The sequence below is a fragment of the Gracilinanus agilis genome, chromosome 1, assembly GCF_016433145.1.
Source record: "Gracilinanus agilis isolate LMUSP501 chromosome 1, AgileGrace, whole genome shotgun sequence".
Classification (NCBI taxonomy): Eukaryota; Metazoa; Chordata; class Mammalia; order Didelphimorphia; family Didelphidae; genus Gracilinanus; species Gracilinanus agilis.
In genome coordinates this window covers 178,115,122-178,187,210 of record NC_058130.1, presented here as the reverse complement: position 1 = coordinate 178,187,210, position 72,089 = coordinate 178,115,122, and the positions used below count along the sequence as shown (strand labels likewise).

Sequence of the window (72,089 nt, the reverse complement as noted above, 5' to 3'; positions counted from 1 at the left end):
CAGCCAGAGTCTCAGGGCTCTGTGTGGGTGTATAGCATGCACCTCTGTGTGGAGGTCTGAGAGGAAAACACTGAGCCCCTCTCCTTAATTAAAATGTGTTTTTTTTTTCTAACTATTTAATAGTTCTATATTTTTTTCTAGTTTAACAGTTCCAGGGTAGAAGGGAAGTAAGGGTAGGCAATGGGGGTTAAGTGACTTGCCCAGGGTCACACAGCTGGGAAGTATCTGAAGCCAGATTTGAACCTAGGAACTCCCATCTCTAGGCCTGACTCTCAATCCATTGAGCTACACAGCTGCCTCCATGCTTCTCCCTTTTATATTGAGTTCACAGCCAGAGGACAGCTAGGAAAGAGGCAAGGCCTCACAGTCAATTCAGTCATTACCTGTCTTTGGAGTTCTTTAACACTCTGGAAAAGTGTCCATCAGAAGATTCTCTGCAAATCAGATTCAGAAGACAGGCCCCGGTCCTCAGCGAGCAGTACAAGTTATATTTGGGACAGTTCCAGAATCCTGTATGAGAGACCTGAGCAGACTGGGTGCTCTGCAGTTTAGAGAATATATGTGAACAGCATCAGAATGCAGTAGAGAGCCGGATTTGGGGGAGGATAAACAATGTTGAACTTGGTTTCAGGGAATATACAAGTTTGCCTCCTTAAAGGAAGTCCCAGACTGATTTTGTCTTAGATTGAACAATGGACCACCAAGCATCCATTAAGTATCCTGAACAGGAGGGATAGAAATACTCACATCTCAAGCACCCTTTTTGTCTTAGAAGTTTCTCCTTTGTATCTTAGGCTACTACCCCAGCCTCTGGCTACAGCCTCTTTCCCAGGCTCCTTCATTCCCCAGAAGGTAGATAGGACCCCAAGTTCTTCAGCTCATTGGAAAAATCTCCTTTCAAGGTGCTTTCTCCCAGAGGCATAGTTTTCAGAGTCCCAGAGCCTGGTCTCTGTGTAGTATCTAGTACTTGACTCTGTGTAGTGGCCAATTGGAGCATTGTCTTCCTTGTCCTGATTAAAGACTTGTTCTTTCTAATTACTTTAGTGGTTCTGTGTTTTTTGGTTCTTGTTTGTTTTTTTTAACCCATATCTTCTGTCTTAGAATCAATACTGTGTATTAGTTCCAAGGCAAACACTAAGGGCTAGGCCCAGGGTCACACAGCTGGGAAGTGGCTGAGGCCGGGTTTGAACCTAGGACCTCCTGTCTCTAGGCCTGGCTCTCACTCCACTGAGCTACCCAGCTGCCCCCTCTGTGTGCATTTATTAAGGGCTTCCTCTGTGCTACGCACGGGAAATAAAAAGAAAAGCAAAGAAGTAGACCCTTGCCTGCGGGAGCATGTTTCACCGGGGACAACATGTAAAGAATGAGGTATGTGCAGGATACACACAGACAAGATGGAATGCAGTGTGGAAGAGGAAGGCAGAGCAGAAAAGGCCTCCTCCAGAAGGTGGGATCTGGGCGGAGTGTCCAGGAAAGCTGCAGAAACTAAGAGGCAGAGGGTGGCGGTGGCGGGGGTGTGTGTGAGTGGAACATAAATTGTGCTCCCTTCCCCACACGCGGTCTGGAAGAGCTGTGCCTAAGTGATGGGTCTGGAAGTCCGGACTTGGGACCCAGAGGGAAGTTAAGGTTGGCCAATCAGAGCCGCACAGAGAGTGATGTCATTGGCCTTAAAGAAGCGGGAGGGAGCTCGCTGATAGACACGTGACTCACTGTCTCCTCTGGCCTGGGAGCTGTAGCTGTGGAAGCCTGGAAGGGGCTTTTTTAGTTAGGGTGGTCTGATGATCTATTTCTCTCTAATTTTTATTAATAAAGAATTCTAAATTAACATACAGTCTCCAAGGAATTTTTTAAACATGACTAGGAAAAGAACATCGCAGGTGTGGGGGCAGCAGGTAAAAGATGAAGGGTTGCAAGATGGCGGAGCTGGACAGTAGAATTTAGTTGTGGAGGAGGGGCGGAGGGTGAGGTCCAAGAAGGCTGGAAATGTAGGAAGGGCCGGGCGACTGAGAATTCTAAGTGCTCGCGATCTGGTCTGAGGGGCCATAGAGGTGATTATAGTCTGAGCTATAGCACTGGTCTAGATACTGAAGGAGAGGGAGTCAAATAATATTTTGGAAGGGGGGGTGGGCAACAGCCAGGTTACATGTGAATAGGAATTGGTGCAGCCCTATGGGTACACTGGTTTTGTCCTCTCTCATGGGGTTCCCTGGCCATGAGTTCCTTTACACATTAACCGTTCTCACCAGCAATATTTCCACACCAGACAACAAAGAGTGTTCAAGTTTCAAGCCCATTTTAACTACTCCATACAATCTTACCACCCCCAAGATGGCAGAAACAATGGAGGATGAGGAGTCTGAAGGTGAAGGGTATCAAGATACCGTCAAGCATTCAGACTCGGGAACTGAGGGCAGCAGGGGTTGGAGTGGATGGGCGCTGACCCTTCTGGGTTTTGCTGAGGTTGAAGTTAGTCCTCTCCAGGAAACTGAAGTATGATTCAATTTGGTTGTAAGCAATTAGCAATGTGGGCTTTCCTGCTACTATTTCATTTGGGCTCATCTAGATCTTCACTATAGTACCAGGCTAGACTTTCACATCAGGAGGATGGACTGCTTTTAAGGTGAATTCAATCAGCAAACTCAACTGATGTTATCAGGGGCCAACTTTGCTTGTGTCATTATTGGTATATTTTTGAGTATTAAGGATTTAGTCATTCATAATAAATAGAAGCATGCTGGCCAATTCAAATAGCATTTGATCAAGATAATAAACATTTACATAGTCTTTTACTTTTTTTTTTTTTTACACATCCTTAGGTGCAGAGTACACACTATAAGTTCATGACAGAGTGACCTATAACAAGAGCATTCATGGAACAAAGGAAGAGTGGTACTATTGTTCATGTAATAACCCTGGACGACTATACCTAGGAACAGTGTGTCCTTCAGAGACAGGGCCTATTAGAACTGAGGAATAACTTAGATAGCAGGGTTTGGACTTGATAGGATAGTCCTAAATTACTTAGTTTCCTTAGAAGTACAACTAGCAATTGGACCTGTCTGTTTTAGGAATATAAAAGACTATTTCAAATGATAGAGGTACAGGACAAGTGGCTCTATTTTACTTTTAAATTTATTTTATTGTTGTTTTTTTAAAGTCTTACCTTCTTAGAATCAAAACCGTCTATTGGTTTCAAAGCAGAAGAATGGTAAAGGCTAGGCAGTGGGATAGGGGTGAGGGAGCTAAGTGACTTGCCCAGGGTCACAGAGCTAGGAAGTATCTGAGGCCAGATTTGAAAACTCCCATCTTTTGGCCTGGCCACCTAGATCCTTCCCAAGAAGCTCCATTTTACAGAGAGTTTGTATCAGTAGATCAGAGGTCTAGGTTGGAAAGCTGGCACTTAGGATCATAGATTCCCTAGAAGGGTCCTTGAAGGTTATTAAGCCCAACTATTTTATTGAAAAAAAAAAATCAAAATACTGGGAGAAATCTTCAAGATCGTCTAACCTAGTATTTGAGAATCAAAGATGTGAAATCATTTATCTAATGCCACATCATACTTTAGTGGCAGAATAAGGACTAACACCAGAGCCTCCCAACAAAGTCCAATGCCCTTTACAATGCACTGCTGTATTCACTCCATAATAGTCTCCAGATTTTGACATCTGCACCATGTAAAAAGAGAAAACTGGGTGAAACCTCTGATTCTAACTGACTTTATGGTAAGAGCTATAGGCCACAAAATTCAGGGTCTACAGCAGTGGTTCCCAAACTTTTTTGGCCTACTACCCCCTTTCCAGAAAAAATATTACTTAGTGCTCCCTGGAAATTATGAAACTACTTATTGAACTCAGAATAGAATATAATACAAAAAAAAGTGTGTCCATCACCGCTTCCCTGGATCGCTGCAGCACCCACCAGGGGGCAGTAGCACCCACTTTGGGAATCACTGGTCTACAGGAACCCAGCATGGTTCTGAGACCCTGAGTCTTAGGTCTTTCAGATATTATAAGTGTAGGCTTATAAAAGTAATTCAATACTGTTCAACTAGAGTATTCTGATTATGGGCTCTGAACATCAATCAGAGGTGTTGAACAAGGGTTCTGAACAGGACACTTTCACTCTTCCCGTTCTCCCTTTCTTAGGTGAATTGGTCAGGAAATTGCAAGAGTTGGGGTCCAGTTTCCTTATATTACAAACTTCAGAGCATGTTGTATAATTAGAATATCTGTACCCTAAAACTACTATTCCCAGCACCCCACTCTCCTCACATTAGGTGCTGACGTAGGAAGGATATAAATTTTGGTATAGCCCCACTTCTCATGCTCTTTTCTTCCTGGCTTTGGTGGAGCGGGTCTTTTAAACAGGCAAGGAGAACTTGGTCACGGGGTCTTATTGGTCTTATTTTGTTAGATAATTACCTTTTTATTCCTTTACTTCTAGTGATTATTAATAAACTTTATAAAATATAACGGAGTATTGGACATTAATTAAAATCCTACAATGTGGCAAGGTAAGGGGAAGTGTATAGGCACTTTGGGCATTGTAGAGGCTTTTATTATTATTCTTATATTTTTATTACTACTATATATATTTTTATTATAGATTATATATATATTACACCATAATATATTTCTATCTACTCTTAGGATGAACATATCCCATACATAATTATTCAAATCAGTTAACAACCGGGACTGTTGTATTATAAATCACACAGTTATAACTTTAACATATTAATTAACAAAATGATGAGAAGTTAATTAAATTTCTTCTAAAGCCAGGTATTTCAACTCTGAGGTTAAGGAATAGAGTAAGTATGGGTTTACTGTGTTCCCTTTATATTTCTCCTTACCAAAGAGAGTTAAGCCCTGTGCCAGACCTCTTTAGCTCATTGCTTGGCCAGGCCAGTTCAGGGTGATATAGGGCAATTGAAAGGCCAGACTAAGTCCCAGCTCTCCCATGAGAGGATTTATTTTTCATATATACTGAATTGTTCTTATATCTAAGTTTTGAATTAGAGGCTCTAATCAGTTCTTTGATCTTTGTACACATTCCTTTGTTCTTAGAAATCCTGGGAAGAGAGTGAGGATTTAGTCACATTCTTTGTGGGAATAATATAATGATCTGTTAGCAGGTAAATGAGTGACAAAGGATAGCCCAAATGGAAATCTACATAATTGAAGAAGTTCAGGATTTTTGGTAAGTTATTAACTTTTGTTTAACATTAGTTATGTGCTGAAATTATAACAGCAATGTTCAGTGGAATATATAAAGTCTGTGATGTGAATAGAATGTGAAGACTGTCAAATTTGAGGAAGTAAAGGAAAATTTAAGAGAAAAATAGTGAAAGAATTAAAACAGGTATAGAATCACAACCTTTAATGGTATAGAAATTAAAAGAGAAAAGTTTGAGGAAGCTGTTTGAAATAGGTAGAATGGGATGAGTGATTCCAAAGTAAGTAAAGGAGGAAAGTTAGATTAGCAGTTATAAAACTTAGATTTGATTTACCCTTTATTAGGAAAATTATAGTCAGAAAACCAAGGAATAGTCATTTTAAATTTGTCTTCAGATTAGCTGAAATTTGTAAACCTAAATTAGATATTGCAAAAATAGTGTTAAATTCTAGAAATTATTTGATATCATTTAATCCAGGCATGGACTTAGCTATTTAAAATATAAGACTGTGGACTTTAGGTATTAAAATTACATATTAAATATCAATTTATTGAAAATGCATATATATATACATATATATATAACAGATATCACTGTATAGGGTTTATTTGTAATGAAATAGAATGTGACCCTCAAGGAATCACATCTTTGCTAAATTCCAGGGACAGGAACCCATGGTTTTTGTAGAACTGCCTCCAAAAAGACCAGTTGAACCAGTGCCAGAAAAAACCCAATCAAGACACCAAGAATAGATATGCTAATTAAAGAACTCCATAGCTTCTCTTTTGAATTCTAAAGTCGCCAAATCTCACTCTTTGAAGATTAGACAGCCTTCATTGTTGGGTGCTAATATACAAATACACTGACCAGGTGTCTGGGCCAGGTGGGTCCAGATGGGTCCAGATGTGTAGGCCAGATTCCTGATTAGATTGATGAGAATCCCAAACTGGCTCCTGGTAGGGATCATTATCAATAGCTTGGGAAAACAGGATTCTGGATGTTGATCTTATCTGTAGTCTTCCTTTGATATGCAAGGTTGAGGCAGCCTCCTTAGAAATTCAAAGTCTGGGATGTAGAAGAGGAAGCTTCAGGGCTGCTTTAATTGTCACTTCCAGGCAATCCTGGTGATTCTCCTAAAACCTGAGAAAATAAGGCAATTCTAACAACAAAGAATTTATAAAAAATAGTTTACTCACAGTGGTAAAAATAGGATTGTCCAGGAAAGCTGCTCTTTTTGAGAAGTATGTTTTGTTTCAATTATAATGATAATTTAAAAATGTTTCTTTACTATTTTATCTGATGTTTTGAGCTTCTGCTAGTGTGGGATAAGAAAAACTGTTAGATTGAAAGGTTAACAACTAGCTGGCTAGAATGAGAGGCTTGGAGTAGAATTTTAAAAGTTTTAAAGTAAGAGTCTCCTTTCCCTTTCCAAGGGTGAGAAAGTAGATGAGAAACAAAGATAAAACGAATCCAGCATTAGTGGAATTTTCGACATGGAATCCAGAGACCCCAAAGCTTGTGCTTGTTCCCTGTTCCCGTGAGAATCCACCCTGTAGGGAATCTCAGCCTAGCAGTTGCAGACTGAATAATGGATCCCAGAGTAAATGCTAAATACCCTTTTGTCTTAGGTAGTCTTGCCCACGGTATCTGAGACCCTTCCCAGGAAGACACACCTGGGCAGGGAGCATCCTTTAGTATCCATTGTAAGCAGCCCCTTCCCTTACACCCTAGCCTCTGGCTATGGTTCCTTTCTCTAGCTTGATTGTATCCTGTCAGTATAAAGTCAATCATTTCTCCCAGCCCCTGGATCTTCCCAAATGGTATATAAGTTCCCCAATCTCCTTTGTTCCATTAGCATCTAAAAAAGGCTTAATACTCTGCTTGCTATATGGCAAATACTATGTAAATATTAACTTCTTGTTATTACTATTTCATGAAATGTGATTCCTTCACATTAGATGGCTTTTTATAGGATTTTAGAGGTGACTAAAAATGCAAAAAAAGGATAACCTAAAGTAATTCTGTGTACAACAATGAGAAAATTTGTTTTATTTTCAAACTCATTGTTTACGATAAGGTGAAATTTGGTCAACTTTGCAAAGATATGCTGTAGAAAAGCAGCTTCTATTTAACCTAGATGTTGTTAGATTGTGAAGTTTATTAGTTTTAAAGAAGGTGAAAAGAAATTATACATATACATTTGGAAAATTGTGATGTAATTTTATTAGCCCTGTTGATCATGTATTGTAATATTCAAGTATTGTATTGAATTCTAATTCTGATTTTGAAGCACTAATTTTTATTCTGAAGTTGTTTGGCTATTCCTTATGACATATTGATATTAAAATTCATCAAGTATTTAATTGGCTATATTTTTAAGGAGGAAAAATGAAGAGGCCTATTTAAATAGCCTTTTTAGCTTAGGAAGCAGGGACAGCAATTCTTATCCTCTTTTCCATTATAATCACTCTTTGATTAGAAGAACAGTAATTATCAGAGTGGGGAGTAATTAAGAATTTTATCTTATATGGCAATTTGGAACTATGCCCAAAGGAGTGCTAAAAGAATGTCCGCCCTTTGATCCAGCAATACCATTGCTGGGTTTGTATCCCAAAGAGATAATAGGGAAAAAGACTTGTACCAAAATATTTATAGCTGCGCTTTTTGTGGTGGCAAAAAACTGGAAAAGGAGGGTATGTCCTTCAATTGGGGAATGGCTGAACAAATTGTGGTATATGCTGGTGATGGAATACTATTGTGCTCAAAGGAATAATGAACTGGAGAAATTCCGTGTGGACTGGACCGATCTCCAGGAATTGATGCAGAGTGAAAGGAGCAGAGCCAGAACATTGATAACATAGACTGATACACTGTGATAAAATCGAATGTAATGGATTCTGTACCAGCAGCAATGCAATGACCCAGGACAGCTCTGAGGGATTTATGGTAAAGAATGCTACCCACATTCAGAGGAAGAACTGCAGGAGAGGAAACATATAAGAAAAACAAATGCTTGAACACATGCATTAAGGCGGACAAGATTGGGGATGTAGACTCGAAACGACCACACCAATGCAACTAACAATGATATGGAAATAGGTTTTGATCAATGACACATGTTAAAACCTGTGGAAATGTGCGTTGGATATGGGGGGGGGGGGTTTGAGAGGGTGAAGGGGAAAGTAAAAACAAGAATCATGTAACCATGGAAAATTTTTTTAAAAAATAAAATAAAAAAGAATTTATCTATAAAAACTGAGTGTGAAATATGATTTCTGCAGTGGAATTATCTGGAGCTTTACACACACACACACACACACACACACACACACACACACACACACACTTATTGTCTGGAGATTTACAGATAGATATTGGCCAGTATTTTTCTAGTTTTGAGAAAGCTGCCATTTATTCACTTGGTGGAATTCCAAAATGCAATCACTTCCTTGATTTCTAGTGATGAATTTTATACCAGAAAGTTTAGCCTCTAGCAAGAGGTGTAAGATTTTAAGGCCTTGTAACTTTTATTATTGCAACACCAAGAGACAAATAATAATTTCGCCCTAAGCTGTAGCTAGTAAAACATTCTATTTGGGATGAAAATTTTATGGAATTGTAATTGATATTATTCTGAATCTGATTCCAGGTATGCTCATTAGGAAGTGCTGCTGAGCCAAAGATTCATAGTGTCAACACCACCAAAGAGTTGACATCTGTGAATTGCAGGTATAGTTCTGTTTTGAGGGAGAAACTGGGTGACTTTGGCACAGACATTGATAGGACTCTCCCACTTAGCTGATTCTGAGCCTGGCTTGTGGAATTTTTGTTAATGCAATTGGCTATCTCTTTCCCCCTTGCCATAGCCATATCCCTTCTTTTTTCTTTTATAGCAACTCTCTATATTCAGAAATAAACTGTATGAATACAACATTAAATCCTTATGGAAAAGATTAAGGCTAAAACACATGTAAGCTACTAGTTTGTAAGAGCTAAGCTATTTAATATAAAATTCAATCTAAAATCATTTAATACCCCTAGACACAACTAAGTAGATATTTGGCCTAGTTATCTCTCAGCCATTAATTGCTTAAGGCCCTTCAAATATCTGAGAAAGGTAGAGAAATAGTTAGACATATGATTTGAGAACATTTAGAATGAAGATATAATCCCTAATTTAATGTTTACATCAGAAATATTTTTTGTTAACATTTTTATATAATTACTTGAGAGAAAAATTATTTATGGTCTATCTTTTGTTACCTCTACTTGATATTTAACTCTAAGATTTATTATAAGACTAACATTTGCGTATAGAATATAGTCTGTAACGTAAGCAAATTATACAAGGGTTTAGATGATCTATGAGCACTAGTCTATGTGGGCGAAATATTTAGTTTATTTGAGCATGGTTAGTAACTGAATATATTTTACTGCAGATAACTTACTTTTCCTAGCCTTTTATACATCCCATTTCAAGTTCAGGCATAGAAGTCATGTTTGCAAGAGGTATTGTCAGTGTTGGCTCATGTATAGAATAAGATCCTTAGCAGGATCTCATCCTTCTGAGGGGGGATTAAGAAGATTAAATTTTGAGAAGATGAAAATAACGAGTAAATAATTGGGAGTGAAAACTTTTTTTTGAGAATGATGATAAGATTCATGTCATATATAATCATTTCTAATGAGAAAGGCATTGAGCATGTTGGTTGTAGAAATCGGGTATATATTCAAAATTTCTAACTAAAAAAGCTGAGTCTACAGGTTAGATCCTCATAGACTCTCTAGAGTTTTCTTTCTGTTAGTTGCAGTTCCCAAAGCAAGTACCTGATCCAGACAAAAGAGCAGCAAGGAGTGTGGGAAGTGTAAATTTGCTAGTGCAGAAGATCATAATTGGATGTCCTTTACATGAATAAGATTAGAATCAGCTGTGTGAAAAGCAAAACTTTAGTGACTGTTATATTGTAGTAAGATCTATTTTTCAAGCAATTTTAGAGAAAAATGTTCCCAGTAACCCAGAATGGGAAAAGCAGATCTGCCATAGGCTGCTCTGAGGACTAGCATGATTCTAGAAAACCAAAGAAGAGTAAGGTGACAGCAACAGACATCTCCATCATTGAACAGTAGGAGTTGGGTCACCTATCCCTTCCATGTCTCCCCCATGCACCCATTTTATTTGTAAGACCCTTGAGTCAGAAGGGGAGTGTCCTCTAAAGGCTTTGTCACTTTTTAACACCATGCTAAGAAACACCTAAGCATACCCAAGCATCACAGTTAGGCCTTCCATGAAATATATAGTACCTTTAGCTTATGTGTTCTGGGGAGTTAATCCTGAAAACTGTAACTATCATATCTGAAGCACTTCATTGGGAAACTTTCTCAGGTTCCCCAAGAATCAGAGGGTGGATTGAAAGGATTTATTTTTAAATATATACTGAATTATTCCTATATGAGTTTGAATTAGAGACTCCAATCAGTTCTTTGACCTTTGGATGCATTCCTTTGTTCTTAGGAACTATAAGAAATATCTATTGCAAACCCCCCCCCCCCAAAAAAAAAACCTGGTTAATAGATCAGGGAGATAATGAAACTCTTCCTCAAATATGTAACTGTCAGGGGTGGGGAAGGTTTGAGAATCTTAATGGACTACCTCTTCACTGATCACTCTCCAATTAGAAATGTCTTGGAATGTCCAAGGGGCTGAATAATGAGCTACTGAATTGTTTCCATGGCTAGCCTAATGAATAAATTGATATTTTTTTTTTTTAACCCCTTACCTTCTATCTTGGAGTCAATACTGTGTATTGGCTCCAAGGCAGAAGAAGAGTGGTAAGGGTAGGCAATGAGGGTCAAGTGACTTGCCCAGGGTCACACAGGTGGGAAGTGTCTGAGGCCATATTTGAACCTAGGACCTCCCGTCTCTAGGCCTGGCTCTCAATCCACTGAGCTACCCAGCTGCCCCCATAAATTAATATTTTTATACAGAAGCAAGTCTCTCAGAATTTTTAATGGTTAAACTCAGGAGCTCTGCTCCTAGGGCAAGTCACCTCACCTCACCAGGCCCTTTCTTCATACATGAAAAATTCTGAACTAATTTATCCATAATTTTGTGAAGATTAATTGAAATAATATAAATAATAAAACTTATTTTTAACTATACAAAGGCATAAAAATGTGAATTGTTTCTATTTAAGTCTACCTTCTCCAACAAAGCCCCTATTTCTTGTAAAGGCACAATTTACTTGATAAAGTTTAGAAAAAAATAATGGTAAATTATCTTTACTGGAGATTATAATGAAAGCTAGATGGTAAAATTTCCTCTTAGTAATGTTTGTGGAAACAACTATTTATAATTCACATATTTTACTCTAAATTCTCAGAAAAACCAAAGTATTTAGGATCCTCCTCAAATTTATTGGTCTCAAAGACCTACTGCTCACAACCATGACCTTTTAGGGTAGTGGCGGACCATGCTTTCAGTCACATTTGGCTTGCACGGTGGCTAAAAAAATCAGAATAGTACTTGTTTAATGGTTACAGGGAAAAAATAATTGTCTTTAAGATTTAAAGCTAGGGCCCAAATAAGCCTAGAATTCTAAATCCGGAACCAAATTTAGGAAAAGGCAAGAATAAATTTGGTGTTACAAAATTATTTTTAAAAAGCTCTTATGAAAATACATTATATTCTGTTCATACAGCACAAAGTTTAATAATTTGTATTGTACCAAACTACATTCATTTACAAAATCCCTCCAGACAATTTTCCAATATGATTTATAACAGAAAAAAACACATATCCAGCTTATAAAAGAAAAAAGTAGCACTCAATGTAACATAAATGCATTTTAAGAAAACTTTAATGGAAATACATTATAGGAAACTTTTTTAATTATATGACAACATTTTTCTGGGTTAGGTGACTCCAACATATACATATCACCAAAAGCTATTAACAAGTAGAAAACCATTCTCTTTAACATATACTTCACATGTGCCATTTTCTCCTCTTAGAAGATGCCCTGTTGAATATCAGCCATAGACGGAGCTCTACAAGGTACTGGAGAAGATAATTCTCCATACAGAGGTTCACAATTAAGAACTGGCCAGTTAAATTTCACATGTACTTTTAAGGCTACTGATGTGTAAGAATGAACAACTCAGATATGAAATGGCCTAGCTTCTTATAAAAGATTTTTTATGTAGGGAGGACTTGTGATTCTTTAGTATCTTCAGAGAATCCATGGGTATACTTGATATCACAGAAAGGTCCATATCTTCCATAAATATCTTTTGCTTGTAGAGTAAAATAATATGTGCTAGAAGACAAGAACTGAGATAAAGTACATGCCATCGGGAGGGGTAAAGCTTTAATTTCCCCTATTTTCTTCCAAGCTGTTTTGCTATTGCTTGTAGTGTTTTCATGACAAATGAAGAGGTGATAGCTTTCCACAGGGGCACACCTGGGATTAATTTGAGAAATGTTCCATGTTAATGCTATGCCTTTTGGCTTAAGAACCCGTTTCAGTTTTAGCTCAAACTTCTGGGGAGGAAGAGAGTCATTGAAGCCTGTGAGTACAGGATTTTGAGGTGGGTCTGGTAATGAAGGAAGGTGCTCAAGTGATTCCAGGACCTAAAAATATATAAAAAGGTTAAGTTGCATTTGGTGGGGGAGAGGTGATATAAACAAGAAACTTGTGAACATGTATATGAAATATTTTTTAGTTTTTAATTTTCCAATTTTAGGGAAAAGGTTGTTATTTTCCAGGGATGTCTTTATAATAATGTCTTTTTAAAATATTTTAATTTTTTCCCTCTTGCATGTAAAAATTATTTCTAACATTCATTAAAAAAAATCTGAGTTCCAAATTCTTTCTCCCTTCCCATTCTTTCCATGAAATGGTAAGCTATTTGATACACATTATACATGAGCAATCATGCAAAACATATTTCCATATTAGTCATGTTGTGAAAGAAAACACAGAACCTTCCCCCCATCCTTGCTTTGCCCCGCCCCCCAAAAGCCCCTACAGATGAAAAAATAAAGAAAGTGAAAAGTAGCATCTTTGATCTGCATTCATACTCCAAGTTCTTTCTCTGGAGGTGGAGAGTGTTTTTTGTTTTTTTTTTCCTCATGATGAATCCTTTGAAATTATCTTGGTTCAATGTACTGCCGAAAATAGCTAACTCTTTAAGTCATTTGCAGTCGATCATCATACAATACAGCACCTGTTAGCGTGTATAATGTTCTCCCAGTTCTGCTCAATTCACTTTTCATCACTTCTGTTAATTTTCTCGGTTTTCCTGAAATCATCCTGCTTGTCATTTCTTACAGGACAATAGTATTCCATTATAATCACAGACTTTAACTTATTCAGCCACACCTCAACTGATGGGCTTCATCAATTTCCAATTCTTTGCCACCAAAAAAAAGAACGACTATACATATTTTTTGTATAAATAGGTCTTTCCCCCATTTTTTGGATCTCTTTGGGATACAGACCTCGTAGTGATACTGCTGTCTCAAAGGATATGTACAGTTTTATAACCTTTTGGAAAGAGTTCCAAATTGTTCTCCAGAATCCAGTGTCCAAATTTTCTCATATTCCCACCAATATTTATCATTTTTCTTTTGCTGTCAAATTAGCCAGTCTAATATATATGAGGATGATACCTCAGAGTTGTTTTTGTTTGAAAACTACTTGTTCACATCCTTTGACCATTTTTTGGTTGGGGGAATACCTTGTATTCTTATAAATTTGACTCAGTTCATGTACCCATTTTGACCATATCTTGCTATATATGTTATGAGATATTAGTCTATATCTAGTTTCAGCCAAACTTTTTGAGTTTCCCCAGAAGTTTTTGTCAAATTGTGAATTCTTGTCCCAAAAGCTTGAATCTGGGGTTTATCAAACCCTAGATTACCATCGTCATTTACTATTGTGTATTATGTACTTAATCTATTCCACTGACCCAGCACTCTATTTTTTAGTCAATACCAGACTGTTTTGATGATTACCACTTTCCTTTCTTGCTTTAAAGAAATTAATATAAATTAACCTGAACTGATCAGACTAAATTTCAATCACAGTGGAAATTTACATGATTTTTAACAATCTCTATTTTTCAAAACTGAAAATTTTTCTTCATTCAATTTCTTTTCTTTTTCTAAACCCTTACCTTCAGCCTTAGAATCAATGCTATGTACTGGTTCCAAGGCAGATGAGCAGTAAGGGTTAGGCAATGGGGGTTAAGTGACTTGCCCAGGGCCACAAAGCTGGGAAGTGATGAGACCACATTTAAACCCAGGACCTTCCCTCTTCTAGGCTTGACTCTCAATCCATTGAGCCACCTAACTGCTCCCTTCATTCAGTTTCAAAACAAAGCACAATTATCTTTGAAAATATTATAAGACTCCTTTTAGCTTTCTATTAAGAGAAGAAATGATAAGACCACAAGTACAATCTTTGAGCTTGCAGGAAATCTTAAAAGATCTTTTATTCCAATACTTTCATTTTACAAATGATCTAAATAACTAAGATCTATAAAATGAAATGTCAAGTCTAAAGATGCAAAATAAGCCAGAACCATAGAAGCATCTGAAACCCTGGCTACCATTTCCTTTCTAATACATTAGGATGTACTTCTTTTCTAGCTGCTTTCTAGTATGATAGCTTCATATTATAGTCATGATTTAGAATGACTCTGATATTCTTGGCAGAGTGACCTGAATGAATTCCCAATGCATATGATCAATCAGGATTTTCTAACCTATTTTATGGCCCAAAGGTGGACAGAAATACACAGATGTCAGGTTGGGATAGGAATAGGGATATGACTGCTTTATAGATCACTTCTGCCTCATCAACAAGTCCCATCTCTGGAAATACATCTTAGTTTGCACAGCAAGTGAAGCCATGCTGTTTTCAAGAATGTCAATATATTTGTTCTACTGAATCAACTTCTTCCAGCAAAAGTGAATGTGAACGGCAACTAGGTAACACCGTGTATAGAGCACCAGACCGGGAGTCAGGAGGAACTGTGTTCAAATCTGATCTGACACACTTCTAAGTTGTATGACTGTGGGCAAGTCACTTAACTCTATTTGTCTAGCCCTTGTCCTTCTATTGTAGAGTTGTCACTAAGAAATAAAGGGTTAAAAAAAAGTAAATGTAAGGTGTCCTTCTACAAAATGAATTCCATTTCCTACTGAAATTCATCATAAAAGATATAATTCATAAATCATAAAAAAAATATAATTCATGGGGGGGGGCAGGAGAATGAATGCTACATATTGAACTGACTTGAAAACTTATTGGACATAGAACATGATAATCCACTCAAACAGAAACATCTGCCTTCCTCACATAATTCCCTAATAGGCAGCCTTAGGTTTGCTTACTTACCAGAGGCAAGCAAACAGAATCTCATTTAATTTCTTTTGTTACCAGTGTGTTAGCAGTGACAGAGGAGGGCTCAAAGGTATAAAACATTTGTAAGGCTCCTCTAGACTAGAGTTGTACAATGAAGCTTCCCCTTTGATCATAAAACTTAAATACACCAAGCATGAGGTTCACATTTCCCTTAGCCATCTACCCAGGTTCTATCACTGTTTGTTGTTGCCCAGCTGCTCCTTCCCATTCTGGATACAGTGCTCCTAAGGCCTGGCTCTTCAGAATCCAGGACTGAGGCCTTTGGGAAATTAATCTGTATAACTTTGGAGCACCTGTTGTAGTGCCCAGCTCAGGCCACTGGTGACTTGAGTACAAACTAGCCCATCTCAGCCTACTTTATCCACAGGCTGGTATTAGACATCAAGACCACGTGTCCATTCCATATCCCATGCAGCTATTTACCCAAAGCATCTTAGACCACCCATGGCCACATACCTAATTCCCTATCACCTTCCAGCTCTCCAGAACAAAAACACTTCTCCCTTGCTACTATTCTCCTAGGTTGTTTTTCCTGATAAGGATGAGAACTCTTTGAGGCAAGAATCATCTTTCTTAAAAATAAAAAAAAAAATTTGGGAGCAAGCTGAGTGGCTCAGTGGATTGAGAGTCAGGCCCAGAGATAGGGGTGGGAGTGGGAGTAGTGTTCCTGGGTTCAAATCTGGCCTCAGACACTACCTGTGGGACCCTGGGCAAGCCACTTAACCCCCACTGCCTAGCCCTTACCACTCTTCTGCCCTAGAACCAATACCCAGTATTGATTCTAAGATGGAAGATAAGGGTTTTATTGAAAAATATTTTTTAATTTAAAAATTATTTGTACCCTCATTACTTAGTATAGTGCTTGACAGATAGTAAGCATTTAATAAATATTCTTTCATAATTGCAACAACAACAACAAAAACATGAGAAGAGGTAGAGCACTTCCCCAATCAGTAATAGGTTCTTTTTTGTCTCAATCTTAGTCAGAGACCACCAAGTCCACTCACTGGCTGGAAAGGCACAGAAGCAGGATTTAAAGCTGAAGGGTTATTAAGTATTTCTGCTCAAGGGTCTCATAGCTGTGTAGCTTTTCAGTGAACATGGAGTGAATAAATACTTAACTCTATTCAAGACACTTGGTGTGATGCACAAAGAAAAACAATATGCATTTCAGTTTTTCAAAAACTGCCTCAAGGACTAAGATTCAAATCCTTGACTAGCTCATAATTCACTTTGTATCAGTTTATATGTTTTCCTGTATCCAGTGTTTAGCTATTCTTTCTCACTTTCCTTTGTGGCAACCATTTCATACTTAGTCCATGTATCAAAATCTTACAAAACTTCTGAATTAGATTTTCTCTCCAGTATTCTACTCAGTATTAATTCTATAAATGTCTAATTACTTTACTGAATTTTAAAAATTTATATTGACTAGATACTTTTTAACTAGTACCTGTGCTGAATCTTGTATCAGTTGCTTCTTTTGCTTCTTCTCCTTTAAGTTTTCATTGGTGGCCACAGGCAATTCCAGGACTTGCACCAAAGATGCTGAAAATATAGTTTCAGTGGTATAATCATACTTGTAGTAATTAGCAACATAATCCTTCTGAAGGTAAAGCCTCTATTGTAATAAATCTCATAGAAATTAAGTTGTATATAAGAATTTAAGAACAAATAAAACAGAAGAAATTTAAAATTATTCAAGATATATTTTCTTTGGAAGGATTTAAAATTTTCCTTATTAGAGTAGCCCTAGCACTGTGCTAGAAGCATTACAGGATGACATCAAAATCTGTGCCCTTGAGAAAGTTCCAATGTTATACTGGAAAAGAACCGTATGCCAAAAATGACAAACAAATGGAATAAAGCTATTTTACAGAATAAGTGAAACTTTGTTGAATAGGGTGTATGAATGTGTATGTGGCAGAGAGGAGTGGTTGAAACAGGTACCTCTTTTTGGAAAGAAGACTGGCATTATGAAACAGGTTCATGATGGGGAGCAGAAAAGGTTGAATAGATAAGCTAGATCTAGTTGATCATGGTCTATGAATCAAGGGCTTGAACATATTGCAGTAAGCAATGGTCAGCATAGTTTCTTATGCAGAGATACTAAATGATAAAGAGGGATGTTTATTTAAAATTAATTTGACAATAATGTACATACAAGGTAGAGGAAAGGCCAGAAGACCAAATAAGAAATAACAAGAGATGAAATGCTAAGGATCCTTGATTTATATTTTAATGTTAGTGTGTTGAGTGAAAAAACAAAACAAAACAAAAACCTGAAAACCTTAAAAAAAAAAAAAAAAAAAAGAATATCCTGCACTTAAAAAAAAAACCCAGTCAGTCTGGGAGTTCCTTGTAGGCTTCCAGTTGCAAGGGTGTTTGGGGGAATAATTCTGATTCCACATTCTTAAGGGATCTCTTATTCCTGGAGCTTCCAATTGGTAGTTGAGGAATTGGACTCCAAAGTTGGCTGGGCCATATCCAAGAAAGGGCAAATTCTTCAAGTCTAGCTGGTGAATCATAGTTCGAAGAGGTCATCTAAGTCAACTCATTTCTGGACAAGAATTCTTTCTTGAACATTTCCAGAAGACTATCTACTCCAAGAAACCCTGAAGTCTTTACCATGTATATACTCCTAACCTTGATGTCCTGATATCACTAAAATCCATTGAGAAATGATAAGTCAGTGAGAGACTTCTTGCACCTCAAAACGGCACAAGTCTGCCAGGCAACAGAAGAGGCAGGGGAGGGACTGATAATAAAACCCAATATCTACATCTCCTAGTCTAATCAAAGAGTAAGGAGTATAAGTAAGCTGTAGGCTGCAAAAGGAAAGCATCAAGAGACTTTTTTTCCTTTGCAAAAGCTAGGAAGAGAGCTAGGAAGTTCTATAGTGCTAAGAATAGTAGCTGTGCACAGCTATCAAAACTGTATAGCCCAGTACCAGGAGCTCTTGAGGTTCCTGAAACTAGATCCTGTAGATCCAGTTCTGAACTTTTAAATATCCAAAGAGGCCTAATCTTAGGATGTCAGTGCCAAAACACATGGGGTCCAAGATAAGACCCTACAGAAATAGTCAAGAACTTCCAGGACATAGCTCCTGGGACACATTTAAAGGGAAAAATCCCATGTCAGGAACTAAATCTGGAGAGATGAATAATTTAAAGATGAAAATAACAACCAGTATCAAATCCAGTGATCCTCAAGATGAAGGAATCAGCAAGTCTCTACCAACTCTACCTAGAAACTTAAAGGAAAAAATAGATTTTCCAGAAGAATTTCATCAATTCTTAGAACAAATGAAGGAAGAGATAAAAAGTGAAATAAGAGTCATGGAGGAAAGAATTGGAAGTAGAATAAATAGGTTAGAAGAGCTTGTGGAAGACCTTGCCCCAAAAGTAGAGGTTCTTGCAAGCAAGAATAGATCAAACAGAAGTCAATGACTCTTCAAGACAGCAAGAAATATTGGAACAAAATCAAAAGATTGAAAAACTGGAAGAAAAAATGTAAGATATCTGGTAACAAAAACAACTGATTTGGAAAACTGGTCAAGAAGAGATAATATTAAAATTATCGGGCTCCCTGAAAACACCGATATAGTAAAAAGCTTGGATACTGTATTTCAAGAAATCATGAATGAAAACTGCCCAGATTTATTAGGACCGGAAGGCAGAGTGAAAATTGAGAGAATTCATAGATCACCTCCTATAAGAAATCTCCAAATGAAAACTCCCAGGAATGTCATAGTTAAGCTTCAGAATTCACATATCAAGGAGAAAATATTACAAGAATCAAGAATGAAATGGTTCAAATACCAAGGATTTACAATTAGAATCACACAAGACTTTGCAGCTTCAACAGTAAATGAGAGGAAATCTTGGAATATAATATTTAGAAAGGCAAAAGATATGGGTTTACAACCTAGAATAATTTATCCTTCAAAACTGAGCATAATCGTGTATGGGGAAAAAGTGGAAATTTGATACAGTAGAAGATTTTCAGGCATTTTTGATGGAAAGACCAGAACTGAGTATGAAGTTTGGAATAGAAACACAGGAGTCCAGAGAAATCTAGTAAGAATCCTGGTATTGTGAACTGATGCTGAGTGAAATGGGCAGAATCAAGAATTTAAATTGATACAACAATAAAGAGAAACAATGCTGAAAATAATGAAAAAAAAATGGACAACCAAGTTTTGAGACAGAAGAGATGGACTCTCAGGATGAATAAATAGACCTATATTTTTTGACAGTTTTGGAGGAGAAATAAGGTTCATGAGAGTGTTGGTTTAGCAATAATCTCTTAATGGCCATTGCAATATTTGTAAATTCACACAAGGGAAGAGAAGTTCAAATAGCATGACAAATGTTTTGAATGAAAGTTTAGAATTTTATGCTAATGGTATAAAGCTAGCCCAATTTTTTGTTTGCATATTTTGTTTTTGTTTGGAAATGCTGTTTAATGGCAATAAAAATTTTTAAAAAAATCTAAAAAAAAAAAAAAAAAAAACCCCAAGCAAATATAAATGAATGTGCTTAAAGAAAAAATGTCATCATGACAAAAGAGCATATAATTATTCAAAAACATAAAATTTAAATAATTAAAGTACTTATTCTAATATTCTGAATTATCAAGAAGCTGTCATATGAAGTGGAAATAGTTTGAAGATGTATGCTTAATTGATTCCATATTTCTGAAGTAGTTAGGCAGAGTAGAGAATAGAGGAGAACTTGGAGCCATAAAATGTAGGTTCAAATCCATCTTCAGATACTATCTGCTTTACTTAGGCAAATCACTTAACCTCCCTCAGCCTCAGTTTACAAAAGTGGGGGCTTTTGTAAGGACAAAATGAGATATTTGTAAAGTGCTTCATAAACCTTAAAGCACTATGAAAATGCTATTATTATTCAAGTGTTCTTCCCAAGTAGGTTTTTCTTGAGTGATCTGCTTATTAACTGTTCGATTTCTAAATATTGTTACCAAGTGATCAGTATTTCCATTAATGTGTTTGTAAATTCCAAAGGCAAAAAGATCCTTAAGTTTTTTGTTGTGGACTCCCTTAAACCGAGCAAAAAAATTTCACAGCTTACTAATTTTGTGGAGCATAGCTGCCCCCAGTAGCATCTTGTTTCCTTGTCTACCATCTATCTGCACATGAAAGATCAAAATGAGGTCAAATGCAACAATAACCCAACTAGTACAACTATAGGGAAAACCATGAAAACACAAGGGAACATGCTCCAGAAGAATGAATGGTTCCAAGACCATATTATCTTACCCTTGTTTTCCTCATAAATTTTTCTTGGTAAGGTAAAGAACTCTCCAATTTTTTTGGCCCAAGCCAGACTTAGAACTGAAGCTTCAACAAGTTCTCCGGGAATGAACAGAAGTGGCAACTAAAAAAAAAACCTCTTCTTTATAAATTTTTGCCTTTTTTTTTGCTACTAAAATTTTAATGAATAAAATTGTGAATATCTTTTAAATTTTTGCGTTTGTTTAGTTTTGTTTTTTGTTGCTGCTTAAATGTAGAATCTAGGTTTCAGAAGAATACAAACTTTTTGTTTCTTTAAATATAAAGTCCTCTGCTTGATGAAAAAAAAAAACAATTGCACAAATACGGGATAGTGGGGAACATGGCTAATTCCCATGAGATTGCTATTAAAAAAAAGCTGTAGAATTCTAGTGTATATGCTCAATATGAATCAATTATGTCATATAGCTCCACAAAAGCCAAACTTTGACTTTTGAGAAGAGTTTCTACTGTACTCTGTCATGGTCAAAGCAAATCTGAAGCATCTTCTTATTGTGAAATTGGGACAAGTCAACTAGAAGGAAGAACAGAGAATGGTGGAGGACTTAGCTAAAAGAGTTTTGAAGGAACCAGGAGTGTTTTTCTTGAAGAAAAGAAAACTTCAGGTGAGCATAATAGCTATGTCTTTTAAGTATATGAAAAACCATCAGAAGAAGAATCACACTTCTTTTTTGCCAAGCAAAAAAGGAGGGAAGCTTTAAACCACTAGATAGCCACACATAGCAGGATCTGGACCCTTGAATTCAGACTAGCACTTGGTTGCACCTTACTTAGGTAACTGAATAATTGTTACTTGTGTTTGTATCTCATTCCCTCTATTTGAGCATCTTTGAAGGAAAGGACTGTCATGACCCTTCTTTATATCCCTGGCACCTAAAATAGTGCCCTACCCAAAAGAAGCACATAATAAATGGTTTTAAAAGCTGATTTAAAGTCCCTCTCCACCCCCACCCTCCCGATGGATCTATGGCAATCCCAGTTCCTTCAATAAAGTAGCTGGGTAAATTGATATTTCTTGGCTTCTTCTAAACACAGCAGCTATATAAGACAGCTAAATTATTAGGTAAAAAGCATCTTAAAGGTTTTACCCCTCTCCTTATCTGTGTGTATGTATAAAAAATTAATTCCTTACCTGTTTTACAATTGAAGTTGGCCTCTTCTGTCAGGTCAATCACAAAATCATCAAGTTTTATTTTTCCCCCTGAAGCCTAAAAATGATTACACAATAATGCTTTTGTTGCTATCATGAAACTGACTTGCTGCACAGGAAACAAGCAATTATCTAACAAAATTTATATTACACCACTTATATTACACCTCAGGTCCTGCTTCTACTTACCAGGTACTGAGTTTGATTCAGTTCTGGTGATCACTGCTTTTCTTGGTTGAAAATGAATTATGGGGTGGGGAGCAGTTAGGTGGTTCAGTGAATTAAGAGATAGGTTAAGCGATGAGAGGGTCCTAGGTTCAAATTTGACACCAGATAATTCCTAACTATATAACCCTGACCTTATTGATCTTCTGCCTTGGAACTGGCATTTAGTATTAACTCTAAGATGGATGAAGGTAAGGATTTAAAAAAAAATTAATTATAAGCTAAGAATATTTCAAGAAAAAAATTAAGTCATCCAACAGAGGGGAGATCTGAAAAAGGGGGCCAAATCCCCAGAGCTTTTATAGGCACACATTAAGATCTGAGCTCAAATTACAGGGAAGATGGGGAAATGAAGCTTATTATTCTCTACATATTAACAAAGAGGTACTCTCCAAATAAGGTGCACAATTTCTATGTGGAAACAAGGTTTTCCACACTGCTGATTCTTCTAGTTTTAAGCTGTGCAGGGTGAGACTATTACAATGTTTCCCCACACATATCAAAGATAAGAAGGGAAGTAGTGGAATGGGAAAAAAAATCTTTGCATTGAAATTTTCAGTCAAGCATTTAGTATCCAGGATACAAAAGCAACAGATAGATGTAGGGTATGAATATGTTTGTGTGTATATATATTTAGATATACATTCTGTGTATGCATGTATAGATATAAAGCATACACAGAGATACCAAAAGATATTCCCTAATAAATAAATAAATGAATAAATAATCAAAGGATATGAACAAATAGTTCTTGAAAGAACCGCAAACTATGAAACAACCAATTTGATAAAGATGACACAGTGTGGAAACATGGTGGAGAAGTCATGGGAGGATATCAATGTATTTTAGGTATAATTGTGAAACAGTAAAACCATTTTTAATGGTTTAATGTGAAATTACACAAATAAAGTGAATAGAAAAGTCTATACCTTCTGACTCAGATATTTAACTATGAGGCATATATCCAATGGAGGTCATTGATAAGAAATTCCACATATATAAAAAAATATTAATGGCACTGTTTTGACAGCAAAGAACTGGCAACAAAGTAGATACTGATCTATTGGGGAAATGGCTAGTTAGAAACAATAAAGATGCCTATTGAACTGGGGAATGACTAAACAAATTGTGCATTAATATATAAAATAAATGATGAATATGCTGAACATGGAAAATTGAAAGTCATAAAAGGATTTAAACAAACTGCTGCATAGTAAAGGCAGAGATGAAAAACACGACTATAATAATGTAAATGGAAAGAGCCACCACAAAACAATCAAAAGTGCATGTTACTAAACTACAAAGAACAAACAAGGCCCCAAAGAGATCCAAGAAGACATCATCACTCCACTCCACAACAGATCTGGGAAGTTCACTTCATTTTCTGGGAAGTATGTTACATTGCATATACTTTGATACTTTTTTCAATGCATTGATCAATTTTTTCTTCCTTTTTTTCCCTTAAAAATATTATTATATGAAATGGTTCTCTGAGATGGAGGGAGGGGAAATTTTGGTGATACTAATACTAAAAGTGGGAAAGATGGCAGAGTGGACCATAAAGCTTCTTCACTTTCCTAATTACTCCCCGCCCCCTCCAAACAAACAATCAATCAAACATAACTGCACAGAACCAATGCTAAAAGTGACAAAAACAGACAGGAGTCAGGAGTGAAGCTGAACAAGACAGGGGTAACTAGAGAGTAAAGTTTCCGATTTCCCCGGCCTTAGTCCCACTACAGTGGGCCCTAGCAGCAGGATGGCACCAAAGCAGCCCCTAGGGGCAGGCCCAGAGTTTGCATCTAATAGGATACCAGTAGAATCTGCAGGCTGAGGGCCCTGGGCCTCTACCCCAGAGACCCTGAATGGCCCACAGCTAAGGTTTTTAGGAATGGATACCACAATGGCGTACCGGGAAATTGATAACTGCTAACCAGCAAGGGACTTTGGGGGCCCAAGGTAATGGTAAAAGACCAATCACGTGACCCAAAAAGTCAAACTGTTTAATTCACATATGGGAAAACGGAATCTATAACCCTTAAGAATGACATTATTGGAGGCAGCTCGGTAGCTCAGATGAGGAGTCCTAGGTTCAAATCTGGCCTCAGCTGTGTGACCCTGGGCAAGTCACTTGACCCCCATTGCCTACCCTTACCACTGCCCTGCCTTGGAGCCAATACATAGTATTGACTCCAAGGCAAAAGGTAAGGGTTTAAAAAAAAATGACATTATTACTTGGATACTCTGAAACAGCACATATAGGTAAAAGACTTGAGGTAGAGGTGAATGCAATGAAAAGAACTAAAATAATAATAAAATTGATGATGAAGAAGTAAAGTGACAACTATTTCATATAAAATAAGAATGAACGGAAAAACTGCCACAGAAAAGGGGGGGGAGGGGATCAAATTCTGGTAGTAAAAGAACCCTATTCTCATCAAAAATCTTCTTAGCATACAGAGAAACATAACAGGTAGGAAAGGGGATAGGATAAGAGCGACTAAGACAAGAAAGGGTAAATTAAGAGAAAGGAGGGCAAGGGATGAGAAGTGAATACATATCAAAAAATATGAGGGTAAGGTGAGGGGATAAGAAAAGGTCTCTTAGGATAAGGGAGTTTTTTTTTTTAATTTTAATATTTATTTTTTAGAGAAGTTAACATGGTTACATGATTCATGCTCTTACTTTCCCCTAAGGGAGAGATTTTTGGAATTGAACACATCAAGAAATATAAGGTCATGGTTGGGAAGATAAGGAAGGAATGGAAAGAATAAGAACTAAAAGGTAAGGGGGGAGGGACGAGGAGGGACATCCAGAATGCATTAAAAAAAGCAGGGGTAGCAATAATAATCTTAAAGAATGAGTGGATTAAGGAACAAATTATTAAAACAATAAATAATTTCATTAAAGAGAATGATGAGACAACATACCAAAACCTAAGAGATATACAAGAGCAGTAATAAGAGGAAAATTTATTTTTCTAAATGCATGTATTACTAAAAATAGAGAAAGAACAGATCAATGAATTGGGAATGCACTAAAAAAAGCTAGAAAAAGAACACATTTTAAATAAGTTCCCAACTAAACACCAAATTAGAATTTCTAAAAATTAAAGGTAAGATAAAAAACTAAATGTAGAAAACCACTGAATTAATAAATCTAGGAACTGGTTTTATGAAAAAAAAAATCAACCAAATTGATAAACTATTGGTTAATCTGATAAGAGAGAAAAAAACAAAATCACTAGCATTAAAGATGATATATATGGGTGAATATACCACCAATGAAGATAAAATTATAGCAGTTATTAGGAGTTATTTTGTTCAATTATATGTAAACAAACAGAAGAATACTTACAAAAAAATCAACTGCCTAGACCGTAAGAGCAAAATACCTAAATAAATCTATTTTAGAAAAAAAAAAAAAGAAATTGAACAAACCATGAATAAACTTTCTAAGAAAAATGCACCAGGATCAGATAGATTTACTAGTGTATTCTACTAAACATTTAAAGATCAACTAATTCCAGTATTAAAAAATTTGAAAGAATAGGTAAATACCAAACTCCTTTTATGGAAAAAATATGATTCGGATACCTAACCAGAAGTGTAAAAACAGAGAAAGAAAATTATAGGTCAATTTCATTAATGAATATGGATGCAAAAATCCTAAACAAAATACTAGCTAGGAGACTGCAATAATAAGTCACAAAGATAACGCATTATGATCAAACAAGATTTATACCAGGAATGCAGGGATGGTTTAATACAGTGATAGCAAATGTATGGCACTGGTCAACCCTGCCCCCAAGTTGGTTACTAGAAAGGCAGAGGGACTGGGGGGAGCTGCTCCCCTCCCCCCTCCATTGTGCCTGAGGACATTTTTTCACATCCTCCCCTAGTCCTTCTGCCCAGCAGCCCAATGAGAGAACGCGGAAGGTAGGGTGGCTCACAGGCCGCAGAGTGCAAGGTTCACCATTATAGGTTTAATATAAGGAAAACACCAACATAATTGATAATATGAATAAGAAAAGTAGTAAAAACCACATAATTATATTAAAAGATGCAGAAAAAGCATTTGATATACAATATTAATTCCTATTAATAAAAACACCGGAAAGCATAGGTATAAATTGATTTTTTCTTAAAACGATAGGAAACATATGCCTAAAACCATAAATATTATTTGTAATGTGGAGAGGCTAGAAGTCTTCCCATTAAGATCAGGAGTAAGTCGTACTTATTATGACCAATTTTTATTAACATAATATTAGCAATAGAAGTAAGAGAAGAAAAAGAATCAGAATGGGCAAAGAAGTAATAAAACTCTGTAGAAGACATGATAGCATATGTAGAAAATTCTAGAGATTTAATAATTTTAGCAAAGTAGCAATATATAAAATAAACCCACATAAAACATTAACATTTCACAAAATCCCGTAATTAGATAAAAAGAGATACTCCTTTTAAAATATCCATAGACAGAATAAAATACCTATCAAATACAGGAGAACAGCTGCCAAAAAAAACCTCCCAGAAACTACATGAAGATAATTATAAAACATTTTAAATAAAGTCAGATTTGAATAATTGGAAATATTGTTTCTGGATGGGCAGAGCCAATATTAAAATGGGAATCCTACCTAAATTAATCTACTTATTCAATGCCATCCCTTCAAAAATTAGGAAAAAATTACAACAAAATTCATTTGAAAAAGCAAAAGATCAAGAATATCACAAAAATTATTTTTTTTAAAAGGAAAAGAAGGAAGTTTAGTAGCATGAGATTTTAAATTGTATTATAAAGCAGTAATTATTGAAACTATCTGAAAATGGCTAAGAAAAAGAAAGGCAGATCACTGGAACAGAACAGACATACAACAAATAGCAATAAAATATTAGAGTAATCCTTGTATTTGACAAAAACACAAATCCATGTTTTGGGGATAAAAAAATCACTATTTGGTCAATTTTTCTGGGACAACTAGAAGTTAGTTTGGCAGAAACTAGATACAGACCAATATCTTACACCATTCATTATAATACGATCAAAATGGATACATGATCCAAATGACATAAAAGGAGATATCAGTAAATCAGAACAACAGGGAACATACTACCCATCAGATTTATAATTAGTCAACAAGAGACAGAGCATTTTAAAATGTAAAATGGATAATTCTGAGTATATTAAATTGAAAGTTTTTGTATAAATAAAGCAGTTGCTGCCAAGATTAGAAGGAAAGCAGAAAATTGGGGGAAAATTTTGATAGACAGCCTCTTGAGGGCCTTATATCTAAAATATGTAGAGAATTTTGTCAAATTTGTAAGAAGAGTCATATCCTAATTAATAAATGGGCAAAATATATGAACAGATAATTTTCAGATGAAGAAATAAAACTCATATATAGGTTTATTAAAAAGATGCTCTAAATCACTACTAATTAGAGATATGCAAACCAAAAACAACTTTGTGATATCACTTCATGCTCATCACAGCTAAAATGACAAAAACAAAATGACAAATGTCAGATGGGATGTGGAAGAATAGCTACACTATTGCACTCTTGTTGGAGCTGTGAACTAATCCAATCATTACAAAGACTAATGTATCAAAAGCTATTTTAAAAAGAGACTGAATATGGTGAAACTGTATTGATCAAGTATGTCTACTACTCAGAATATGGGACTTGTATTCGCTGTCTTTGATGTTACCCCTTAGACTAAGTGTCAAAATCTAATAGAAACAAGGGCCATTAAAACCATATATATGAATCCCCATGGGGGTGTGTGTGTGTGTGTGTGTGTGTATGAAAATAGGATTAATTCTCCCCTTCCCTATTTTTAAATTAATCAACCAAAAATTTTAACACCCCTACTTAATGCTATGTAAGGGGGAGTTCCGAAGTCACTTATTAAGGTGGGTGACAACCCCAGAGGTGACTGACCACCCCCTGGGCAATGCTAAGCAAATTAATAGACTGCAATTGGTCCCCATAAAGTAGAGGAAGGGACAGGAAGTGAAATGGAAAAATGATTATAAAAAGGCCTGAACTTCCTGTGGAAGGGGTCTTCTGCTTGGGACTTAAGACTGGCACTTTGGCTCTTGAACTGCTTCTGGTAAGACTACTTCTGGATCTTCTCCTTTGGAGTTCATCTTGGATGAGTGAGTAGCTGACCCTCCTTTACTGGCTTCTGGAGAGATTAGGTCCAGAGAAACCTTCCCGTCTTAGAGGAGGCCGTGTGGGTGGAATCTCCATTAATTTACTACCAGGTCCTCTGGCTGACGGTTATCAAGCCATGCTGAGGTTGCTCTGGACACTGGAGTAACATTTAGTGTGATAGGTTAGACATTTTCTCTTTCATCAAGGGACAATTAAAATTGTTTTTTAACCTGGGGCTATGATTTCACCATTGTGGAGAACTCCTAGTATGGAAACAACCACCACTGATACAAATCACAAAACTGTAATTTAATCTTAGATCTGCCAGGGGGCACTGAGAGGCTGTCTTATCTATTTTCATTATTATTTTTAACCCAAACCTTCCGTCTTGGAATCAATACTGTGTATTGGTTTTGTAATAAGGAAATAGCATTTTTAAGTATAGATAGAGAAAAGTTGTGTAAAGCAGGATGGATGAGCGGAACATTCTGGGAGCCTTGGAACTCTTTAGGTGAGTCTGTTGGTTGCCTGTGTCTGTACTCCTAAAATACCATCCCATCTACTGTGAGGCTTGGAGTGTGGTTTGCAGTTTGGAAGGTGGACTTCTAAGTGTGGACAGCTCTTGGTTGGACTTACTGGCTGGTTTTCATCTGGGACCTTAGGACTGCTGGAGGGACAAGGACACAAGGAGTGAGATCCCATCCTGTTTGGATCTAGTTAATGTTAGAGTTTTAGAGTAGTGATTCATTTCCCTTGTTTCTGATCCACAGTTAACCCCCATTAAGGAAATCCCAGTTTACCCATCTCCTTAATCTCTTTACTTTAATAAATTATTGTCTCTTGTCTTCTTCTTGTCTGTTTTCCTTAACCCTAGAAGTACCTTAGTTAAGTTATATAAGGTTTTATTGTAATTCCCCAGCTGACTGGAGTCTGGCTCACTGCCTAACTGATTTAACTGCCATTCTTCCATATAGTTGTTAGTCATTTTCCCAAGTCCTGTGTTTGTGGGTGTAAAGGTGATTCCCCATTGGTATTTGTTCTTAGTCAGTTATTCCCTTGCCCAAGCAGACTTCCTTTTCCCTTTTCCCTAAACCCCAGTGAACTCAGTGTTTAATATTTACCCATAAAAGTTCCAAGGCAGAAGAACAGTAAGGGCTAGGCAATGGGGGTTAAGTGAATTGCCCAGGGTCACACAGCTAGGAAGTGTCTGAGGCCAGATTTGAACCTAGGACTTCCCATCTCTGGGCCTGGCTCTCAATCCACTGAGCTTGTCTATTTTTAAATAGCTAACATATGTCAAGAGGCATAACTTGAGCCTAGGCCTTTTTGACTCCAAATATACCCCTTAATTCACGAAGCTATGTGATTATAGACAAGTTGCTTAGCTCCCTTTATGGTGTGACTAGAGCTGGTTTATGGATCAATACCTAGGTTTTTCACACACGGCAACACACCAAAATAAGAGAAGGGACTTAAAAAAGGCCATATAAGAGTTTAAAAAAAATCACATAATATGTATATAATTAAAAAGTATTCTCTTCCCTTTCCTGGAACCCCTAAGCATTTTTCAAAGCTCAGCTCAAGTATCATTCTTCCTATAATTAATAAATTAAAGGATGCATAAAAACGAAAAAGAAGCAAAGCAAATAAAATTACTTACATGGTAAAAAAAAGAAACTTCCAAAAAATTCATAGAAGCAATTATCACTTAACTATAGCAGAAAATAGTTTGACAAATAAATCCCTGAATTATCCATATTACTAAAAAATAAAGACTTAAACCACAAACCTGAGAGGGATCCCAACACAGCAACTTAAGGATTAAAGACATTCCAGATAACTCACAAAAATAAAAGAATATGGATGTATTTCTGAAAGTTGTCCAAGAAAAATCTTTCAAGAGGTAAATCTTGGAAAATATGAGTACAAAGAATCCACAAAATATTACAGCTAGAAATAGTTTGAGGGCGAGGCAAAGAAACTTCTTCCCAAGATATAGTAGTTTGTAATGTCAAAGAAAAAGTGCTATGAAGTTATTTAAATGAAGATCCTCAATTTGCATTTTACTACTTAATGGCAACAGTAGAATGAACAACACTGATGCCATTAAAATTACATTTTTTCAATTAGAAAACAATTGCTTTCTCCCCTCCTACTCACTGAAAAAGAAAATCTTTGTTACAAATAAGTATATGTATAAACAAAATAAATATTCACAATGGATAAGTAAAGAAAAAGTCTCATTCTGTACTCTGAATCCATCCCTCTTTGTGGAGAGATGGGTAGCATTAGTCTTCTGGAATCACATGTGGTGGGTCATTATGCTAATAAAAGTTTATATGTTTTTCAAAGTTATTTGTCTTTACAATATTATTATAACTATCATTGTTCTAGTTCTGCTCACTTCACTTCATGAGTTCATACAATCTTCCCAAGTTTCTCTAAAATCATCCTCTTCATCATTTCTTATAGCACAACAGCATTTATACCATCATATACTTATACTACAATCTGTTCAGTCATTCATTCTCCATTTGATGAGTACCTCCTCAGTTACCAGTTCTTTGCCATTGAAAAAAAAAAAAAAAAAAAAAAAGCTAAGAAAATGTTTGTACATTCTTAGTTTTGCTTAAGATTAAGCCCTCCTTTCATTTAGCATCACTCTCCTATTCTTCCCCCCTTCCTTTTCTCTTTTCCCTCTTATTTCCTGGCTGGATGAAATATATTTATTAGGTACTCAACTACATGTGTGTATTCTTCTTTCAACTGTTTCAGATGAGTCAAGGCCAAGTGTTAGCCACTTCTCTCACTTTCCTCTGTCTTTATTTTGATCTCACACTATATGAGATAACTCTCTCTAACCTTCCCCTCCCAAGTATTCCTTTATGTCTTTCTTTCTGTTCTTATTTTAAGATCATAAAAACACAACCAGTCCTAGGTCTTGGTCTGAGACTCACTCTATGATCCCATAAGATGACAGAGTTCAGAAAAGGTTCATGTATTGGTAGTTGATCCTTTAGTTCCTTTTGATTGTTCACCCACATTTACCTTTTTATGTTTCTTTAACTCCTTTGTCTGAACTTCAAGTTCTATGCAAACCTTATTTTTACATTAGGTGTGCTAAAAAGGCCTTTCTTTTCCCAGTATGATTATAGTCAAATTTTGTTAAGCTATTCTTGGTGATTTGTCTACTACAATATCACATTCCAAGTTCTCTGTGCCTTTATGGGGATGGTTGCTAAATTGTATAAGAGCCTAACTGTGGAGTACTTGGTACTTATTTTTTTCTTTTTGGTTGCTTGAAATAGTTTTCCTTTGACCTGGAAGCTCTAGTTTCTAACTATAATGTTCTTAAGAAATTCTATCTATTTTAAGGAAGACAAGGGATAATGGCAATTCTATATAAATACTTCCAAATCAAATGGATTTGTGACCTCAATCCTTCTATTCCTGCCAAAGATGCAGAAAGAAACTTGCCTATTCTATCCAACTCTTCTTCTCTACCTAAAGTTCATCACAGAATTTTTAACCAATGGACTAGAGGTCTTCCTCACTTTCTCCCAACTCTGTAAGCTACCAGTTCCAAAACACTGGATCTCTACCAACTCATGTAACCATGTTTTATTGTCTAGCACACACCTTCTAACACTGGAAACAAGAGTACATCTCATTATATCTTTAAACAAAGCGAGTCAAACAGCTACCCTCAGTTCTGACAATGACTCAGAACAGGAAGTGAAGTTCTTTTTTAAAAAAAAAATCAACATAGAACAATGAATAGAACTAGTAGGTGGAGAAACATGCAAGTGGTTACAGGGCTGACAGCTTTATGAGGTTGTGGACAACATGACTGGTTACATCAAAGAAAGTAGGCTAGCACCAATGCGAAGCTAGTAACTATCCCTCTGTTATTAAGGAGTGCTTGATTGATATACAGACTTATCTGCATCTTGAGGACACTGTTAGTGGACCAGGATAGCAGAGTCCCTGGCTTTTATGAGGGTTTGTTAGGGAAATAAGAACCTCCTTAATTGTATTAAGACAGGCAAAGATGGACAATATATCTTGTATAAATATGTCAAGCCAGCTTGTAACCTTTAAAGATAACAAAAGATATCCTGGAATTTTCCCAGGAATAGTAGATAGCAAGTCTTTTCCCTTTAATTACAGTGTCTTATGGATATGCTGAATTTTAAACTGGCTCAGAGAGGAAAGTTTAGTTAAAAGACATAGAAAAGTAACTTAGATTAGGTGCAGAATCAATTACAACAGGAAATCAATGAAGTATAGGGTCAGTTACAAAGTAGAATTAATTTGTATTTCTCAGCCTGAAGATGAATGGCAGATATGAGAAAGTGAATGCCCTATTTGCTTCCTGTACATATATAGCCATTTCCCCCCAAATTTTATAATTGAGCACCTGGCTGCCAATATGACAATTTATTATTATTTATTGTGGAGGAAGAACAATGCCATTCTAGAGATACTATATGTGACTAAATCAAAATGGAGATTTTGTGACATGTAGACAAGGTCCCTCACCCACCTCAAATAATCGAGTTCTACAACCAAAGGCTTTTCTGATCTTTTTCAATATTTCTGTGATCACCAGATACGGGAAGGACTGTAAGTTCCAATAACGGCCATTTTGAATATGGAGACTTGCTATATCTTAGTGGATAGTCAAGCTTCATTTACCTGTCATAGGATGCTATTGACTGGCTGTATACCTTAAGTGGGTCTAAAAAGTATACAAACTATACACTAGGAAGGGGAAGACTAATATCAGTTGGCAGTTCATTAGAGCAGTAATAAATTTCTTTTCCTTTCATTTTGGCTATTCATTTTATTAGACCTTTGGTCTCTTTTGGATCTACTACTGGATGAAACATTAACATTATCCACCAGAAAATTTTGTTTCAATCAGACCTCTTAAGAGGTTGGACTACTTCTTCAATCAAGAACTTCCTGCACTAGGCTGAATACAAGGGCCAAACAGAGGTTCCACATCACCCTTTCTTCATCATTACTCACAAATCCCATATCAACTTTCCTATTTCTCTCCATATGCATGAAAACAAGATGTTTGTAGTAAGGTATGTAGTAAGGGAAACTCTAAACTGGCAATAGGGCTGGCTCTAATATCTTGTTGATTGAGAGGAGTAGATTTTTAGTGAGCAATCTACTGTTTGTTTTGCTTGTCTTTGTCACAAAAAGTTTGGATTTGGCCCAACTTTGCTGACTAATTTACTTAGCCTTCATTCATTTCTCTCTTCCCTGCATACCACTTCCCCAATGGCTAGAAGACCCAGTTGTCTTTTTCAACCTTGCCTGGAGTTGCTATAACACTATGCTAGTTTGTTAGTCTTGACAACCACCTTAGCCTGTCACAAACTTCCACATAAGACTATTCACTGCCTGACCTAATGATAATAGCGATAGTTCTTATAATAAGATAATTTTAATGATCCAAAATACTTTTAGATAATTTAGAAACTACTAAAATTTAATATCCTAGAAGGTTTCTGTGGCTAATTTGTTATGGATATGGAGAAAAAAACCATGAGATACTATATTTATCTTGATGCAAGTAAAACACAAATTACTAATAACTAATTATTAATTACTAATAACTATAGGTTGTATTGCAGACTGGATAGGTATTAAGATTATTGTCATCAGCATTTTCCAAAGACTGAATGGACAAACTATACAAACAAAACTCAGCTGTAGAATACTGATTTTAGAGTCCTATAATTTATTTTCCACTAATTTACACACATCTGTGCATATACCTATCTATATTTGTATGTCTATGGGAAATTTAGATCCTCTTGGAGTGGACCATCCTAGTGCCTCTTTTGGTAAGCGGTGGCTGAGGAGACCCTCAAACTCATCATGGCCAACGAGACGCCAAAGGAAGGAGTCAAGATTGAAAACAACCACATTAATTTGAAGGTGGCAGGGTAAGATGGTTTGGTGGTGCAGTTTAAGATTAAGAAGCACACACCACTTAGTAAACTAATGAAAGCCTATTGTGAACAATAGGGTTTGTCAAAGAGGCAGATCAGATTCTGATTTGATGGGCAGTCAATCAATGAAATAGATATCTGCACAGCTAGACATGGAGGATGAAGATACAACTGATATATTCCAGCAACAGAGAGGAGGCATTTGCTAAAAAGAGAATATGCAACTCTACTCCAGAATTGTGCTCCCAAGGAAAGCAATGTATTCACAATGAGAAAACCAAGATTTGGTTCTTCTACATCCTGACTACTGCAGTATAGTTTTCTCTCTTCTTTGATTCCCTTCCCCTATTCCTTTATTGTACACAAAGTAACTGGTGTATGTGCACAGCCATAATGTGTGTTTTGTTGTTTTTTTTTTTTAACTTAATGGTCAATGGTATGTTTTGATCAACATCAAATGGAGATAAGGAGAGGGGGGAAAAACTGGTTCTGTGAAAATATCCCTTTTCTCCATTAGTGGTATGCTCACTCAACTTTTATCTTTATATTCCAATAAGTTATTTTGTTCTCATTATTTAATAACAAAAAAAACCCACAAAAAATTCTTGCATACTTTGTTTGATTGGATAATTTCAATGCTTTTCTTTTATCACCGTAAAACCGAGGACGATTTTATAACTTTTTTGTATGTAGCTGTTACAAGGGCAATCTCCATCTCTCAGTAGGAATAAATTACCATAAAGAAAATGATCCTAGATAGTTTCCCCTTCAAGTCAAACATCTTGTTTAAATAAACTTCGTTTAAAATTTAAAAAAGAAAAAAAAGGAAATTTATTATTACTTACCTTAGATTTAATTTTAGAACCAAGTGTATCATTTGACTTTGCCAGTACTGTTTTTTCAACATCTGAAAGAGAAAACAATAGATTGTTAAAATGTTAACATTCGAAAACACTGACATTAGAATTGATAAAACAAAGTCATGGACTTTCTAAATAAAAAGTTACTAACTGTACCTTGTTCCCAATTCATTATAATAAAATTTAATACAGATTACCCTACTCAAGGCATTTTTCATCCATACAAATTATCTTAAGGCTTCTAAAATATCACTTGAAAATAGGCCTAGAATTTGAGGAAGATCAAACTTGGAAACTAGGTGAAAATAATTTCTATCTATAAAGAGATCAGTAATGTTAATCTTCTCCAACTGCCCCAAATTTTTAGGTAGGTTCCTTTTTTTGATCAACTCTTATAGAAGATGGGCAATTCCTGAATCTTCCATGTATTTTCCACATCCAGAGACACTGAATGTAATAAGTCTGGGTAATCAGGTAGACCTTTTTTTTTTAAATCTTTACTTACTTTCTGTTTTAGTGACAACTCGAAGGCAGAATGGCAAGAGCTAGGCAAACTGGGATAAGTGACTTACTCAGGGTGACATACCAAGAAAATGTCTGAGACTACATTTGAACCCAGGTCCTCCTGATTCCAGGCCTGATGCTCTATCCTATCTGCCCCTAATATGGTAGTTTAAAAGCCAGTTACTGACATAAACTAAGCTACATTATGTTATACATATGTGTGTAAGTGAACTCCAAAATAAGAGTACTTGAATTGTGCTTCACCCCTCACAGAAGATGAAAGAAAAAACAACTTCTCTTCTTCAAATATACTGATTGGTTGGCAGGATTCTGTTTCACATACACAATTATTACAGGGTAATCAAATATTCCATCAAAGCTCAAAATACTTGGAGCATAATTTTCAACCTTCAGATTTTTTCTTTTAAGGTATCTGAACCATTTAAGGTACTCATCAAAAACGCATCATATTACTGAGAAGGATGGACTGTGTAAAATGGCTTTGGTCTAACCTTGTCTAGGACTGAGAGGAAGGAATAAAGTTTTTTTTTTTTTTAAAACCCTTACCTTCCCTCTTGGAGTCAATACTGTGTATTGGCTCCAAGGCAGAAGAGTGGTAAGGGTAGGCAATGGGGGTCAAGTGACTTGCCCAGGGTCACACAGCTGGGAAGTGTCTGAGGCCATATTTGAACCTAGGACCTCCCATCTCTAGGCCTGGCTCTCAATCCACTGAGTTACCCAGATGTCCCTGGAATAAAGTCTTAAAATCTTCTTTAATTCTATATTTGTGGTAACTAGAAATTCACAATTTCTATAGCTACAGGCATGTAAGAGTATAGTAGCTATATATAACACAAAGAGTTTTGAAACTAGTGAGGAAAATGCTATTAAACATATTCAATTAAAAAGCTTTTAAATATTGACAAGGTTAGAAATAAAAAGATTTTGGTTGAGAAATGTTTTACTAGTCTTACAACTCATGTTAGTGGTTAAAAAGCATATGGACAACCTTCAGTTTAAGTAAGTTGATTTGCTAAGTTTCTTTAAAACAGTCAGGAATGGGAAAAGATATTAGGAAGAGACCAATTTTTAAAAAATAAAATGAGTTATGGATGATAAAACAGAAAAAAGTTAGCGAAAATACAAAAAAATTAATAAAATTAATGCTAAAAGAGATACAACATGCTGAAAGGAAAATTTTCTTCTCTGGAAAATGACAAATTGTTAATTTAAAAAAAAGTGTAGGGGGCAGCTGGGTAAAGATTTTTGCAATATCAATTAACTGTAGTATGTGAACATAGGTAGGCTTTAAGAGTCTACAAAGTTCTCTAAAATTTCTAGTGCTTACATACAGTTTCTAAAAAAAGAAGAATTTGAGTGCCTAATCTAAAAACAGTATTTTGGGAATCTGTAGTTTGGTGATGTGAGTGGGGTTCAATAAAGAATTAGACAGAACATTCTGCTAGCTCGAAGATATATGTATGTTTATACAAATGGAGGGGTACACTTAGATCCCAAACTCCAAGGTTAGATGGAGAAGTTCACTTAGAATTCAGGGTTTCTAAGCTCCACAGAGCCTAGAAACTGCTTGTCGAAATACTGATTCCATTTCAAAATGAGTACTTTTTTTAAAGAGATTAATAGCATTTCATATTCTTGTAAATTCAAAAATACATTTCTTTAATCCTATTTAGAATTTGCATTTCTATGGCATTTAACTAAGTTAAAGTAGCAAAAAAAAAGGATAATGTATAACATGATGAAAAACTGTGAGGCTTTAAGTTGATTATCACAAAGTCTTTCTATACTATATTCAGGTATCACTTTTTGATCAGTAAATATTTGGATAAATGTAGATCAAGCTGCTTTTAGGCTAAACTGTTAACATGGTCTTTTATGTGAGTAGAATGTATCATCCATTTAATTGAGAACACCTATCAATAATAGCATAAATAAATGTGAACTCTAAAATAAAGAACTTTCTAGTTAGCTCAGGGTACCTGTTGTACTTGTTACTGGAGCTTTCAAATGAACATTTTCCTCAGAAATCAGCATAACATCAGCATTGTTACTAAAATGGTAAAAGAGAAAAAGAACACAAACTGAACATGCAATTTCAGGCATCACCATGCAATGATTAGCATTATTCTAACAACTTTTCTCAGCATGCTTAACTTGACGATTGAAAAATTTTATGAGTGAAGAAAAAACCCTTTACAGAATATCACAATTTCCAAGTTAAGAATATGAGAAAAAGTGGCTTTGAAAGGAAAGTCAGTGATTCTTAGTCTTGGTTTTGCAACAGTAGCTTTCATAGGTGTGTCATAAAATTCTTAAAACAAAAATAACCTAAAATCTATTAGTTTACAACATAAAAATATGACACACATATGAATTTCTCCCTTCTACTCAGTCACCTTCCTTTACTCTTCTTTATTTCTTCTACCCTCTTCCCTCCTCCCCCAGGTGTTATCATTGTATCAGAAAGGGTGTTTAGTCTGTCATTTTTTTCTCTTCTGTTTGTTTAAAATTTTTCTTTCCTTTTTCTTTAGTTGTTGGCTCCTTAGGAAGAAAAAATTATCACTGCTATGTAGACAACTCCCAAATCTTTACTCTCCATTCCCAATTTCTCCTTAAAGCTCCAGGCCCATATTTCCAACTGTTGGTTAGAGAGCTCTATTTGGATGTTACAGGGGAACCTCAAAATCAAAACCTTAGGAGTTCTTTCCCAAACCTTCACCCTTTCCCCTGATTTCTCTATTTAGATTCATGATATAACCAACCAACCATGCAGGCTAGAAATCAGAAATTAGTAGACATATTCCCTTTCCCTCATGCCATACATCAAGTGATTTGTCAAGTTACATCTTTTAACTTTACCAACATCTATCACATCTTTTCTTGATTTTCTATTCCCAGTGCAACTACTCTTAATCTTTTCTTACCATAACTTCTATAAACCCCTCTCCTTCAAGTTGGTCTTCTTGGCTTCAGTCTAGTCCCTCTCCAAGCTAGCCTAAATCATCTTTCTAACGCAATATGTTCTAAATATGTAATTGCTCTCTTTAAAAAAGTTTTTCAGTGACTCCACATTTCCTGCCAAGTATAATATAAAATTTTAATTTTGGATTTCAAATCCTACTTGTACCTTATTTTCTTTTACAAGTCTTTTCTATTCCCTAAGTTCTTCAAAGGCAAGGGTCTGCATTGTACTGTTTTTTGTAACATGCAAGTAGTGTAGCACAAATGTTTTTTGAATTGACCTGTATTAGTTTTAGGACTGATTTTCTTGAGTTATGCAAAAATTTTAAGTATAATTGACATGTGGAACATTACAGAATATCATTCACCTATCTAAAAATAAGTTATATCTCATAGATATCTTAAAGTCAACATGTACAAAACCTCATTATCTCTCCCCTAGCCCTCACAAATCCTCTCCTCTTTCAAACTTCCCTATTACTGTTGAATGAGTCATCACTGTCCCAATCATCCAGGCTCACAGCCTAGGAGTCATTTTCAAATCCTTTCTTGCATTCACCCTTTATATCAAATGTACTGTCAAGTCCTATGGATTCTACCTTCTCATCATCTCTTATATACATCTCCTTTTCTTCTTTAACACTGCCACCACCCTGGTGCAGGCCCTTGCCACCTCACAACAAGACTACTGCAATAGCCTCCTGGTTGGTCTATCTACCACACTTCTTTTCTCCACTCCAGTCCATCCTCCAATGAGCTAACAGAATTATTTTCCTGTCACTTCTGACTGTGTTACTCAACTCAATAAACTCCAGGGGTTCCTTATTATTTCTAAGATCAAATATAAGAACTTCTCTTCAGCTTTTAAAATCCTTCATAACCTACATCCCTCCTAACTTTCCAATCTTCTCATGTTTTCCTCTTTAATATGAACTACAATGTAGTGACACTAAAAAATAGCCCCTTGCTGAATTCATACATTTTCACTGGCTGTCTCCAAGCCTAGAATGCTCTCTACCCTCATCTCTTCCTCCTAGCTTCCTTTAATCTCTGCTAAAAACTCATTTTCTGCAAGAACTCTTTCCTGATCTCCTTCAAACTTACCATGTATATGTTTTATGAATATGGTTATTATATTATATGTAATTATGCTGTATGCTCCAGTGTGTGAGGTCCTTGAGGGCAGGTACTGTTTTTGTTTTCTTTGTATCCCCACAAGATCAGCATAGTGCCTAGCATACAGTAAAGTCTTGATAAATACTTGTTGCCTGGCTAAAGTTAGAAATGTATGGAAGTGAAAACCCCTACTTGCCTCTGTGAAAGGGAATTTTTTATTCCCTTTGTCTATTTTAAGTTATTCAATCAGGAACTCGAAGTAACCCTACTTAACAAAGAGTTCACACTTACTTAATTATTAACACTTAGTTCTAAAAGACCACAAGCATACCCCCTGTTCCCCCCCACCCCACAGTGCTAGGCAAATTGAGAGACTTTGATTGGTTCCTGAAATGTGACAAGCCAGCCCACAGTGAAAGGAAGGAGAAACCAGAGAGACAGGAAATGACATGGAGAAAACTGCTTATAAAAGATAGCCGAGGGCATTCTTCATACTTCTGCTGCCTTGATGACTCTTGCTGAAGGAGGACTTCTGCATTGGTGAGATTCTTCTGTCTCGGAGACTGATTCTATGCTGGTAAGAATCTTGCTGAAGAGATTACTGTGATTCCTGGTTGGAGATTGGGACCTGAGGGGGCCTTTGTAGGTGTTGAGCTGGATTTCTTTGGATCGGCAATTACAGGGTATTTAGCTAGGTGATATTTTTCTCCCTCCTTCTATAGCTTTATTAGAGCAGGGTAGAGATAGTAAAGAGGGAAATGTAGGAAGTGGAAAGTTTTGAAAAAGTAACAAATAAGATAACCTCTATGACAAATGTAACAATTCTAAGGGGTATATAAAAAAACCCCAAATTTTCTGACTTTCAAGTGCATTTTGAGTTCCTGATAGTTCTATTATTAATGAGTTTTAAGAAAATTTTGGATGATTTTCACTACCTCAACTAGTTACTGGAGAAATAATATTTGAAAAGCTGTGCTAATTTATTCTGAAATCTGCTTTGTAAAAGATTTTAGCAGGAACACATAAAGGAATCTCTAAGTAACTTGGAAACAAATAAGTAAATCTAGTCAAGAGGAGACCTACCCCTGGACATATAAGAAAAGATATTTTGGAACTCAAATAACTACAAGAAATATCTGAGATCTAGGATGAAATTGGTGGACAGTGGTGATGGGCTATTAAAATGCAAGGAGACCTGATGTTAATTAATGGTGATAATCACTATTATAGTATTACCTTTGCTTTTTGTTTCATTATATATGTATACTAAGTTATTCTTACTGTTTACAAGTTGAGAGAATAAACAGGGGACTAAAGACCATGAAAACCACCTCAAATAGCCTGATGTGTTTGCTTTTGAATCTCTTCTACCTGCAGTAGAGACAAAGCAGGACATTACACAACAAAGTGTCTCAAAAGGACAAAAATCAAAATCAGACGAGGGAAGGGGCTCTACCAAGGGGCACAGCCCTGCAGGTAGGCAAGGTTTGGGCATTTCTATGCTATAAGAGGGTAAAATTACACTTACCAAAGAGCGAGCTGATCACCACCCAACCACACCACCTACCATGCATGCCAGAGTCAAGAGTGAGGGCCAGGGCAATTTCTAAATTCTCAGGGGCTGGCTGAGGGTAGTACCACAGTCTTACTCCTGAGGACAGTGCAAGGCCTTGGCAGTGAGACTTGGGACAAGGCTGAGGAGTACAGAGATGGCTGCAGAGACTGGAAAAATAGCCTTGGGGTCAAAAACCGCTCTGTAGTTCACTACACAAAGAGCTGCCTGCCCTCCTCACTTAGACTTCTGGTTGGGAAGGAAAGATAAAACTAACACATCAATGGCCACCAAAACCAAAAACTACAATGCACAAGTGCCAAAAGAAATAAGATACAACAGAGAAAGCCTCTGATATTGGATAACTTCTATGGAGAAAAAGAGCAGAGTACAGAAGCGGCAGCAGAAAGTGACAAACAAACAAAGACATCCAAACTTTACAAACCAAAAAAAAAAAAAAAGGGAAATTGGTCACAAGCTCTTGAGGAACTCAGAAAGGAGTTCAAGAACCAAGTAAAAAAGACAGAAGAAAAAGTGGGAAGAAAAGTGGGAAACAGAAATGCAAGAAATTAAAAAAGAAAATAAAATTTAAAAGCCAGAATCTCCCACTTGGAAAAAGAAGCACAGAAATCACATGAATTAACAAGCAAATTGGAGACCAGAATTGACTTGCTGGAAGCCATGAAAAGAAGGATAGAGCAAACTGAAAAGGAAAATCAAAAGATCATAGCTGAAAAGCAGTCTAGAATTGGGCAAGTAGAAGCTAATGATCTTACAAGACAGCAAGATTAATAAAGCAAAATCAAAAGAATGAAAAAATAGAAGGAAACATGAAATACCTCATTGAAAAGACAAATGACCTGGAAAACAGGTTTAGGAGAGACAATTTGAGAATCATTGGTCTACCTGAAAACTTAAGGGAAAAAAACTAGAAGCTTTGACATCATATTACAAGAAATTATACAAGAAAATTACCTTAATATTCTTGAACAAGAGGGCAAAATAGACATTGATAGAGTCTATAGATCACTCGCTACGTTAAATATTCAAAAGATAATCCCCAGGAATGTAATAGCCAAATCAAGAGCTGCCAAATCAAGAGCTTCCAAGCCAAGGAGAAAATACTGCAAGAAGCCGGAAAGTGACAATTCAGACATCAAGGAGCCCCAGTCAGGATTACATAAGATCCGGCAGCCTCCACACTAAAGGACTGCAAGGCTTGGAATGTGATATTCAGAAAGGCAAGAGAATTGGGTCTACAACCAAGAATCACGTACCCATCAAAATTGACTATATATTTCCAGGGGAAAGTATGGGCATTTAACAAAATAGATTTCCAAGTATTCCTAAAGAAAAGACCAGACTTAAATGGAAATTTTGATGTCCAAATAAAATATTCAAGAGAAACATGAAAAGGTAAACAAGAAGGGAAAAAAGTTTTAAAGGACTTCAGTAAGGTCAGATTGTTTATATTCCTATATAGAAAAATGTTATTTGTAACTCTCAAAAATAGTTTTCACTATAATAGTAGATAGAAGAATTATTCAAAGGTAGAGGTTGGAGTACTAAGTGGTTTAAAATGATATATAAAAAAGGGGGACGATAGAAGATGGAACCAAGAGAAACTTGAAGAAGAAAAATAGGATGTTATACCACAGAAAGAGGCATGGGAGGGGTAGGGGGAGGGGAAGAATACTATTATAAGGAGGAAGAGAGTGGTAATAGGTAATACTTAAACCTTACTCTCAATGGAATTAATTCTGAGAGGGAAGAGCATTTAGATCCATTGGGGTTCTATTTTATCCTACAGGGAAATTGAGAGGGGAAAACCAAGGCGGGGAGTGGGGCAAAGAGTACCAAAAGGGAGAGAAAGAAAGAGGGAAGGGAATTTAATAGAACTCAAAGGAAAAAAGGAGGGAAATAAGAAGGGAGTGGGAAGGGAAGTAAAATAAAGTTGGGGGACTAATTAAAGGCAGGAGTTGCAATTATATCTGACAAAGGGAAAGTAAAAATAGATCTGATTAAAAGAGATAGGGAAATATCTGATAAAAGGCACTACAGATAATGAGGAAATAACAGTACTCAACATGTATGCACCAAATGATATAGCATCCAGATTTTTAAAGGAGAAACTATTGGAGATTAAGGAGGAAATAGATAGTAAAACTAAATTAGTGGGAGACCTGAACCTTCCTCTAGCTGCTAGAGTCTAGCAGTTCTAGATAAACCAACCAAAAAATAAATAAGAAAGAGTAAGATATGTGAATGAAATCTTAGAAAAATGAGAGTTAATAGATAGATATATGGAGAAAAATAAATAGGGATAAAAGGAATACACCTTTTCAGCAGCACACAGTACATTCACAAAGATTGACCATGTACTAGTAGGACATAAAAACATTGCAAACAAATGTAAAAAAGGAAAAATAATAAATGCAACATTTTCAGATCATAATGCAATAAAAATTATAATTAGTAAGGGTGCATGGAGAGGCAAATAAAAATTAATTGGAAACTAAATAATTTGATTCTCCAAAATTATTGGTTAAAGAACAATTCATAGAAACAGTAATTTCATTGAAAAGAATGACAATGAGGAGAAATCATATCAAAATCTACAGGATACAGCCAAAGTAGTACTCAGGGGAAAATATATCAACAAATCAGAGAGGGAAGAGGTCAACAAATTGGGCATGCAAATTAAAAAACTAGAAAGAGAACAAATTAAAAATCCTCAGATAAAAACATAATTGGAAATTCTAAAAATTAAAGGAGAAATTAATAAAATTGAAAGTAAAAGAACTATTGGATTAATGAGACTAGGAGCTGGTACTTTGAAAAAACAAATAAAATAGATAAAGTACTGGTTAATCTAATTTTAAAAAATGGAAGAAGAAAATCAAATTAACAGTATCAAAGATGAAAAGGGCAGCCTCACCTCTAATGAAGAGGAAATTAAGGTAATTATTAAGAACTATTTTGCCCAGTTAAATGGCATTAAATATGATAATGTATGTGAAATGGGCAAATATTTACAAAAATATAAATTGCCTAGATTAACAAAAGAGGAAATAGAATACTTAGAACAATCCCATCAGGGAACTCCCTAAGAAAAAATCCTCAGAGCCAGATGGATTCAGAAATGAATTCTATCAAACATTTAAAGGATAACTAATCCCAATATTATACAAACTATTTGACAAAATAAGCAAAGAAGGATTTTACCAAATTCCTTTTATGACACAAATATGAGACCAAAGTCGGGTAGACCAAAAACAGAGAAAGAAAACTACAGACCAATCTCCTTAATGAACATAGATGCAAAAATCTTAAATAGTGTGTAATGTAATCAGAATTTTCCACCACAGAACACTTTCTCAGCTTCCCATTTTCTTTTTCACATTACCTGCTTACATTTTCAAGATAAAGTAAGCTTTTATTTTTGTTCTTTTATTTCTTCTACTTCAAGTGATTATTAATAAACTTTATAAAATATAATACTTGGAATTACTAGACATTAATTTAAATCTTATAATACTAGCAAAAAGACTCCAGCAAGTGATCATGAGGGTTATACACTATGATCAGGTGGGATTTATACCAGGAATGCAAGGATGTTTTAATATTAGGAAAACCATCCACATAATTGACCATATCAACAACCAAAGCAACAGAAATCACATGATTATCTCAATAGATGCTGAAAAAGCCTATGACAAAATACAATACTCATTCCTATTGAAAACACTAGAAAGTATAGGAATAGAAGGGCCTTTCCTTTTAAACCATCAACAAGCATCATTTCTAATGTTGATAAATTAGAAGCCTTCCCAGTAAGATCAGGAGTGAAACAAAGATGCCCATTATCACCTCTATTACTTAACATTGTACTAGAAACATTAGTAGTAGCAATTAGAGAAGAAAAAGAAATCAAAGGTATTAAAATAGGCAATGAGGAGACTAAACTATCACTCTATCATATGATGGTCTACCTTAAAAGAGTCCTAAAGAATCAACTAAAAAGGTAGTGGAAATAATCAGCAACTTTAGCAAAGTTGCAGGATACAAAATAAACCCACATAAATCATCAGCATTTCTATATATTTCCAACACATCTCAGCAGCAAGAGTTAGAAAGAAAAATTCCATTTAAAATCACCCTAGACAATATAAAATATTTAGGAAATCTATTTGCCAAGACAAACATAGGAATTAAATGAACACAACTACAAAACACTTTCTACACAATTAAAACTAGACTTAAATATAACTGGAAAAACATTAATTGTTCATGGGTTGGATGATCTAACATAATAAAAATGGTAATCCTATCAAATTGATTTACTTATTTAGTGCCATACCTATCAAGCTATCAAGAAATGTTCTTATTGAATTAGAAAAAATTATAACAAAGTTCATTTGAAGAAAAAAAAAAGATCAAGAATATCATTGGAAATAATGAAAAAAAAAAGTGAAGGATGGGAACCTACCAGTACCAGAACTTAAACTGTACTATGAAGCAGTGGTCATCAAAACAATATAGTACTAGCTAAGAGACAGAAGGCAGGATCAATGGAATAGACTTGGGGTAAATATCCTCAGCAAGGTAGTATACAATAAACCTAAAGATCCCAGCTTTTGAGACAAGAACCCACTGTTTGACAAAAACTGCTGGGAAAACTGGAAAATTGTATGGGAGAGATTAGGTCTAGATCAACATCTCACACCTTATACCAAGATAAATTCAGAATGGGTAAACGACTTAAATATAAAGAAGGAGAACACATGGGCTGTTAGGGATATTATTAGGGATGTAGACACTAAATGATAACTCTAGTCTAACTATCAATAATATGGAATTAGGTCTTGATCAATGATATGTGTAAAACCCAGTGGAATTGTGCATCAGCTGAGGGGGGTTAGGGGGTTTTGGAGGAGAGGGAAAGAACATGAAATATATAACTAGGAGAAAATATTTTTAAAAATTATTAAAAAAAATAAACATAATAAAGGAAACCATAAGTAAATTAGGTGAACATAGAATAGTATACCTGTCAGATCGGTGGAAAAGAAAAGAATTTAAGACCAAGGTAGAAATAGAGAATATCACAAAATGTAAAATGAATAATTTTGATTACATTAAATTAAGGTTTTGTAGAATATCACAAAATGTAATCTAATGTAATGGACTTCTCTACTAGCAGCAATGCAACGATACAGGATAATTCTGAGGGACTTATGAGAAAGAACCGTGGGAGTAGAAATACAGAAAAAAAAAAAAAAACAATTCCTTGATCACATGGTTTGATGGGTATGTGATTGGGGATATAGACTTAAAACGATCACTCTACTGGAAATAATAATATGGAAAAAGGTCTTGATCAATGATACATGTAAAACCCAGTTGAATTGCTTGTTGGCTAAGGGAGGGGGGAGAGAGGAGTGGAGGGAAAGAATATGAATCATGTTACCATGGAAAAACACCCTAAAATAATTAATTTAATAAATTAAAAAATAAATAAAATCATTAGTTCCCTAAGGGGGGGGAAAATCATATTTTGAGCAAAAATAACAAGTTAAAATCTCTTTTAAGTGCCTTGCAAAAATACCTTTGCCAAGGGGAGTTTGTACATATCTTTGGAGTCTTTGAATATAACCAGACTTCTTAAGGCAGTGGTGTCTCTCTTGGCTTTGATCTATTCAATATACTTGGCTGTTACTATATTAGGACAGGGGAACCACATGATTTGTCCCTTCATAATTAGTTAAGGAAACAACCTGGCATTCTGGAAAAAAGAAACTTTCTTTAAAAAAAAAAAAAAACTGACTTTCCTCTTCTGAAGCAACATTTAGCTGATCATCTCCCTTTTCGAGTGAGTTTGTATAATTTGATTTGTTGAGTCAATATAAGCTTGAGCAGTTCAAATCTCAGGTTTTTGTTCCAGCCTGGACCCTATTTTGTAATTTATAACTTTTTACAATAAAATATAAATATGGCTCAGGTAAATGCTTCCCAGCAGTATTTATCTTCTAAATGAGTATTTAGAAATTTGCATCTATGTGCCACATAATATTTTTAGTAGGATTTGGTCATAAAAATCATTAAACCAATGGGGTAATAAAACTTAAACCTACTGAGAATCACTGGAACTTCTCAAACTTTCCAGTCCATGCTAATTGGATTCCATCATTAAAATGCAACTCCCTTCCTCTTGCCAATAATTTTGGACCCCCAAGATGTGATTAGTGGTTTCAGTCCTTTTATGCATCAATTGGACACAAAATCAATTTGTCTACTCTAAAGTGTGAAAATAATTTTGATATCCCTACTAATTTTAATCAGTTTTACTCAGTTTATTGTGATTTAATGGGCATCAAGAGATTATGCTGATAAACTGAGTTGAATAAAATTTAGATTGATAAGCATACTATTATGTTAAGAGTTATGTAACTTAGAATTGATTAACTCACCATGTAATGGTGATACTTTTCATGTAGCAATTAATTGTATTTTATTTATTAGATGTATTTATACTGTATTAGTTAGACCTATTATAAGGATTTATTTTAGCTTGTGCTGCTATATTAGGCATTTACTCCCCCATTCCTAGGTATCTGATGCTTGAAATAATATTTATGTGCCTTAGCAACACCCCCCATCCCTATAAATCACTGCTACCACTCCTTGGTGCCCTTGCCCTTTCCTTTAAACCTACAATTCTCTTGATATTTGATGGCCTGTAAAACTTTTGCCAAGGTTGGGCAGGTGGAAACCTCTATTGAGATGGCCTAGAATTGATGACAAAGTAGTTATGATTGACGTACATACCCCTTAACCAAACAATGCCTCCTTCACTTCTTGAGTTAACCAATCTGAATTGCATCATCTCAATCAATTTTTAGTGTTCACTCATTCCATATAAATATTTTCCATCTTCAGGCAGGGGGGAAGAATATCTCTACTGCTTAGGAATTACCTCCCTAATAAACTGATTATTGCTTAGACTTCAATTGCCTGTTGCTGCTGACTGGAAAATCTGTGGTCCACAAAAGGCAGTGGAAAGAGCAGCAGACTTAAGAGTGAGGACTTCTTAAAAAGCTTTAATCCTGACTCAAATGTTGCTCTTGTAATTTCACTTCTCTGTACCTCACTTTCCTCCTTTGTAAAATGGGTCTCTCTTGTCTCTTCTAGATCAAAAATCTCTGATTCCAAGTTGGAGAGATTGGGAAGTTATTTAGTTCACCTATAAAATTTTCCTTTTAGACTTTTTTTCTTCAAAAGTTTCATATTTGCTCATAAGTACAATTTTCACTCCAAGATTTCAGATCTTTTCTTAAAATTTAAAACTTCAGTTCTACCCTAAAAACGGAAGCAACAGGATGAGAAAGTGGATCATCTAATTTCAGAAAACAGTACTGTCAAAATAGCAACTACAAAAAAAGTACTAGAATTCCAAATCAATTTCTTATCATTGAAAATATATATTAATTTCTATAAACAATAACCTCATATTTTCCATTATTTTTAATAGATAAAAGATGCATTTAACAATCCGACATCAATTTCTATAGCTAAGCTTTTTAATAAGTAGTAATAGTACCTACCTTTCAAACACAACTTCAACATAATCTGAAGTCAAATTTTTCTTTTGCTTTGCTTCAGGAATAGATATTTCTGAAGATCCAGATGATTTATTGTTTAAAGAAGTAAATTTTATACTTGGCCTGTCTCTCTCAGTCCCTTGATTCTTATTCAATAGGACAGTCTTTGAATTTGTGACCTGCTAAAATAGGGGGTGGAGGGAAAAGGGAAAATGTGATTTCTTAAGGATCTAATTCAAATGCTACTTTCAAAGTAATTTTGGGGGAAAAGGGCTAGCATATTGCAAAGTACTAAGATAATGCTTGAAGAGACTCTAACTGCTAAGTGGTAACTTTATAAAGTCTTCCATCTCTTGGGTCCTAGAGCAATATATGGAAATTTAGAAAAAGAGGGTTTAAATAGGAAGATAATATGAACACATATTTGGGCAAAAGGGAAGAAGACACAGTTAAGGAAAAAAGCATGGTTTAAGTACAATTGAGATTCTTAGGTATTCTACTCATATAAGGATTTACAAAAATACCTTGTGTGAGGTTTAAAACACAGGCTTGAAGAAAGGCGTAAAATATCCTTACATTTCTCCCCACTATTCTGGTTTATAGTCATTATATTCACATTTATTTGTACCTTTTCCTTTTCTTATATTTGTCATGACACTATACTAAGGAACAAAAGTAAAATTCTGGCCCCTTATCTGCATAACTATTCTAAATTACCTACCCATAATTGTTGATTTTAGTCCAAAGATCATACGGTACCTTACAAGCCATATTTTGGGTTGGGGTGTTTAACTCTAATCCATTCTTTTGAACTACTGCTAATGCAGCTTTAATACGTCTATCAAGTCTTGATATTTTTCTCTGACAAGAAAAAAAAAAGAAAAGAAATGATTATCAAAATGAAATACTGAATAAAGCATTTTTTTTACTTAACCTTGTTTTGTTGGAGGAAAGATGATCTGCTTGTTGGAATTGTTTTCTGAAAACTAGAGCATATACCTAAAAAATGAAATCATCTCTGATGTGAGCTAGTAGAGAAATTTTACCTATAAGGTTCAATCAGACGGGGTATTTAGGAATGGAAGACAAAACCATCGAACTAGGTTTGATAAGTCAGACCCAAGAGAAATAAATATCAAGGGAACATTACCAGTTTATGTTTAAGTGCAAATGAAAGCAAAAGAAACCCTTGTAATGATTTTTCAAATTCTCAAAACATATCAGATGAACTAGAAAATGAAAGCAAAATGATACTACTTTACTCTTTCTTCATGGATACTGTGAAATTCTGCCAACGGTACACTTTGAATCAAAACAGTGACTGCTTAAGTATCATGGAATTAGTAGATTTGATGAATAACAAGAAGTTTACTCCCCAGGGCCACATTTTTTTCCAGGATGTTTTTTGGCTTGGCATTAAGATTTACTCTATCCTTCACTTTTTTCCCTATTCTCATGGTTTGAGAAAGTATCTTAGAATATTTACTTTTTAAAAAATCCAAATGAGACAATTAATGTTGTGGATTTGTCTCATCCTATTGTTGATATGCTACAATTTCTTCCTATGGACTAGAAAAGTGAACTTGAAGGCAGTATTTCCACACAAACTCCTATACAAACTTCATAACAGGGGACTTATTTATGTAGTGCAAAAGGGTGCATATTAACCCTGCAAAGCCTTATTGCAGAGTTTCTGACAGTTGAAAAGGGTTTAGAATCCTGAGGTTAGACAGTTGACCCTGGAGACTTGATGAGAGTAGGATGGTCAACTGAGCTTTATCTTTGGACTGAAAATCTGGCCTATATTCTGCAGCTTTTCTCTTAGAATTTGTTAGCTTAACTATTTCCTTTGGATCTCCCTAACCTTCCCTATTCCCAATCATCATTTTCCATTCCTAAATTTCTGTGGGTTCTGAAAGGAGGGTAGATCTGGGTGTTAGCTTTCAAACTTGGTAGATTTAGTTTCCACCTAGTCAAATAGAGCTTACCCTTGTTACAAATTATCTCTTGAATCATTGTATCCAACTTTCCTAACCCTACAGGCTACACAACCTCTCGGGGCTGAGTTAGGCAGGTCCTTTCTCAGTCTCACATTCCTGTCTCCCTCCCCCACCTGAAGCTTTCTCTAGGCGGCTGTTAGAATTACATTGTATCCCTCCATCCCTTCCAATCAACCCTAAAACTCAATAAACGCTGTTTGTCACTTAATCAAACCTTGGCTAGTTCATTGGTTGATTGATAAGAGAGGGAGAAGGGGAGAAAGGAATAATATTGTCTCTGGGTCCTGAAGGGAATTGGAGGTGTCCATTTTGGAGGAAGTGTAATCTCAATACTTCCTCCAGACTCTTCCTTTGTGAACCTGAGAAACTGACTAGAAAGCCCTCTAGTCAGTTTCAAGCCATTCTTGGCTGGCCTTAATCTTTGTCTATAGAAGTGCCCTTCCTACCTGAAGGGCTCAGTTTGTTTCCCTTCAGTGTCTCTGTCTCTAACCTGTGTACCCAGTCTGTGTCTCCCAGTTAGCATAGCTGCCTGCCCAAAATACCTCATCCTCTCCCTTGCAATTCTTTTACCTCTCTTACCACCTCAATTTATCAAGCTCTACTATTGTACTCTCCTTATCCACTTTACTGCCTTAGGGATCCACAAATCCCTATCCACAGTGTCTTATCCCAGCCACACTACCTTAGTCCCTTACCTTGCCTTATCCTCTATTACAACCTTACCTTGCCTTAATTTTCCTATTACCTCTAGCCTATTCCCTTATTACAACCACTTTATTATCCTTACTAGCTTAATCCCCTTATAACACTTATCATACATGTTAATGTTGTTTCATATACTCTGACTTCTGAATTCATCAATCATTTTCCATGAGTTTCTCCCTCCACTCCACTTTATTTACTTAGGATAATTCATACCCTCTTTATCTTGCTATCATTCACAAATATTCTACTTCATTTTCATGAACTCCAAAATTCCTTTATCTGATCAAAATTTTTTATCACACCATCTCTCCCCATGCTTTATAAATCTGCTAATTCTAGTCTTAGTCCTCACCATCACCTTTAACACCTCCATACTTTAGTACTTTCTCAGGTCATTTTTGCTGCTCTGATTTTGTTCTACTCCTTTCCCAATGTTTAACCTTTCATGAACCTGTTTAACTCTACACTATTCTTTCTTCTCAAACATTATGCCTCCCTTTTCTTCTTCCTAAATAAATGCAACTTGCCAACCCCTAAATACAGGTTAATTCTGTCGTCTACTTCTCATTCTTCTATTCATCTGTTGCTAAAAAGTTATAACCTCTTACCTTTACTGGCCCCTCATTCCAGAATGGTAGTTTTCTTACCCTCCCTTAAAAGTTCTCTATCTAGTTCACTAAAGGTGCAAACCTTCTCTTCTCTCTTCAAGCTTTCTCCAACAGTACAACCAAGAACTTGTCTAATTCTTCACCCAAAAAACTGTACTGGGGGCAGCTGGGTGGCTCAGTGGATTGAGAGCCAGGCATAAAGATGGGAGATCCTAGGTTCAAAGGTGGCCTCGGACTCATTCTAGCTGTGTGACCCTGGGCAAGTCACTTAACCCCCACTGCCTAGCCCTAGGCACATATTGGTTCTAAGACAGAAGATAAGGCTTTAAAAACAAAACAAAACAAAAAAGGTATCTATTACCCAAGAAAACCCTCTTGATATCATCTCCCACTATTTTCTCATTCTCTAGTCTCAGATGAAGAGCCATTCCTTCTCTTTGTCAAGACTAGCCCATCTACATGCACCATTGATTCTCTCAAATCTTCTCCAGATTTCTCTTATCCATTCTATGCTGCCTAAATATATGCCCATGCTCCATCTCCCAAACTTAAAAATATCCTTTCTAGAACCTATCATCCTAGCTAGCTGTCATCCAACCTTTCTCTCCTTAAACTCTTAAGAAAAAGCTATCACTGCTCAATGCTTTCATGTTTTTTTCTTTTCACTCTCATAAAACCCTTGAAATCTGATTTCTGAACTTATCATTCAACTAATGCCGGTTTCTCTGAAGTTATAATTGATCTCTTAATAAACCTAATGGCTCCTTCTTAGTCCTCATTCTCCTAGACCTCTGTATAGACTTTGACATTGCTAATCATTTCCCTTCTGATATTCTTGACATTGCTTTTTCTTGGGTTTTCTCTTGCTTGTCTGATCTCAGCCTTTTTTTTGCTAGATTTTCATTGATGTCATGACTCATGATCTCATACACCCATCTGATCTGTCTTTATATATTCTTTCACTTGTTGATATCATCAAATCCTATAGGTTCAATTATCATCACTATGTTGATGATTCCCAGATTTAAAGCTCCAGTCCTGCTTTTTCTCCTGAGCGCCAATCTCACATGGCCAACTGTCTGTGGGACATAATGATGTAAATGTTTAGACAAGTCAAACTTAATATATTCAAAACAAAATCCAGTATATCTTCCCCCAAAATTCTTCTCTCTTCTGAACTTCTAAAGTACTGGCAAGGGCACCACTATCCTCTCAGTCATCTAGGTTAGCAATTCCTTCTCACTTACCCCATACGTCCAGTCAGTTGCCAAATCTAATTTCTACCTCCATAATATTTCTCAAATATGTCTCCTCCTTTGTATTCCCACAGGCATCATGATCGCCTCTCTCCTGGACTGTTGCAAAAGCCCCCCAATTTTTATCCATCATGTTTTTCTCTATTCCAATCTAACCATCACTCAAATGCCAAGGTGATTTTTCTAAAGTATATGTCTGAACATGTATACTCCTAACCCTCTCAATAAACTCTTGCCACTCCTCATTGCTTCTGGTATCAGATAAAAACTCTTCTATTGGACATTTAAAACTCATCACAACTTAGCCTCTTCCTATCTTTCCAGGCTTGTGCATTACTTCCCTTCCATTCCTTAAACAGAATGTTCCACTTCACATCTCTATGCCTTTGCAATGGTTGTCTTCCATGCTTAGAATATTCTCTGCAAGATTAGCTCAAAATCTACCTAATGAAGGAAAGGAAGTCTTTCCTAGTCCCCCCGAGTTGCTAATCCCTTCCACTCTATGGTTCTCATCCATCTACTCTGTATGCATCTTGGATATAGGTAGGTAGGATAGGTTACAAAATAAACTCTTTGGGGCACAGATTTTTTTGTTTGTTTTGTTTTTTTCTATGTATTTCCTGTGTTTTGCGAAGTACTCTAATAAATGCATGCTGATGGAGTGAAAATTCAATATCAAGACCTACTACTTAAATAGATAAAGACTCCCTAAAACATTCAAATGAGGCCACAATATCATTCTTCACAGAAGCAAACTTACAAGAAGTTGGATAGCTATTGCTTCATGCTTTTTTCTGCACTGGGTCTTGTCAACTCGTTCATTTAGTTCCTTCAGCTTACTGTCAAATATTTTGTAATTTATAATGCAGACCTCCTGTCGAATCAAACACTTAACCTAGAAATTAAAAATAAAAATGCTACATTTCAAGTTAAAAGCTCATGTATTGAGGATTATTTTCTACTTCTTGAAACAAAAACAAGTTATCTATCTCTCCCTAATTCCTCAAATTTACTCTCTTCTGGGGAGTCATAATAATAAAAAGGGCATCTTAATACATTAAATTAAAAAAAAAAAAGAACACTTCTCCCTTCTAAATCAAATGCACTCATTAGGGTATGTATATGAATGCAATTTTTATCTAGTTACTGAGCCAAATTTTAGTTTGAATTTATTAAAATTCAAGATATTCCATTTAATACTTGATAAAAAAATTCAATGTAATTTCATTAAGTTAATTCTAACTAATAGTAATTTTTATTTAGAGCCAAATCTTTTCTAAAGGATTACTAATAGAACTGATCCAATATAATTTTAATAAGTTAAAATTATATTATGCCTCATTTATCCAGAAACATTAGGGAATAAAGTAATGTACCTAATCTTGACCCTTCTTGACCTTTCACCAATGTTTTAAAAAAGTATCTTTTTAAAAATAAAATGATAGGATGTATACATTTAAAATCAAAAGCTAACTTTAGTCACAATGGAGAAATATATGCTACCCTAATAAATACAGGGATTGCTATGGCCAGCGTAGGCACTAAGCACTAAGAGTGGGGCTGGAGAGGGACAGCTTAGCATGTGCTAGGCACAGAAAGGTGAGTGAGAGACTGGAGCAGAACTGATGTTCAGGGTGTCTGCTCCTGAGCACCAAGAGCAGAGCCTTTTACTGAAGTCTTAGGGTATAGGGGTACATGACAAAAAGTATATGTGATACAGGTGGGCAGGTGACTACTTTGAAAAAATTCCAAAATTAATAAAAAGTGCATGAATTATGCAAGGACTTGCTGAATTTTCCTTTCAAGTTAGAGTTTAGAAATGTATACAAAAAACATTTATCTGTACTTAGAATAATTAACTCAGGACGCTTCCTGGATAAGGAATTGCTTTTGGCAAGGATATCTTGTTCCTTCCTGGATCACTACTTCAGATTTATTATTCATAAGTACATTTTCCCATTATTCACGGGTATATCCCAGGACATCTAGTTTCATCCTGGATCAATGCTTCATAGGTTGATTGTCCATAATTAATTTATTTATGAAATCTTAACCCACAGATAGATCCTCAACTCACATATGTTCCTTAAGTTACCATGGCTGGATCAATACTTTTCTATTGATCTCAGGGTGACAACTTCAGATCATTCATGTGGAGGTTATCTATTATAGTATCCACAGTGGTATGGCAAAAACACACTCATATCATATTTGACATTTTATAAATGTTTACAACATTTATGAGAAAGAAATTAAGAGCATAAACACTGAGTGAGAAGAAAAACTTATCACTATTTTAAAATGAAATGTTATCATTTACTTTAAAAGATTCAAGGAATAAGTAAAGAAATTAATAAGTCAATTAATAGTTATAGTACAGTAATAGATATAAAATCATTAGCATTTCTATACAACAATGTCTAAAACAGGATGAAATGATAAAAAAACCACACTCAAAATTACCACAAAATACATAAAATTAGGGGTTAGCCTTTGAAGATTATGTGCCAGACACTGTACTTACACAATGAGGAGATAAGAAAAGCAACAGACCATGCTCTTAAGGAACATACATTCAAATGGAGGCAGTGAAATGTAAATAATTAAAAATATAAAAAAAAATAAAGACAGAATAGATGGAAGTGAAATCTTGGGGGGGGGGGGGGGAGGGAATAATTTAAGTCTAGAGAAAGACCTGTAGAAGATGGGACTTGAACTGACTCAAAAGAAGTCAGGGAAACTAATAGGTGGAGGTGAAGAGGCAGAACATTCTAGACATCAAGAATAATCAGTAGAATGGCTAAAAGCTAGGAGATGGAATATGATACTCAAGGAATTTCAAGTAGGAGAGTGTGTTCATAGTTTGTAGAGAGAAAAAGATGGAAAAAAGGCAGAAAGAACCAGATTATAAAAAGTCATAAATGGCAAAGACAACTTTATATTTGATCCAGGATGCCATTGGAATTTGAGCAGCAGAATGGTGACATGATTATAAATTTTTTTTAAAAATTGTTTTTTTTGCAAAACTGAGGATATATTAAAGTGAGTCTTGAAGGATATAAACCAGTTAGAAAGCTACTGCAATAGTCCAAATGAATAATGACTGAAACTAGGGTTTTGGTTATAAGTAGAAAGGAGACATAAGAGAATATGTAAAGGTATAAATGACAAGATTTGGCAAAAGACTAGTTAGGTCAGGTGACTAAAGAGTCAAGGATGACCCAAAGACTGATAGCTTTGAAAGCTAGCATAGGGGAAAATTTTTATCTCTAAAAGCTTATATCAATAAAATAGAGTAGATCAATGAATTGGTTATGCAACTAAAAAACTGTAATAAGAACAAATTAACTCCCACCCCAATTAAACACAAAATAAGAAATCCTGAAAATCAAAGGAGAGATTAATAAAAATGAAAGAAATCCATTGAACTTTAATAAACAAGATGAGGAGTTGGTTCTATGAAAAAATAAATAAAAAAGATAAACCATTGGTTAACTTCATAAAAAAAAGAAAAACTACCAGTAACAAAAATGAAAAAGATAAAATGAAGAAGAAATTAAAGCGTTTATTGAAAGTTACTTTGCCCAACTCTCTATCAATAAATCTGACAATCTGTCAAATAGATGAAAACTTACAAAATATAAACTACTTTAAGAGTTAAAATTGGTTTTATTTAAATTAAGTGTTATAAAAGATTGTTGTGGTTGCTGTTTATAAAAATTAATTCTTAAGTCATAAAGCTGTTAGTAGCTTTATTACAACAAAGTAGAGATAGTAAAGGGGGAAATGTAGGAAAGAGGTAGAAAATATTGCCTAGTCTAAATTCCCCAAGTCTGGATCCAAGTGCCTCACCAAAGAAAGCACCCCATCAAAGACAGGAGAAAAGCAGAAAGGCCAGTGTCTCCTCAACCCAAGGGAGTCACCGAAGCCAAACACCTTGAGCCACCAATGCAGAATCTCCAACACAGAATGAAATCCATTTCAGAGACGCCAACACAGCAGAATTCCTCCAATGTCACTTCTGGTCTCTGATTTCTATTTCCTTTCACTGTGGGATGGTCTATCACATCTCAGGAACCAATCATAGTTTCTTAATTTCCCTGGCACTGATGGGGAGGGGGAGGAGTGCTTGTGGGATCCACTTCCTGTCTTTGATGGTGTGAACTTCCTTTTTTAGTAAAAGGTTCTTAAAGAGTTTGACCAAGTATGAAAGGAGGGGCACTCCAAGTTCTTGATTAAGTTAAAATAAACAAAGAAGGATAATTGCATTTACATACCACTCAGATGAACAAAAGAGAATATTGAATACTTAAACAATACTATCACAGAAAAAGAAATTGAATAAATCATTAAATAAATGCCTCAGACAAAGGGCCTATGGGAAAATGGATTCACAAATTCTCTCAAACATTCAAAGAACAACTAATGTCATCAACTATTTAGAAAAATAGGGGAAGAGAGAATCCTTTCAAACTCTTTTTATGACCCAAACATGGTAGATACCTAAACCAAGAAGAGATAAAAGAGGGAATGTGAATATAGACCAATCTTCCTAAAGAATACTGATACAAAATTTTAATTAAAATACTAGCAGGATATTATAGCATTATGTCACAAAGATCATATACCATGATCAGGTGTGTTTTATGCCAGAAATACAGGGATATTTGAATATTAGGAAAACTATCAGCATTTAATTGATCATGTCAATAGCAAAACCATCAGAAATTATATGATAATTTTCAAAGATGCAGAAAAGGCTTATTTTTTAAAAATGTATTTAGAATATTTTTCCATGGTTAAATGATTCATGATTCCCCCTCACCCACTTTCCTACCCTCTTCTAGAGCTGACAAGCAATTCCACTGGGTTGTACATGTATCATTATTTAAAACCTATTTCCATATTATTCATATTTGTAATAGAGTAATCTTTTAACATCAAAACCCTAATAATAACCGCAACAAACTACATGATTGAGCCTATGTTTTCCTTCTGCATTTCTACTCCCACAGTTCTTTCTCTGGATGTGGATAGCTTTATCATAAATTCCTCTGAATTGTCCTGGATCATTGCATTGCTGTTAGTAGAGAAGTCCATTACATTTGATTGTGTCACAGTGTATCAGTCTCTGTGTACAATGTTCTCCTGGTTCTGCTCATTTCACTCTGCATCAAATTCCTGGAAGTCTTTCTAGTTTCACATGGAATTCCTCCACTTCATTATTCCTTTCAGCACAATAATATTCCATCACCATCATATACCACAATTTTTTCAGCCACTCCTCAACTGATGGACACCTCCTCATTTTCCAGTTATTTTCCCACCACAAAGAATGCAGCTATGAATATTTTTGTACTGCATTTTCCCCTAGTATCTCTTTGGGGTATAAACCCAGCAGTGCTATGGCTGGATCAAAGGGTAGGCCATTCTTTTAATGTCCTTTGGGCATAATTCCAAATTGCCTTTCAGAATGGTTGGACCAATTCACAACTCCACTAGCAATGCATTAGTGTCCCAATCCTGCCAAGTCCCCTCCAACATTCATTACTTTCCCATACTATCATTTTAGCCAATCTGCTAAGTGTGAGGTGGTACTTCCGAGTTGTTTTGATTTAAATTTCTCTGATTATAAGAGATTTAGGACACTTTGTCAGATGCTTATTGATAGTTTTTATTTCTTTATCTGAAAACTGCCTATTCATGTCCCTTGCCCATTTATCAATTGGGGAAGGTTTGACTAGTTCCTTATATATTTGGGAAGTTAAACCTTTGTCAGAAAGTTTTGTTATAAAAATGCTCTCCAAGTTTGTTGCTTTCCTTCGAATTTTGGTTGCACTGGTTTTGTTTGTACAAAACCTTTTTAATTTGATATAATCAAAGTCATTCATTTTACATTCTGTAATGTTCTCTATCTCTTGCTTGGTCTTAACTTCCTTCCTTTCCCACAGATCTGACAGGTATACTTTCCTATGTTCACCCAATTTATTTATGATTTCACTCTTTATATTTAAGTCTTACCCATTTTGAATTTATCTTGGTATAGGGTTTAAGAGGTTGATCTAACCCCAATTTTTCCCATACAGTTTCCCAATTTTCTCAGCAGTTTTTGTCAAATAGTAAGTTCTTATCCCAAAAGCTGGGACCTTTGGGTTTATTGAACACTAACTTACTAAGGTCATTTACCCCTAGCGTATTCTGTCTCCTAGCCAGTACCATCTTATTTTGATGACCACTGCAAAAAAAAACTTCTGACAAACTACAATACCTATTCCTTATAAAAACATTAGAAAGCAGTGGAATAAATGGAACCTTCCTTAGATTGATAAATGCCATTTATCTAAAACCATCTGAAAGTATTATCTGTAATGGGGATAAACCACCCTTCCCAGTAAGATCAGAGGTGAAGCAAGGATGCTTCTTATTATCACCATTATTTAATATTGTGCTAGAGATGCTAGCTATAGCAATAAAAAGAGAAAAAGAAATTGAAGGAATTAGAATAGGCAATGAGGAAACAAAGTTATTACTCTTTGCAAATGATGCCTATTCAGAGTCATACCAATCAACTATCAAATAACTAAAGACCATGAATATCATGGGAATCAATGAAAAAAAATATTAAGGCAAGAGGCCTAGCTATACCAAATTTCAAACTATACTCTAAAGTGGTAATCCTCAAAACACTATGGCTAGGATATAGAGTAGTGGATCAATGGAATAGATTAGGTAATTAACACATGGCAGTATTAATGTCCCTATTGCTTAGTGTTTGATAAACCTAAAGATCCAGCCTTTTGAGGAAAGAACTCACTATTTGACAAAAACTGCTGGGCAAACTGGAAAACAGTATGGAAGAAACTAGGTATAGACCAACATCTCAATCCATATATCAGGATAAAACCAAAATGGACACTGATTTAGAATCAAAGGATGACACTATAAATAAATTAGGGGAAAATGGAAAAGTTTACCTGTCAGACTTTTGGAAGAACTTATGACCAAATAAGACACTGAGAACATAACAAAAAATGAAACAGATAATTTTTATTACATTAAATTTAAAAGGGTTTATACAAACAAAACCAATGCAATCAAAGTTAGAAAAGAAATAACAAATCTGGAAAAAAGGTTTTTGGCAAATGTTTCTGACAAAAGTCTCATTTCTCAAATACATAGAAAACTTGAGTTAATTTTATAAGTATACCAAACACATCCCAAATGAAAAATGGTCCAAGGAATTGAGCAGGCAGTAATGTCTGAGGAAAAAATTTAAACTATTTTTAATCATGTGAAAAAATGTTCCAAATTACTATGGATTAGAGAAATGCAAATTAAAATAACTCTGAGATACCACCTTACACCTATCATCAGGTTGGCTAATATGATAAAAAATGAAAATGATATGATGGAGGGAATGTGGAAAATTGAGATATTAATCCATTGTAGTAGAACTGTGAACTGTGAATGCAACCATTCTGGAGAGCAATATGGAACCAAGCTCAAAGGGCCATAAAACTATGCATACCCTTTGACCCAACAATACCACTGGGTCTGTATCCCAAAGAGATCAGAGATAAGGGTAAAGGACCTATTTGTACAGAAATATTTTTAGCATCTTTTTTTGTAGTTGCAAAGAACTGGAAACTGATGGGATGTCCATCAGTTGGAGAATGGCTGAACAAGTTGTCATATATGGTTATAATGGTATACTATTGTACCTTGAGAAATGATGAACAAGATGAGTTCATAAAAACCTGGAAAAACTTATATGAACTCATGCACAGTTAAGTGGGCAGAACAGGAGAACAATGTATACTACATATCTATAAAATATTAAAAATATATATATTTGTATATCAAGAAATAATGTTTGATGATCAACTGTGAAGGACTAAGCTATTATCAGCAAAGCAAGGTTCCAAAATAAACCCAAGAGACTCATGATAGAAAATGTTATCTATACCCAAAGAAGTCTGATTGCACACATGCCATCTTCCGCTGTATTTCTCCTTCATGAGTTTTTTATTGTTATGTGTGAGTGATGTGTCCTCTATCTTAACATGAGAAATATGGAAATATATATTGCATAAAAGCACTGGTATAACTTATATCTGATTATTTCCTACCTCAGTAAGGGAGTAGATAAAGGAAGGAGGGAGAAAATCTGAATCCAAAAATTGTTTCTACACAATAATAAGGAAGATAGTAGTCTCCTTTAGCAAAGAGAGTTCTTCATCTTAGAGGTTCCTTATATCAGTGAAATCCCAGATATAATCTCAATCGAATTAAATAAAGTTATCTGATACAAAAAAATTATTTCTACATTTAATTGAAAAAAAAACCCCAAAGAAATAAGTAAAATTGTTTAAAAAAATGGATGGCCTGGGAGACAAGGAGGAAGATGGAATTCTAGACAGTAACAAGAAATGTGTCAAGGGAGAAGGGATAATGAATTCTGTTCTGTATATGCAGAATTTGAGATTCCTATAGTACTTATAATTTGACATGTCCAAAAGCCTGAGAATGTTTGGGAATCATCTGCACAAAGATAAATTAATCCATGGGATTTGATGAGACTATCACAAAGGGGGCCCTGGATAGCATCTTGGGGAGGGGGCACTCAAGATTAATGGATTTGATATGGATGAAGAACCAGCAAAGGTAACTGAGAAGGAATGTTTGGACATAAAGAAGTCACAGAGAGCAGTATTAGGAAAACTTAGTGAAGAAAGAATACTCAAAACTGCAGGAACATCAAGGATGAAAAGGATGAAAAAAGGCCATTATTAAATCTGACACCAAAGGCTCTCAAAATGAGAATTTAAAACTATTAACCATAATATTCCAAGTTACTAATAAGAAAAATGCAAGCTAATACAACACGGGTTTCATTTCACACTTAACAAATTGGCAAAGATGACAAAAAGGAGGAGATACTCAATGTGTAGAATACTGTATACTAATCCAATGTAGTCAAAGTATTGCTTGGTTTTACTGAACTGTTCAAAGAATCTAGAGCTGGATGGGTGCTACTCAGAGGCAACCAAGAATAAATTCCTACTTTTAGCAAATGAGAAAACAGTCCAGGGAGGCTAAGCAATTTTTCCAAGATCATTTAAAACATTTTTGTTATAAGAGAAGATTTACTGGTTTGGTGGGTGCAGGGATTTAATTGGGAATGAATGAAGTAAGAATAAAAAACCTTTTTCTAAACCCCAAACTCTATCCATATATTTCTTTTACAAAATATATTTTATTTTTTCCCAATTATATGTAAAAATAATTTTTAACATTTTTAAACTTAGGAGTTTTTATTTTCTTTCTTCCTCCACTCCACTCCATGCCTCACTGAGATGGCAAGCAAAGTTATACAAGAATAGTCATGCAAAATATATTTCTGTGTTAGTCATACTGTGAAAGGAAAAACAGGTGTAAAAAAAAAAACCAAACATAGACAAGAAAAATAAAGAAAAATTTAAAAAGTATACTTTGAAATGCATTCAGCCACCAACAGTTTTTTCTCTGGAAGTGGAGAGCATTTTTCATCATCAATGCTTTGGAATTGTCTTAGAACACTGTGTTATTGAGAATAGCTAAGTCATTAATAGCTGATTGTTGTATTGTTATAATTAGATCTTTTTGTCAATTTTTTCAATCTTTTGATTTTGCTTTGTTTCTTAATGTCCTATTAAGTTATTAGCTTCCATTTGCTCAATTTTAATTTTTAAAGACTTAATTTTTCCAAGATTTTTTGATCCTCCTTTTCCATTTGGACCATTCTATTTTTCATCTCTTTTCTTCACTGGATTTTTTTGCCTCTTTTTCCAGTAGGTCAGTTTTGTTTTCTAAGGAACTTTTTTTCATTAGATTTTTGTATCTCCTTTTCCAATTGACTAATATTGCTTTTTAAATTGTTATTTTTGTTTTGCATTACTTTCATTTCTTTTCCCCATTTTTCTTCAACCTGTCTTATTTGATTTTTGAATTTTTTGAGTTCTTCCAGAGTGTGAGACCAATTCCCATTTTTTTCCCCAAGATTTGCTTGGATTTCATCATCCTCTGTTGGTTCTGCTCTTTGTTCTTTTTCCCCATATAAGTTTGAGGGTTACATGTTTTTTTTTTTTGTTTTTGTTTGCTCATTTTCCCAGCCTTTTTTTGCCTGTGGACTTCTGCAAGCTACTTGCTGATTCTGTTTTTCCTTTGCTGGTTTGGAGGATTAGAAAGGGTGAGCTAATTTCCCCTGAGGCCAGGGCCTGGGACTTCAAGTGTTGGGTATGAGGTGCTTTTTTGCTGGTGTAGCTCCTGTCCTGGGATTCTAAAGTTAGCCTATGCCCAATTGCAGAATCTACGTGCTACGTGGAGGTGGGGGTTGGCCAGTACTCCTCTGTGTACCCTTAAGCCTCTGGTTCCCCCTTATCCTAGGATTCTCTCTACCTACCTTTCAAGTTGTGTTCAGCAGAAGAGACCCATGACTCCATCTTACCAATGGATTTGGATTCCTGTCTTTTTGAAGTGCTTTTTAAAGATTGGTATGGAAGGATAGTCGGAGCAGCTTCAGCTTTTGCAGCTAGTAAGCCACCATCTTGACTCTCATAACAACCATTTTGAAAAGCAATGTAGAACCACACCCAAAGGGCCATAAAAGGATACAGGCCCTCTGACCCAGCAATGCCATTATTTGATCTGTATCTCAAAGAGATTGGAGATAGGTGAAAGGGGCATATCTGTATAAAAATATTTTTAGCAGCTCTTTTCATAGTGGCATAGAAATGGAAACAGAGGGGATGTCCATCAATTAGTGAATGGCTGAAGAACTTGTGGTATATAGATGTGATGGAATACAACTGCATGAAGAGTTCAGAAAAAGTAAGAAAGACTTACACGAACTGATACAAAGCAAAGTGAGCAGAACCAAGAGAATATCATATACAGTAACAGAAATATTATTCTTCAATGATCACTTGTGAAGGACTAAACTATTATCAGCAAAGCAAGGTTCTAAGACAAATGTAAGGATTCATGATGAAACATGCTATCCAAAGCCAAAAAAGGATCCCTTAGAGCCTGACCACAGATCAAAGCATCCGTTTTTCATTTTTTTCCTTCATGAGTTTTTTATTTCATGTTTTTAAATGGCATGAATAATATAGAAATATGTATTGCATCAAAGCACTAGTATAACCTATATTAGACTATTACCACCTCAGGAATGGTGGGAATGAGGGAGGGAGGGGAAGAATCTGAATCACAAAATGTCAGCTAACAATTATTTCTATGTGTAATTGAAAAAAAATTTAAGTTATTAAAAAAACACACAACAAAACCCAGTAATAGTGCTTGTAAGTGACAAAATTTGGTTACAAATTAAAGTCCTTGGGCTGACAGTAATTATCCATTCTTTCATAACAGTTAACCAAAATCCTTAATCTAAATCAGGAGTTTGGGTCCTAGGATGTGATAACTGTATTTTGACACAAGTGGCTTCTTTTGTATTCCTATATATTTTGCTTTATACATTAAAAAAAACTAAAAACAAAACAAAACAAAACAAAAAAACCAAAAGCCCCAAAACCTATGAATGGGAGAACAGAAAGGAAGGGAGAAAACTCCTTTTATGAGGAAAAAAAATTGGAACATCTACTATTTTTCAAATTAAGTTTCAAATGGATACCCAATATAGATAGAAAAGATTACTTCACAAATAGGCAACTGGATGAACAGTACAGAGTCTTAAGTGAGGAAGACTCATCTTTGTGAATTCAAATCTGGCTTAAGACACTAGTTACTTGACCCTGGGCAAATCACTTGACCTTGTTTGCCTCATTTCCTCATCTATAAAATGAGTTGGAAAAGGAAATGGCAAATCACTCCAGAATCTTTACCAAGAAAACCCCAACTGGAGTTAATAAGAGTTGGGCACAACTAAAACAACTGAATAACAACTTCACCAAAATAAATTAGAGAATGGAAAGAAGTACCTTTCAGACTATAATTAAAGACTGATAAATCAAACAAGAGATAAAGATAATTGCAACCCTCACCCCCCCAGCCCCACATTTCCAACTACATAAAATTAAATAGCTTTTGAACAAATAAAATTCATGCAGATGAGAAAGGAAACTCTCTTTGGAAAAATACCTTTGTATTAAATATTTCTGCCTGAAATCTGCTGTCAAACATACACATACATATGTGGGACACATATGTGGAATTAATGCAAATATGTAATCACAGAAGTCATTCCCTAATAGATACATAAAGGAAATTAAGTTTTGAAAAGAAAGACTACAAATATCAAGTAGCCAATGAGAAAGTACTCCAGATCAATATTGAAATGCAAAAGCAAACTGCTGCTGGGGGCAGCTGGGTAGCTCAGTGGAGTGAGAGTCAGGCCTAGAGACAGGAGGTCCTAGGTTCAAACCCGGCCTCAGCTACTTCCCAGCTGTGTGACCCTGGGCAAATCACTTGACCCCCATTGCCCACCCTTACCAATCTTCCACCTATGAGACAATACACCGAAGTACAAGGGTTTAAAAAAAAAAATTAAAAAAAAAAAAAAAGCAAACTGCTGCTTCCTCATACCAGCTATTAATCAACAAGCATTTGTTAAGTACCTACTATGTATCAGACTCTGTGTTAGATGGGACACAAATATAAAGGATGAAATAATCTCCATTCTCAAGAAGCATACATTCTGAAGGGGAAGATAAGTAAATAAGTATGAATGGAATACACAAGAATTCAAAACAAATTAAATATGGGAAGACACTAACTGTCTAGGGCAGTGATGGGCAAACTACCACCCGAGGGCCAGATGCAGCCCCCTGAAATATTCTATCCAGCTGAGTAACATTATTCTTAATCTGACAAATACAATGAGTAGGACACAATACAATGAAACTTCGAAAGAGTTGCCTTAGAAACAGACTGACAGATGAGCATTTCCTTTCCTTTGGTCCCCTCTCTTTAAAAAGTTTGCCTATCATTGTCTAGGGAAATCAGGAAAAGCTTCATGTTGAGAAAATGGTTCCTGAGCTGTGTGTCTCAAGAATAGGAGGAATTCTATGAGGCAGGATAAGAGTCCAGGCCTGTAGGCATAGCCAGTGCAAAGACATATAAAAGGTATGAGAAGACAGACAGAATGCAATTTGAAAATGAAAACAGTAAGAATCTAAACTAGTCAAGGGTAGATAAGCTGTATAAAGACAGAAATAATAATACACTCTTAATGGCACTGTCAATTGGTCCAACCACTTCATTATTTATTTATTTTCAAAATATTTTCCCATGTTTACAAAATTCATTTTCTTTTCCTCCCTTTTTCCCTCTCTCTTCCCAGAGTTGATAGGCAATTCCACTGGGTTGTACATATTGGTCCAAACATTTTAGAAAACAAGTTGATATAATGCTATACTAAAAAGCCACTGAATTATATTGTATACCCTTTGATCTTGAGATTTGCTACTGAGTATATGCTACAAGAAAATGAAATAATATTCATAGTAATACATTTTTGTAGCAGCAACCTAATCCTTTCCCTCTACCAAAATTGGAAACTACATGCCAACTGAAAAGGACAAATTTTGCTAGGTAAATATATCTACAATAATATTATGCCCTAAGAAACAGTGAATATGTGAAATTCATAGAAACAAGGAAAGATTATGAACTGATAGTTAAATAAGTAGAATAAAAAAATATAAACAATGACTATAACATAAAGAAAAAGATCAATGAGATGACGGTGAATAATTACCATAACTACAAGATGAAAAATCAGCTCCTTCCTTTCCATAGAGAGGTCAGATGGTTATAGAGTTAGAGCTAGAGAGTTAATTTATGGAGAACACCCCATTCTTTGACAATGTCTGATAAGTCATTATTGTTTACAGAATTAGTTTAAATGTAGTAGGGGAGTTTGCTATTTAAAAAAACCAATGCCTAATCCTTTGGTAAAGTGAGTACATCTTTCCCCTCCCTCATTTAATGTGCACAGTAACTTATGTTTCATATTTCCTAAATCAAGCCTGTATAAAGTGAAATACACAGCTGCAATCTCAAGATTTTACTTTTTGGAGATGTCAAGTGAATATTTTCTGACTCAAAAGTAAATGGTATAGATTATAAATAACAGTTTTACCTGTTCAAATAACGATTTTTCTTCTTCCACAACTATACAAATGTTCTCATTAATTTCATTTGAAGTTTTCATGCGCTTAATATTCTCTTTGTTTCCTGAAAGGGCCCTTTTCTTTGAGGTGCTATCTTTGAGAGAGGGAGAGAGAAAGGAAATGAAATTAATGTTTCCCTTTTATGAAGGGACCAATTGGAATTGTTAACAGGGAGAAAAATATTAAAACAGAAATATTTAAAAGCTTTTTCTTCCAAAAGAATTGCTTAGGGGAAATGTTTTACAAGTTAATCTTTAAAGTTTAGGTATTATTGACATTAAACTTCTTCCAAGATTTTGACTGTTGCTGATAGGTTAAAGAAAACAAGCCAAAAATTAAGTCAATCATATAAATTAGGGCCATTTAAAGTGTTTATAAATTAGGGGGAAATTTCATTCAAAGCTATTTTAAATTTGTGTTACTAAGAAATTACTTAAATTCTTGACAAGATGCAGATATATAAAATTTACTCCACAAAAAAACAGTCTTTTGTGAATTATTTTTTTTGAAACAAGAAACCTCAGAATCATCATTTCTGTCCTTAATATTGACTATTTGGTTTAATGCATACTACTGCTACTTCTTACTTAAAAGATTCTCCTGTAATAACCGCTTTAGATTCTCACTCTATACTATTCCCACATCTATCTTCTTATTCAAAACTTCAAAATATACTTATCCTTGAATTGTATACAAATATCTAGTTTTATATAGATTTTTCTGTAAGATCTGAACCTGTGATTTGATCAGTGTGGGAAATTCTAGGTGTGTAACATAAAGATTGCCTGAAACTGAGGTTAAATATTTAGAAATGGAAAGCATCTTAAAAGTTGTTCATTCTAATCCCCTCATTTTAAAGCCTAAGACCCAGAGAGATTAAATGTCATACAATGATTGGGTGAGCTAGGATTTGAACCCAGATTCTCTAACTCTAAATCCTGTGTGCTTTTGTGCCATCTTATCTACTTTAATGGTCTTGGAGAACTGTTTGGGAAAATGAAAAGTTCAACTGACTTCCATATGGCCACAAAGCCAATATTTATCAAAGGTAGAATCTGAACATGGATCTCCTTAACTCTAATATTTGCTTCTATGCACCATACCTCACTGACTCTAGAGTATATAGAATAAAATGTTTTTATTCTAATGGCATTTTTTATTTGTCTCTCAGAGTTAACTTAAAAGTCTAAATGAATGGGATTTTTCTATATTGTGAATAAAACACTTACTATTTGTTTCATATGATGAATGCCGCGTAGAGACTGTATTTCCATAGTCTATTCTACTTGAACTGGTTTGATTGTATTCTTGTGTCTTCAAAAAATCACTTGTATCTTTCCTGACCTCAAGTGGTCTTTTCAAATTAGATGTCTTGTTAGCCTTAAGATGAAAGTTTGAACGTATAACTGAAATGGTTTCATTCTGCTGTGAGACGGGTGAATCCAAATGTGAGGTCACTTCTAACCTGGGACGTATGCGATTTCCTTTACCATTCCAAATACCATTAAAAGCTTTTTCTATATGACTGCCTAATATATAGGCTGGCTTGTTAATTAAACCATTCAACAAAACAGATGGGCTGCTGCTTGGTTTTGGATTCAAATCAACTTTAGTTTGCTCAAATGAATTTTTTTTTTCATTTGCTTTGTGTTCAGAACCACACGAAGTTTTCTGTAAGTCACTTGAATCTTGTATAAAAAGTTTCTTGCAAGAATCTTCTATTTTACTGGGCCTGGTGTTTGGATCAATAACTTGTTCATTGACAAAGTTCATCTCTGAGTTGTTCTTTACTGCTTTTAGTGATAGTGCTAAATTCTGAGGAAATGTTTCATTTTCCTGAGGGAGTATGGTATTTCTCCTTGAGTCCAGTAAGAAATACTTCATATCAGAATTTTCACTTTTCTTATGTATAACATCCATCCTTAACTGCTGATTTCCACTATGTACATTATTCCTATCTATTGCTTTCAGTGTCTCAATATTTACTGATTTATGCATATGTATTTGTTTCTGGCAACTTGTAGGCATGGTCTTTTTAGCTTTTAGTATCTTCTGGACAGGTGGATCTGAACTTGCCATTTTTCATCTCCTAAAATTGAAAAAAAATTTTTTTTAAATATATGATTCCCAGTGACTTCTAGCTTCCCCACAGAACCCACCCAATTCATTCAGCTTTAGTCATCCATTGCTCTTTCTACCCTTGCACCTTTCCACACACAAGATGAGTAGCATTTAACATTCATTTATCTCCATCCATTTCAGACAGCAAAGAAAAGGTACCACACAAATAAACAGACAAACAAATAAAGATACACACACACATATATGGTAGACATATATTAGGATAGAGAAGAAATGGAAAGCATGATCTCTACATTCAAAGAAAGGGTATAGTCACAATTATGGCAACCAAAGTGTTGAAGAAGTCTGGTAAAGCTCTATATCTTGAATTTATCTGGTTATGCCACCATTCAGGAAGTCTCTTAGTAGGTAACTCAATCTCTGTGCAATATTAATTGCTTCCTAAATAGGGGTAAGCAATCTAATTATCTATAGAAGAAACAAAGTAGTAAAAATATCCACTAAATTTTTAGTCTACTGATAGACTCATAAGACAATCACTCAATTTGGTAATTTGGATTATTCCTTAGGGGCTGAAAAGTAACTTGAAGGCCAAAGGGTACTATGCTCTATGAATATTTTCAAACTTTTTTCACTAATGGCCCATTTTGAGGGGATAAAAGATCTCATAAAAACCATCTACTACTTCAGTTCATCTACTTTTGCCACTGCAAAACAAGCCAAAAGGACTCTTTCCTAAGTAACTATTTATGCAACTAATATATAGTTCTTAAAAATTCTTTTGCCTGACAACCACTCCCACATTTTTATGATTTACATTCTGGAATAGCTTACTGGTAGTCTAAAAGAAACACGACCCAGAAATATTTCACCAAGGCTCACTTATCAAAAGATTTTCCCTTCTCTTAAATAATCACTATGCATTTTCTGCTGGAATGAGAATTATATCTATTGGAACTCCTCTCCCTAAGGCAAGTTACAATAATAATCTTAGAGCTACTTCAGGCTCAGGCAAGTGAAGTGATTTACTTATTATAAGTAATAAATGTCAAAGGCAAAATTTAACCCAGGTTTTCCTGACTCAAACTCCAACGCCCTTTTCACTATGTGATGATATCTCATTTTTCTTTATTGGTATAATAACATTAGTAAGAGCTGACCTCTATGAAGCACTTTAAAGTTAACAAAACACTACATGTTTTTTCATCTAAGCTTCATAATAAGAGGCAGAATCTTTGGGCATTATCCTTACTCTGCATATGGAGAAACTGAGGATGAAAGAGGATATGTATCTAACTCAGTCACACAGCTAAGTATTATCAGAAGTGTGATTCATAGAGGTAGAACTCAAAACTAGGACTTCTTAATTCCATCTTTAAGACACATCATCATATTACCTAGAGAAATGTGAGTTTAATTATATCTTTAGGCATATTAAATCTTGAGAACTTTCTTAATAGCTGGTATTTTGTCTTTTATATTTCAGTTTGTTTTCACCAAGCCAATTAAATTTCCTTTAATGATTTCTTTCTTTCAATATTTACCTCCCATCTTAGAATCAATACTAAATATGGGTTCCAAGACAGAAGAATGGGTGAGGGTGAGGCAATTGGGGTTAAGTGACTTGCCCATAGTCACACAGCTAGGAAACATCCTGAAGCTAGATCTGAACTCAGGACATCCTGTCTCTAGGCCTAGCTCTCTATCTACTGAGTTATATAGCTGCCCCTAACAATTTCTTCAAATATAACATCTTCACCCTTTAGGGTTCCCCCCCCCTCAAGTTGTCTGATACATGAGTAATCCTGAAACTGGTGCATCATGATTTAGGCTTTTAACTGAGTCAAACTGTTTTCCTAATAGTTTAATTCAATGATTTTAAAATACATATTTTGCACTGTTTTTATGGTATCTTTGCAATAGAAATCTCATTGAGAAACTAAGACACAAAAATCTGAGAATGATCAATTTATTTGTATGGCTAGCAGATACCAATAAAAAGGATCCAAGCCTGAGTAGTCAAGGATGTACTTGGCAGAAGCTCTTTTATACAGTTGAAAGGGTAGCAATACCAAAAATAATTACTAAGACTATGATTGGTTGGACACAGAGATAAAGGGTGGATTTGACCCAGAGAAGAGATTTCCATAATCCACAGCAATAAGGAAAAAGAGTTTTAGAGTTGACCGTCTTTTGGAAAATCTCATAGT

At 35.3% G+C, this 72,089-nt stretch overlaps 1 protein-coding gene and 1 pseudogene across 1 annotated transcript; one reads left to right on the top strand and one right to left on the bottom strand.

Moving 5' to 3' along the window:
* Positions 1 to 12,027: 12,027 nt before the first annotated feature.
* On the bottom strand, positions 12,028 to 69,876 carry ATF7IP2 (activating transcription factor 7 interacting protein 2). The gene is made up of 10 exons (XM_044657315.1): positions 69,027 to 69,876; positions 67,767 to 67,891; positions 54,384 to 54,518; positions 49,814 to 49,915; positions 49,058 to 49,236; positions 37,813 to 37,874; positions 35,285 to 35,346; positions 22,062 to 22,137; positions 17,066 to 17,160; positions 12,028 to 12,809 (listed from the first exon to the last, which is right to left on the bottom strand). Exons 1-10 carry the CDS (start codon positions 69,874 to 69,876, stop codon positions 12,375 to 12,377), a joined length of 2,121 nt encoding a protein of 706 aa, XP_044513250.1. The 3' UTR covers positions 12,028 to 12,374.
* Positions 34,366 to 34,648, top strand: LOC123231092 (annotated as a pseudogene).
* Positions 69,877 to 72,089: the final 2,213 nt, after the last annotated feature.

Bases quoted from the DNA above. Each gene is read 5' to 3' on its own strand.
- ATF7IP2 (XM_044657315.1), bottom strand. From the start codon at position 69,876: ATGGCAAGTTCAGATCCACCTGTCCAGAAGATACTAAAAGCTAAAAAG. The intron at 37,875-49,057 runs GTAGGTACTATT...TTACCATTTTAG, and splicing joins GTTGAAGTTGTGTTTGAAAG to TAACAATGCTGATGTTATGC. The intron at 12,810-17,065 runs GTACTAGTTAAA...ATATATTTTTAG, and splicing joins TGATACAAGATTCAGCACAG to GTCCTGGAATCACTTGAGCA.